Consider the following 72,089-nt stretch of genomic DNA (forward strand, 5'->3'; position numbering starts at 1 on the left):
TTAAAACAGATACATTCTATAGTATGTAAATTATATTTCAACAAATCTGTTTTAATAAAAAAAAGGAAAACCGTGTTTACTATACCAGCTTAGAAACGTGCCTCATTTCTAGGAAATAAAAGGTAGAGGTGAGAGATGATTTACTTTGAGAAAATACATTGTGTCACCTATGAAATTTTATTAGGCACAGAGTCATATTTTAAGGTAGATAGTTCTGTACTGCTGAAATAATAATTTTAATGACTTTATGTTGCCACATGTTAAGACCATAATGTAAGTATAAATGGAAATGTTTACACCTGAAATGAGTATTTTCAAATTAAAATTTAATTGATTTTCTTTGACACTTAATTCTAGATTTCCCAGATGAACTGAAGTGTATTGCTGTGTCTTGTAATACCTTGCTTTAAGTAGCTTTTCATATATTTTAGTTGGTATATCTTTGTTATTAATCATATTAATTTAACAAATCTGAAAATATGTCAAATTACATATTTTTATGACTATGTAATGTTTTAAAGGTACCTACTTGTTATAAAATCATAATTTAGGATACATGTGGTAATATTTAGCAAAACTATATTTGGTTTAGTCTTCCCACTGGTATTTATAGTTTACTTTGAATATTTATATTAATAATTAGCTCCTAATTTTTATTTCAAGGCTCAATGACTATCATTGGAATATAATTTTGTTCAGTACAAAGACACTTGTAGCTGCCTGTGATTTATGAGTAAGGCATTAGATCCCTATTTTCAGACTGAGGGGTGTCAGGCTTCACGTACAGTGGGAATGGAGTAATTACAGGAGGGATTTGTAGGAGCTTTGAAGTCAGAGAGGGAGGTAGAGACCTGTTTACCTAGGACCTCAAAGGCCATTGGAATTTTACTTTTATTCTGAGATAGGAATCTGTTGGAAGGATTTGAACAGGTGATTGAATATGTCAGGAACTTTGAGGTTGAGTTGAGCTTCTAAGATGATTGAATGGTGGGATGAATCTGTTATGTAAGTAAGAGAATACCAACTTGGCAGGAAGAGAACATATTGTGCATCCCTCACTGAATTCAGTAATAAATACAAATGTGTACATGTGATTAAAAGAAGGTGAATTGATATGTGTGGTGAAATTTTCAAAGTAGGTATGTTAGAGTTAAATATTATTAACATAATTTAATAATAAGGCAATTTATAAAATCAGTAACAAAAATATTTTCTCAGGTGGTTGTGAGACAACATCAACAAGAAGCGGCTGACAGCCTAAAAAAATTAACTATGTTAGAGTCTCCACTGGAAGGTATATCACATTATCACATTAATTTGGATGAGACACAGGTCCCAAAGAAGAAATTATTTCAAGTGGAAAGTCAAGTATGTATGGAACTTAGCATGTCAACTGTTATTCTGTAGCTAGTTGAATTACATAACAGGTTTTAGGATACTAATTATGGCAGAAGCTTGATTTTTTATTTTCATTACAATGAATTATTTCCATTTTACTCTCTCTATAATGTACTTTTTTTTTATATAGTGACTTTCATTCTACCATTTTGAAAAACCATTGCATACCTTTTCTCTTATAATATGTACCCTTGGAAAAGTTGAGAATTATACATCATTCCTCATAGAAAACTGACTTTTGTCCTGTTAAAACAGTATTTTTAAGTAATTTTTGTATTGCTCTGATGAGGCAGGCCAGATTAAATCAGAGAAGAATGTTTCATGGAATGTTCCAGAAAATTGTCTTATTTCTTCACTTTTGTGAGTGGACACAGAATCTGTGTCTATTTATTTCACACATTCTAGGTTAACTTGTACAGAAAGGCTATTATACCATTCTTTTAAAAGTGCATGTTTTAGGTTAATTTACAAACTATTTGAAAAGTTAGGCATTTTCTTTATTTATCTTTTATTTAAAATATACTATAAAACTGTGGAAATATTTAAATTTGAGATAACATGTACATCAAAAATTGAGAGTTGAGAAAATTATCTTGATCCTGCCTTTGGATTTTAAAAACAGTTTCACTGAGATATCATTCACATTTCAGAGAGTTCAACCATTTAAAATGTACAACTCAGTATCTATTAGTATATTCACAGCATTTTCATCACCCTGAAAAGCAACCCCACATCTCCTAGGCATGACTGCATCCTTCCTCCATGTCCCTCCACCTACCTCTGTTGTAGGCAACCACCATCTATCTACTTTTGTCTCCATATGTTTGCCTGTTCTGCTTATATCATATACATAGAGTTATACAATATGTAGTCCTTTGTGACTGGCTTTTTCACTTAGCATAATGTTTTCAGAATTCACTTAGCATAATGTTTTAGCACACCTTGGTAGTTTATTTCTTCTTATAGTTAAATGATATTCTATTCCATGGCTATACTGGTTTTCCATTCATTCATCAGTTGATGGACCTTTAGGTTAGTTTCCACTTTTTAGCTCTTATGAAAAATGCTGCTGTGAACATTCTCTTACAGGTTATTATGTGGACACGGGTTTTTATTTCTCTGCCATTGGACTTTATCCTCAGAGTTTATTGGGCAGATTTCAGCACTTGTCTTGCTCATGCTATTCTTTCTACCTTCTCAGTTTGTGTTCATCTAGCCTCACTCACTCAGACGTGGCAGACAATTTATTGTTTTCATGAAGCTTTCTCTGACTGTTCTCTCATTGACCTTATGTGTTAGCAATCATTGTCTAGTCTGTGCAGAAAAACTTAGTTCTTAATTTTACATGGCTTTTGTTTATGGAAGATAATTTTCTCTAATTATAAATTTGCTTAATGGGGGAATAATATATAATATGTTTGCCACCTATCCTTGCATACATTGAAAATATTTTAGCTTAGAAGTTTGTAGCATACAATTCAATACTTTATACCATACCAATTATTTCTTCTTTGAGACCTTGACACAGTAAGGTTTATATTCTAAGTGTGTTTTTAGCAATTATATATCAAATCTAAACCAATTAGTTTAATAAAGGAGACTTGTTAAATCACATATTTATGTTTTTCTCTCTATGAAAAAGAATCTAAATTGGCCTTTTTTCACTATGCAGCAGAACTGTATTTCTGGACTGCTACCAGTTTGTCAGCTGAACAGTTCTGGGTGCAGCTTGTCCGATGACGGATAGCACAGCACCTCAATCTGAGTGCTCAGCAGAGTGCTTGTGAAGGCAGCACCACAGCAACAGTTGCTCAGAGGGAACGGATTCAGGGGCCTTGATTTAGCAATAGAGTCCAGGGTTTTCAGCTCAGTGTCTTTAGCCTGTCTCTGCTGGTCATGTCAGTTATGTACTATTCAATCCAGGAGGTGCTGTTTACATTGTAGTACATACATAGTCATTACCTAATGAGTCATACAGAGAGAAAAGTAAGTTATAAATTATGTCCCCCATTTGCTGCAACTCTCAGTGTTAAGAATGATTCAGTGCAGCTATAGGAGACTACTTCCATTGGCATGCCACCTGCCTAAAATACACAATTTTGTTAAGATATACAATAAAATTATTATGCTAATAGCAAATATTTTATGTAGCTCACTATGTTCCACGTAGTCTTCTAAGTGTTTCATGTTAGTCCCTAGTTAAACACCTGGTTTTGGAAGGCTGAAGCAGGAGGAGCGTTTGAGCCCATGAGTTTGAGACCAGCCAGAGCAATATAGTGAGACCCTGTCTCAAAAAAAAAAATTTTTTTAAACACTTATCTGAGGCATGGTGGTGCACGCCTGTAGTCCCAGCTACATTGGGAGGCTGTGGTAGGAGGGTCGTTTGAGCTTGGAATATTGAGGCTGTAGTGAACAGTGATCAAGCCACTGCACTCCAGGCTGGGTAACAGAGGGAGACTCTGTCTCATAAATAAAACGTTTTGTATAGATTCCCATAGAAGTGAGTTAGACATCAGTCATAGAATTATTAGCTACTTTGATGTCTACCTTGGGAGTAAAACATATAATAAGGGGCAGCGTTAAACCATCTCAATCAATAGCCTCCAACTTCTTGAGAAGGTTCTTATTTCCTGAATTTCTAAGCAAGCGACTACCTGGATTAAGATATTTGGTGGACACCATTTTGAGATGAACAATCTTGAGTGAGAAGAAGGGAGATCTCTACTTACTGAAGCTTCCCAATGATATAGTTAAGTGTCCCCCAAAAGAAACTTTAGAACAAGACTTTCATCATGCCATATCTCTATGGAAAAGGAATTTCTTTAGAAGAAAACAAAGGCAAACAATTGATAATATGATTCTCATGGGAAAGTTTTCATCATAAAAGAAAAAGAGGGCTGGGTGCCGTGGCTCACGTCTGTAATCCCAACATTTTGGGAGGCTGAGGTGCTTGGATTACCTGAGGTCAGCAGTTCAAAAACAGCCTGGCCAACATGGTGAAACCCTGTCTCTACTGAAAATACAAAAATTAGCCAGGTGTGGTGGTGTGCACCTGTAGTCCCAGCTACTTGGGAGGCCGAGGCAGGAGAATCACTTGAACCCAGGAGGTGGAAGTTGCAGTAAGCCGAGATGGTGCCACTGCACTCCAGCCTGGATGACACAGTGTGACTCCATCTCAAAAAAAAGAAAAAAAGAAAAACAAAAAATGGACAAAGTATACTGGTCCAAAAAAGAAGAAAGCAAGAAAAAAAGGACAAAGTATACTGGTTAGTATCAACAGTGAGATAGTCCCCCTTTGAGATTAGAAAATAACAGTACACTCAAAGTAACATTAATGAGAACCAACATAAAATAGACAACATTCACTATCTACAAAAGTAATCTGCACCAATTAGCAATGTATGAGCATGTGGTTGAGAATATTTTCTATAATATGTGTACTAGGAGGAAGAGACCTCAAGAAAATGGTCAGAGCTGGAAATGTAGATTAGGGAATCTAGGTCAAAGTTTTGAGATTTTAGGAGTCCTGAGAGAATTTAAAAAGAGAAATAGCCACCAGGCATGGTGGCCACACCTGTAATCCCAGCACTTTGGGAGGCCAAGGCAGGAAGATCATGAGGTCAGGAGTTCAAGACCAGTCTGGCCAACAAGTTTCTTATATAGGTAAACGTGTTCCATGATGGTTTGCTGCACCTATCAATCCATCACCTAGATATTAAGCCCTGTGGGCATTAGTTATTGATCTTGATGTTCTCCCTCCTGACCCCAACATGCCCCAGTGTTTCTTGTTCCCCTCCCCGAGTCCATGTGTTCTTATCGTTCAGCTCCCACTTATAAGTGAGAAGATGTAGTGTTTGGTTTTTTCTTCCTGCATTAGTTTGCTGAAGATATCAGCTTCGGGTTCATCCATATCCCTGCAGAGAGCATGATCTCATTCATTTTTATGGCTCCATAGTATTCCATGGTGTATATATACCACATTTGCTTTATCCCATTATCACTGATAATGTCCATCTGGGTTGATTCCATGTCTTTACTATTGTGAATAGTGCTGCAGTGAACATACAAATGCATGTATCTTTATAATAGAATAATTTATATTCCAACATATGGTAATTTTAAATCAGTTTTGGTATTAAAAATCATGCATTTTGGAAAATATTGATAATGGAAAAATCCAAATTCTGCCAAAATATGTTGAGAAAATAGAGGGTAAATATATCTTTTCAAACTTTAAATGCCTCAGGCTCTTAGTTAATCTTCCCCAGATCTGGGAAGACCTAGAAGGGGAGAGATTGGGCTACCTTAATGAGGGCCATTTCAATCTCTTGGCCCTGCAGCAGCCATTTCAAAATACGTCAAAAAATATATTTGGGGGTAAAATATTTTGATTTCCTTCAGCTTCTTCTCTCTGTGATGCTGCACCAGAATCAGATTAGAAAGGAAGCCACATTATAAGTGTTAATAAAACCCATCTGATGAGATTTGATAGTTTGAAGGGTGTGTTTCCCAGACCCTTTAGATAGAAATTGGGGCCAAAGAAAACAAGGTCTTATTCCTCTATATAAATCTGTCAGTGCTTTAAGCAGTGAAAGAAAGATTTTTCATTTAATTTTACAGACTTGATACTAATGAAAAGGATAGCTTGTAAAATATAAATCTCTTTTTCTACAAAAAGGACATGTTGTTGATTCTCTTAGACCTTGAACCCTGGCCAGTGATTTGAAACCAAGCAGTACCTATCTCCAGATCTCTAGTACCAAATTAATTTGGGGTGGGGGGTAACAGGTTTATTGAGAAATAATGAACACGCCATGCAATTCACTCATTGAAAGTATAGAATTCATTAACTTTAGTATTTTCAGAGAGTTATGCCGTCATCATTACAATTAATTTTAGAACATTTTCATCACCCTAAAAACAAACCCCACATCATTTAGCCATCTTCACTAGTTTTCCCTTCCTCCCTCAGCCCTAGGGAACCACCCACCTTCTTTGTATAGATTTGCCTATAAACCTCTGAAATAAAAAGCAAGTGGTCTGCTGGGACTGGCTTATTTCACTTAGCATAATTTTTCATGCTGCATCTGTGCTGTAGCAGGTATTGATGCAGGGTTTTTGCTCCTTAGTTCAGCTACATCTGGGTTCTTCTCTCGTGACCAGGAAAAATTAAGCATGCAGACACATTGAGGAGGGCAGAATTTATTATGTGAAAGGACAGCTCTCAGCAAAGAGAGGGGTCCTGCAAAGAGGTTTCCACCTCACAATTGAATACCAGAATCACATGAGCTGAAGCGGCCAGGCTCCTCCTCTGCATAAGGCGTGAATTCCTGGTGACTCCACCCCATCCCCCCACTGCATGTGGGCCTCCGGTCTGCTGTGGGCATGTCCAGACAAGACAAGTCCAGGTTCCCTTATCTGCACATAACATCTGGTGTAAACACTTGTGGGGCTGGTTGGAGATTCTCCGGGGACCCTTCCGTATCTGCCTAAGCATTTTGCTGTCTCCTCCTAATACGGTATCTGTACTTAATTTCTTCTTATTGCTGAGTAATATTCCATTGTATGGATACATCAAACATTTTATTTATCCATTCGCCAGGTGATGGACTTTTGGGTTCTCTCCCACCCAAAGGTGACAGACGTTCTGCTTCTTTCCACCTTTTGACTACTATTAATAATGCTGCTGTAAACATTTATTTATGCGTTTTTGTGCTTGCGTATGTTTTTATTTTTCTGGAGTATATACTTATGACTGGAATTTCTGGGTCATATGGTAACTTCATGCTTAACCCTTTAAGGAGCTGCCAGTTTGTTTTCCAAAGTGGCTGCATCACTTTACATTCCCAGCAGCATTAGATAAGGTTTTTAATTTCTTTACATTTTCCCTAACACTTACTCTTTTTTCTTGAAGAAAGATTTTATCCTGTGGTGTGAAGTGATACCACATGTGGTTTTGATTTACATTTTCCTAATGACTAATTACATTAAGCATCTATTAATGTGCTTATCCATCTTTATATCTTCTTTGCAGATATATCTATTCAAAATCTTTGCCCATTTTTTAAAATTGGCTTATCTTGTTATTTATTAATTGCAAGAGTTATTTATATTTCCTATATATGTAAGTCCCTTATCAGATACACGCTTTTCAAATACTTTCTTCTACTTGGCGTCTTACCTTTTCACTTCTTCATACTGTCTTCTGAGGCACAACAGTTTTCAATTTTGAAGTCCATTGAATCCATTTTTCCTTTGGAGTCATAGCTAAGAAAACACTGGCAAATGCAGTCACAAAGATTTATGCCAGTGTTTTCTTCTGAGGGTTTTATAGTTTTAGCTTTTACAGTTAACTATTTTATTTTGATTTAATTTTTAAATAAGATATTTGGTCGAACTTTATTTATTTTTTGCTTATGGATACCCAGTTGTCCCAGCACCATTTGTTGAAAAGACTATTCTTTTCCCATTTTGTTCTTTCGTTAAGCTTGTATAAAATCAATTGATTGTAAATGTGCAGGCTTATTTTTAGATTGTCAATTCTTAGCTTGTTTATGTCTATTCTTATGTCAAGGCCCAATCGAATTGAATGAGAAGTTTTTTTCAATCATGTTGCATATTACCAGTTGTCTTATGTCATAATAAAAATTAAATTTAGTGGAATATCTGTAACTTCACCTTTTGTGTCACAAAGGAGTCTCTGGCCAGCTTATACCTTACTTCTTCTAAGACATGATCAGACGCCAGGCTTACAAGACACACTTAATTTCTTTTTTCTCCATTCAAGCCTTTAGTCTCTTTTTCATTGCCTCCCGCTATAGTTATATTTTCAGTAAATTTTGGTCACAGGATCTGCTGACATAGTCTAATATTTAATGCATTATGTTTTACTAACTCATTATAATTCATAGAACCTTCCATAGATGTTTACCATCTAGGAAGGAGAAGTTTAAGTCTGAGCCACCAGCTTTCCTCAGTGGAAATCAAGTGAAGTCATCATCTTGCAGTTTACAGACCCTCTTTCCTCCTGGTATCTGGTTCTCTTGGGTAGCACTGTGGCTAATCCTTTTCTTGGTGCAGATCTTGCATTCTCAGAAACCACAGTTCCCTGTATTGACCTCCTTTTACTGAAACAGAGATGCACAGCTCTGCTTTCTAGCACAGTAGAGGATTCTTGGAATAAAACGTTTAACTCATTCCAAGAAAAAGTCTTAGGAGTGCAGCACTTCAAAATCAGGTAACGTTCAGGCAATTTATCAGAGACACATAGTAGATTAATATTTTGACTTTCAAAATTTCAGAGCAAAGTTGTGTGCTACAGAGAAGCATTGTGGCATAACATAGAGATGGGATGGTCTTAACTTCTCCATACAAACAAGCTTGGAGTAAGGTAAAGGAGAAATTGCATTTGATGTCTTAACACTCTAAACATACTATGCTTATTTTACTTCTGTGAAGACTAAAAATCATTCCATAATAATCTCCTTATTTCCTCATTTAGAAAAGAAAATGAAAATTGAATACTAGGTTGATTAATAAACACTCAAAGCTTCTTCTTTTAGAATTTTAGTTAATTGAAATCAGGTAAATGTCTGATTTTGCCTATGTCACCAAGTATTTCCAGTTGTTTTTCAAATCATACATCTTCTTGCTTCCCAGTCTTATTTCCTAACTTGAGGGGAAATTGTAAGGAGACACCCTTGCCTTGTTATCAGAATTCATAATTGAAGGAGTTTTAGGAAAATTCCTCCTCAGCAGCTTATGTCTCTCTCGTGGTTATCTGCTGCTTCTCAATAATGTTTGACATCAATAAATAAATATCAACATTTATTAGATCCTGCTTTAAAGGAGACTCTTTTCTGCTGCATAAGTTATGTTTCCTGTTGTCTCTTTTTAAAACTTATTTTCCTAACAATTACCCAGAGTCTTGTGGTTTGAAAGAAAAACAATTATTTTGTTCATGAACCTGTGGTTTGGGAAAAAATTGGCCAGGACAGCTTGTCTCTGCTCCCTTCAGCTTCCCTAGGAACAGCTGATCAGTTGGGGAAATGGAATCCTCTGAAGCTTTGGTCACCCACGTGTTTGATGGTTGATGCTGGCCATCGGCTGTAAACTTGGTTGGGACAGGAAGCATAAACACTGACACAGGCACTTTCAGGCTCTCTTTGTGGCCTGATGGCTCTCACAATTGGGGCTGGGTTCCGAGGGAAAACAGTCTGAAATAGGGAAGCCACATGATATTCCTTTCACTACATTCTACTCATTAGAAGGAAGTCAGTAAGGCTGGCCCATATTCTGTTTTTTAAATGGGATGAATGAAGCTTCTCTTTTGTTTTAATTGACACATATATACATAATTATGGGCTATAGAGTGATATTTTTATACACGTATATAGTGTGTAATGATCAAGCTAACTAGCACATTTACTACTTCAACCATTTTTCATTTCTTTGAATTGTGAACATTCGAAATCTTCTGGCTTTTTAAAAATATACAATAAGTCATAGTTGACCATATTCACCCTACAATGCCACAGAACACCAGAACTCACTCCTCTTATCTAACTGTAATTCTGTATCCATTAACCAGCCTCCCCTCCCCTACTTCTGTCAGCTTTTTTTTTTGTTAAGAGACAGGGTCTTGCTAGTGTAGTCTGGGCTCTGGGCAACTGTAGTCACCCAGACTGGAGACAGTGGTTTGATCATGGTTCACTGCAGCCTCAAACTCTTGGGCCCATCTGATCCTCATACCTCAGCCTCCTGAGCAGCTGGCATTATGGGCATGCACCATTGCACATGTCTGATTTTTGACTTTGTAGAGATATCGCCCTATGTTGTCCAGGGAGCTCTGGAACTTTTGGCCTCAAATGATTCTCTTGCCTTTGTCTTACAAAGAGCTAGGAAATTACAGGCATCAGCCATATTGCCCAGCCTTCAATTTTCCTTTAGCTCCCACACACGAGTAAGAATGTGCAGTATTTATCTTTCTGTGTCTGCACTTAACATAACATCCCTCAGACTGATCCACGTGGCCACGAATAACAGGATTTAATTCCTTTATACGGTGAATAGTATTCCACTGTGTTTGTGTGCCACAGTTTTTCATCCATTCATTTGGTGATGGACATGTAGGTTGATTCCATACACAAGCTGTTGTGAATAGTGCTATAGTAAACATATGAGGACAGATATCCTTTTGATCTATTGTTTTCTTTTCTATTGCCTGAATACCCAGTAGTGGGGTTGCTGGATCCCTCGGCAGTCCCATTATTAGTTTTTTTGAGAAAACCTCCTGTTGTTCTCTATAGTGGCTGCACTAATTTACCTTCCCACCAACAGCATGTAGGAGTTTACTGTTCTCTGGAGCCTCACCAGCATTTGTTATTTTTTTTGTCTTTTCAATGACAGCAATTTATTCAAATTGAAGCAAGATTATATCACATTGTAGATTTGATCTGTATTTCCCTGAGGATTAGTGATACTGAGCATTTTAAAATTTATTTATTGGCTATTTGTATTTCTTTTTCTAAAAAAAAGTATAGTTAGATATTTTGCCCAATTTTAAACTCAGATTTTTTTTACTGTGAAGTTGTTTGAGTTTTTTTGTATATTTTGTATATTAGTCCCTTATTAGGTGAATAGCTTGACAATATTTTCTCCTATTCTGCAGGTTTTCTCTTCACTCAGTTGTTGGCTGGACAGAAGCTCTTTAGCTTAATGTAGTGTCATTTGTCTATGATTTGTTGTTTTCTATGCTTCTGATGTCTTACCCATAAAAATCTTTGTGCAGACGAATGTCCTCAAGCATTTTCCCTATATTTACTTACAGTAGTTTGATAATTTTGGGCCTTACATTTCAGTCTTCAATCGATTCTGAGTTTATGTTGTTATATGGTGTTACATAGGAAGCTAATATCATTCTTCTCCATATGGATATTTAGTTTTCCCAGTGTCATTCATTTGAAGAGGCTGTCCTTTCCCCAGCGTATGTTCTTGGCATGTTCATCCAAAATCAGTTGGCTGGAAATATGTGGATTTATTTCTGGGTGCCGTATTCTATGGCCTTTACCCCAAGAATCATTACTTCTTAAAATGCAATTCAAATTAGCACGAAACTTTTGCAGTTTAAGGAAAGGCTTATAGCATCAGAATCCTTAATCATAGATTTCATTATTTTGTGTTTTTTTTTTTTTGAGATAGGGTCTTTGTCTGTCATCCAGGCAGAAGTGCAGTGATAATAATTCACTGCAGCCCTGAACTCTGGGTACAAGCCATCCTTTTGCCTCAGCATCCCAACTAGCTGGGTCTACAGGCATGAGCCTCCATGCCCGGGTAATTAAAAAAATTTTTTTTTGTAGAGATGGGGGTCTCACTATGTTGCTCTGGCTGATCTCAAATTCCTGGCCTCAAGTGATCTTTCTGCCACAGCTTTTAAAAGAGCTAGGATTACAGGCATGAGCCACCATGCCTAATATAGAGTGTAATATTATTTTCAAAGTCTTATTCCTAGACCCATTTATTGACTTTGGCCTAAATAACTCAATATGATATCTCTGAAACTTTTTTTGACATACTGTGGGGAATGATAATGAAGGAAGGGGGTTAGACACTTTTTACTAGGAGATAACTTTGTACCATTTAAGGAGGAACAAAAATGAATTATCAGAAAAATAAAAGTAAAATGAAGTATAAAAATTCTGTGGCAAAGATGATGATAGTAAAGAATATATTTTTATGACTCATGGTAGCTTTAACTTTGTTCTTAAAATTCTGAGTAATTTAAGGGTTCACATTTGAAGAATCTGCTGCATTACAGATAACATTTTATTGCAAGTAAATGCATTTCAAAATTTGCTATTGGTTTTGTATTAGATTATTCTCAGCCTACTTCATTATCAAGCTATACTATTTTATTCATGCAGTTTGATGATCTGATGGCAGAGAAGGAAGCTGTATCTTCAAAATGTGTCAATTTGGCTAAAGAGAATCAGGTTTTTCAACAGGAGTTATTATCTATGTAAAAAGTACAACAGGAATGTGAAAAACTTGAGGAGGAAAAAAGATGTTGGAAGAAGAAATATTAAATCTTAAGACACATATGGAAAACAGTATGGTAGAACTTAGTAAACTACAAGAATATAAATCAGAGCTAGATGAAAGGGCAATGCAGGCAGTAGAAAAATTAGAAGAAATCCATTTACAGGTGAGTTGTTTAAATCAGGTAAGTTTACTTGTAATGTGCTTTCATTTATTTCACTGCAAATTATATTTTGGAGATTATATATATATATATATATATATATAGTGTTTCATCTGCCTCTCTTGTAGCAATCTGCTTTGTAGAGTTCTAGAAAAAAATGGTATCTGTTTTTTCTTTTAAATATTTAAATTTCCATTATTATTATAACAAAATCTTTCAGAGTAATGATTCTCATTATGGAGTCATTTGATGATTAAGACCAGTTGGCAAAGGAAAAAATTGTGATTTAGAAATTATGTGATAATTATGAATTGGTCTTAAGCTACAGTGTTCATTGATCACTTTTTAAAATTATGAATGGATTCTATTACTTTTTATATGACCAGATTACATTAATACTAGCATAATTATGATTTCAAATTTTTACAAATCAGACTTAATTCTGAATTCAGTTATTAGTTTTGATATTGCTGAAATATTTTAAACTTCAGCCTCTTTTTTAACATATTAAAAATACTCTTTGAATCACTGACGCAAAATGAAAGGCAACAAACATAATAATTAGGTTATAATTGTTTTAAAAGTGTATTCTTTTCCTCTGTTTTAGGAACAAGCACAATATAAAAAACAATTAGAGCAGTTAAACGAGGATATAATACAGCTTCACTAAATAAGAAGGAACTCACACTTAAAGATGTGGAATGTAAATTCTACAAAATGAAAACTGCTTATGAAGAGGTTACAACTGAGTTAGAAGAATATAAGGAAGCCTTTGCAGCAGCGTTGAAAGCTAACAATTCCATGTCAAAAAAATTAACTAAGTCAAAACATACACTCATAGAAAATGAATTAAGCTCATTAATTTGTTTCAAAAGCATAATTTTTAGTGAGATGGCTTCATGAGATTAGAAGGAAGTGAATGCTAATTTCACAATGTAATTTTGAAAAATAATGTTAGTAAATAATCTTACCTTTAAAATGTTAGTCAAAGATAGTTTTTGTCTCTCCTCTCATTTTTTTTTTTTTTTTGCTTTTGTATGGCTTTTTTTCCTGAAAAGTCTCATGTAATTAACCTGATCTGTTAGTTTTTTTCACTAAGTATTTTTGAAGCTTTATAATTAATGAAGTGATCTTGTTATAAAATTACTTGTCAGAATTTCCCTAAATAGAAATATTAATGTGTTTAATTTACTTTTCTGTAGATCACAACCTAAATGCAAAGTGGTCCTGCTACTCTGGGCACAATTGTTTTTGATTGTGATCTTTAGTATTATCACCAGAGGGTGCCTCAAGAAAGACTATTTGTGTAACATATTCAAGATGTTACAGAAAGGCACCCTTGTGAAATAGGGAATAATTATCACAGGAATTTAAAGAAGTGTAATTCACAAAGCGGTTAAAAAATAGCACCTTGTTCAGCCTGAAGCAGTGTGTGGAAGGCAGAAAGAATATGCCCCACCTCCAGGGCCTTTGTCACAGAATATGGGCCTTTGTCACTAGAATATGGTGTCTCTTAGAAGATTCATGAAAGAATGAAAAGGATCCTGAAAAACACTCGTGAACACAGATTTCTAATAACTTTAATATCATGGGTAAAAATTCCCCATAAGTTCCCCGATACCCCAAGAATTGGACTGGTTAAGAATTCTCAAAAGTTAGGCTGGGTGCAGCTGCTCATGTCGGCAATCCCAGCACTTTGGGAGGCCAAGGCCAGTGGATCACTTGAGGTCAGGAGTTTGAGACCAGCCTGGCCAACGGTGAAACCCCACCTCTACTAAAAATATAAAAATTAGCCGGGTGTGGTGGTATGTGCCTGTAATCCCAGCTACTCGGGAGGCTGAGGCAAGAGAATTGCTTGAACCCAGGAGGCGGAGGTTGCAGTGAGCCAAGATTGTGACACTGCACTCCAACCTAGGTAACAGAGTGAGACTCTGTCTCAAAAAAAAATCCCAAAAGTTTAATAAAAAGACCAACTGGTTTATAAAACTGCTAACCTAAGTAAAACAAAAATTGTATACCAAGGAAATATTTTGCCACATTTGCAAGCTAAATCACCAATATTGAAATTGTTTAGATATATAATTTAAATAAACTCCATGGTCTAAGTCAAATCACCTATAACTACTCATCAGTTACCAGTGCCATGCACCTAATTTGGAGAAGCAGCTGGTATTCAAGAGGATGTAAGTCTAATGTTAATTAAGCACAGACTTATGAAGAACCAGGATGGCCACCTTATCCTTCTTAAGTCCTTAAAACTTTTGTTATTAAAAGTTCTGCATTCCATAACTCATCATGGAAAGAGAAAATGATCCAAATTAAATATATTTGTGTGGTGATTTGTAAACTGCTAAAATAGTTTATAACCAATATTTGGTTTGTCAAACCTATATTCCTAGGAAAACAATCAAAACTTCAGGTACATTTGGTTACCTGATGGGCCATTTAAACATTTTATAAAGGGATTTCATTCAGTTGTCATTTTCAGTGCATGTTTTCTGATTGTATAAAAGCTCTTCCATGCGAGAGAGTTGATGTTAAAATAGTAGATTATTACCCTGCAGTGTATTTTCACCAGGTAAAGAAAGCCTTTTATGGTTCACTGAAGACAGTCAACCCCTGCAAAATCTAGAATCTGATGACTGGATCTTCTGAGAACATCAGAGAAGGACTGCCCTTGCCATCCACATGACAGCAAAACTTTAAAACCTTAAACTTTGGGTTCATAGTCTCACAACTCAGAAGGGTCCTTCCACACTTGGAACCATATACCCACTGGAACCCTTAAGGTAAAGCTAACAAGGACAGTTCCCCCCCAGAAGAAGATGGCATCCTTAATGTGAACAGCTTTTCCCAAGATCACAGATCAAGACTTCTCTACTATCATGAGACACTTATCTGAAGTATCTGTGCAGCTGCTAACACTTATAACATGTGGAGAAAACATGGGGTATTATAAAGATTTGGTTGTAGGGAATTAACAGAAAAACCCACTAGTTAAGCAAGTAAACTCTTTATCTAATTCATTCTTTAATCTATTTGATTTTAGGTGGTTTGATTTATGGGGACCCTGAGTTAGGAGCATATACCAAATTCTTGGTGTTATCCCAATAGTCATAAGAGTCTCCCTGGTGCACTGTACTTACTCAAATGTTTTACGAGTTTGCATGCAGGCATCTCTAAAATATCAAATGGTATCTCTTCAACTGGAATGACAAGAGATTAAAAAAAAAGTGCAACCATAAGGACACCATAACCTATGAGTGACATGCTAAACCGGAAACCCAAAACAATGAGAGTGACATGCTAAACCAGAAACCCAAAACAATGGGAGTGATGTACTAAAACTGGAACCCAAAACAATGGGAGTGACGTGCTAAACCAGAAACCCAAAACAATGGGAGTGACTTGCTAAAACTGGAACCCAAAACAATGGGAGTGACGTGCTAAAACCGGAAATGAAAACAATGGGAGTGATGTGCTTAAACCAGAACCCAAAACAATGGGAGTGACCTGCTAAACCAGAAACCCAAAACAATGGGAGTGACTTGCTAAAACTGGAACCCAAAACAATGGGAATGACGTGCTAAAACCGGAAATGAAAACAATGGGAGTGATGTGCTTAAACCAAGAACCCAAAACAATGGGAGTGACCTGCTAACCAGAAACCCAAAACAATGGGAGTGAGTGTAAAACCAGAAACCAAAACAATGGGAGTGATGTGCTTAAACTGGAACCCAAAACAATGGGAGTGACCTGCTAAACCAGAAACCCAAAACAATGGGAGCATCCTGCTAAACCAGAAACTGAAAACAATGGGAGTGACCTGCTAAACCAGAAACCCAAAACAATGGGAGCATCCTGCTAAACCAGAAACCCAAAACAATGGGAGTGACGTGCTAAACCAGAACCCAAAACAATGGGAGTGATGTGTTAAAACAGGAACCCAAAACAATGAGAGTGACGTGCTAAACCAGAAACCCAAAACAATGGGAATGACGTGCTAAAACCGGAACCCAAAACAATGGGAGTGACGTGCTAAACCAGAAACCCAAAACAATGGGAATGACTTGCTAAAATCGGAACCCAAAACAATGGTAACTAAGAGTGATGCTAAGGCCCTACATTTTGGTCACACTCTCAACTAAGTGAGAACTTGACTGAAAAGGAGGATTTTTTTTTCTAAGACAGAGTCTTGGTCTGTCCCCCAGAGTGGAGTGCAGTTGCACGATCTCGGCTCACTGCAAGCTCCGCCTCCCGGGTTCAGGCCATTCTCCTGCCTCAGCCTCCTGAATAGCTGTGACTACAGGCACCCGCCACCACACTTGGCTAATTTTTTGTATTTTTAGTAGAGATGAGGTTTCACCGTATTAGCAAGGATGGTCTCAATCTCCTGACCTCGTGATCTGCCCACCTCAGCCCCACAAAGTGCTGGGATTACAGGTGTGAGCCACCGCACCCAGCCAAAAGGAGGAATTTTTTAAGCAAAATTATGGGAGGCCATTGTTTTGAACTAAGCTCATGCAATAGGTCCCAACAGACCAAACCAAACCAAAATGGAGTCACTCATGCTAAATGTAACATAATCAAACTAAGACTTTAAGGAAACACATAAATCCTAGAACAAACCAGGTTTTGTTTTTCTCCTGTAAACAGGATGTTCCAGCATAAGAAGATATCTTCTACTCAAGTCCTTGTTCCACCTTTTCAAATCTCACTGTTCTATTTCCCAAGGGGTTTCTAAACCAAGTAAGTACATTTGCAAGGGTAATAGTGACACCAGTGACTGAAGTTTTGGCCAATCTCTCAAAATTGAGAAAATAACCAAAGGGAAGGCATTGTTAAAGTGAACTAAGTATGGCCTGAGAAGGACTCCATAATTATATGTATGAGTCCTTGTGGATGAACTGCAACCTACTTTAATAGGTATACAAGAATGAAAAACTAACTTGAGAGTATGCACCTGGAACAACAGCTACATCTTGGCCAATCCCAATGGCCAAACTTCAACCACTCAGGCACTGCCAAATGTTCAAACTGTGTTCAAACAAGGCAAATGCTGAGTTGTTTCTGTACCTCACTTCCGATTTCGGTATGCCATTTCCCTTTTGTCTATAAATCTTCTTGCACCACATGACTGCGCTGGAGTCTCTGTGAATCTGCTGTGATTCTGGGGACTGTCTGATTCGTGAATCGTTTATTGCTCAATTAAACTCCTTTAAAGTTTTCCTTTTAACAGAACTAACACAGAAGAATTTCCAGATCCATGACCAGACGTTTTGTAATATCCAACCTTGTATTAACATGAATAGACTCTTCCTTAGATAGCTAACCTTGTTTTTAATATGAACAGACTCTCCCTTAGCTGAGAAAACCAGACAAACTCCATTTGGCTCCTTCATTTACAAGACATCAAGGGCTCCTTACCCACCCCCTTTCCTCAAGTACTTTAACTTGTGCAAGCTGATTTTCAACATATCAAAGAGTACAATTAACTGATAAAAAGCTGAGACAAGCGATGTCCACAGTTCCCAGCAAATTACTCAGAGATAGTATCATAAAGCCCCCACATTTTTCTGGCAGATAATGCCCAGAGCCCCCTCACCTATCACTTTGTGGTGAATTTAAAGCCCCTGCACCTGGAACAGTTTGTTTTCCTGTAACCATAAGTCTTTTTAACATTTTTGTCGTTTTTTTCTTCTGTAAAGTTGCTGCAGCTAGAATCCCCCGTCCCCTGTCTAAACCAAAGTATAAAAGAAAATCTATTCCCTTCTTCAGGGCCAAGAGAATTTTGTGCATTAGCCATCTCTCAGTCACCGGCTAATAAAGGACACCCGAATTCATCTCAAAGTGTGGCGTTTCTCTTTAACTCACTCAGGTATGACAGTTTCAACTATGGTAGAAGACTCGAGTAAGGCAAATACAGTCCCCCTAAATTTGACTATTATTTAGGTTAATGGTGAGTTTAGAAGAAATAAGTTAAGACTACACAGAGTGGGCTAAAGTGCAAATAAACACTGGAAATATTTCCCAGAAAATATGACTTTGAACAGGCTGCTGCACACCCTGCATGTACAGATAAACTAAGAAAAAGGTGTGGAGAGTTATTTAAGGACCTATGGTTAACTCAGTCCTCAAGATGTTCCAGGTTTCATCCATGAATCGAGGAGGACCTCCCAAAAGCTGTTTGGGACCACAGTCTTTGAGCAAGGAGCATACCTTACGATGGAAGCTGTGCTTTAGTGGCCGATGACCATTTCCACTGCACAACACTACAGGTGCTTACTGCCAGGCTGGTGTGAAATATGTTCCAGCACATAATCTATGTCACCAATGAAGGTGGTGGTTCAGACTTGGTGCACACAAGCTTTCCTGTCCCACAAGAACACAGCATGCTCTGTTCTCGGATTCCATTCCAATCACATAACAAATATGACTGCCTTTTTTCTCTCGGCATCAGAAAGATTAGAGGAAAATTTGCACTCAACTTAGACAACTCTAAGCTCTTATAACCTGCCTATATCTACAGGTCAGCTTTATCTTATTTATGTATATTTCCTTCAACTTGAGTTTTACTTATTTCTACTTTTCCTTTTTAATTCACAGACACCCATAAACTCAGAAAATACAGTGTAAAACAAACTGAAGAACAAATAAACAACTCACCAGAGATTTATTCATTTCCTGTTGCTCTTGGAAACACCCAGAGGACACTGGAAACATAGCTGGGATAGAAGGCAAATGACGTGGATTAAGGAGAGAACTGGTGTGGTGTGCTCCCAGATTCTTCTGCCCAACACTCTAGACACATTACCTGGGAAAGCCCTCCTCCCTCCTGAAAAAGAAAAACTTCTCCATGGGAGAAGAGTCCTTCATGCCTCATTAGGGGCAGCAAAGACTCAAGTTAAGATAAGATACATCTACAAGTACATTAATTGGTAGACATTAGATGCACAATTTATTTTTGAATAAAAATATGTATTACCTACTAATTTAGTAACAATATTATCTAAAGATATAATCTAATAATTTAATACAAAGAAACATTATAAGTTCACTAAAATAAATGTTATAGAAATATACTGGGCCGTATTAACTATTTTCCTATTAGTATGTAGATTCCACAAATAACTTCATATGAGTGTTCCCATGACAGTACATCTTGCTTTTCTATACCTGAACATTATGGAAAGTGCATCTTGCAAACCAGCAATTTTGGTCTACAGTTACGTTTTTTAAAATGTACATAATATGTACTTCCTGCAGTACACCATTCTACTCATGTTTCCCAATAACACCTTTCTTTCTATCCAAGCCCTCATATTATGCTCTGAGAATAAATTGGGCTTTTCCATCTGACTTGTCCAGTGAATGGACAATGGAAAATGTGATGCAAATATCCATTGGTTCTTCCCTTTTTGGGCATAGTCAAATTGTGAAGAGGTCTGGAGCTACCATGTTGGAGACCCAGGGCCTAGCCAAGAGTCACCACAAACCACCAGATTGTGAAGGAAACTATCTTAAACCAACCAGACTCAGTCAAGTCACCAGGTGACTAAGGCCTTTTTGTGATCCAGGCAACACAAATATATCAACTACCCAGCTGAACCCACCACACCAAAATGCAGATCCACAGAACTTCAAGCAAATAAAATGGTGGTTGTTTTTTATAAGCCAGTAAGGTTTAATTAGTTCCTTAAACAGCAAGTATTAACTGTTACACCTAAGTGAACAGAATTCATTTCTGTGTTTTTAACAAAATTACGTAGGGGGAGAAAATCTTAAATTACAAATCAAATACAATCAATAGAACTTCGCAATCTAATGCTAAATTTGGTGATGGACTAGGTTTAATATATCTCAGACGCTGGAAAAATCGAGCTAAGGTTGAAGGAATGGGACGGTGTTTGGAGAGTATTTTAATCTTCTCAAGTATGACAGGTCTCTCCTGTACCCCAGACCACACTTTCAGGCCCCTTCAAATAAGGAATATTTCCTAAGTCCTTGACTGTTCTTCTCAGCTGAATTCACCTCAACCTTCTGAAAGTTATTCCAAACCTTCTACTATCACCTAGTCTTTGCAAATCTTGTGCATTCTAGGGAGTAGAATTAATATTTCCTGAGCGAGGAAAACTGGGATCTTCACCTGTGACCTTTTTTCCTCCTCTGAAGCACCAGTGAGAGGTTAGACCAGATGGCTGTTATTTCAAGTGCGCTTCTTATTCATAGGGAACCCTCCCTTTCAAACTTTGTAACACACAGTTAAGACTGAAGTACCCTTAAGGCTGACAACCATCATCCATTACACCATCTCCCTCGCGGAATCAGTGAGTTCTTCCCTGGAAACTAGGTCTCATACAAACTTCTGTAAATGCGACCCAGGAGGACTAGGCAGGTCACACAGTGAAGGAGGGAACCAGAAACTTCACTTGCTAAAGAGACACCAGGAAACCCAACTAATACAAATGGCAAGTTTAAGACTAGAGGCGCACGCGTTTCGCACTACTCCTCTGGGAATGGGGAACGTCTCCCGAGAACTGTGTGTTAGCACCAGGACACATGGGCAAACTGAGTGACATGCGGGTTGGTAACCGGGTCCCTCAGCGGCAGGACAGGAGCTTGGCCTGCAGACTCCAGGCCCAGGGCCACCGGCCTCGCCTACCTGCTCCTGCACCTCTAGAACCCGCTTCACTGCCAGGACCCCACGCCTGTCCTCCCAGCCCCCGCCAGGGTCCGCGGCCAACACCTGCACTTCAGGCCCTGCCCGCCCGCGATGCGCCCACGCGTCTGCTCCCACAACTAGGGAACACTGGTCTGGCCCCCCGGGATTCCCTGAGGCCCACGGGTTCCTCTTCGCCCTCGCACCGACTCGCAGGGACATAGAACCAAGCCCCAAGCCGGCCCAGCTACAGGGCCGCCTCTGGGTGCCACACTTCCGGAGGAAAATGGCGGAGTGGGCCGGCGGCGCAAGCGCAGAGAGAAAAGCTGGTTCCCAAGGTCCTTGATGGTAACATCATTGGAAGGTGACACTACATTTCCCATGAGGCTCTGCGGTCCCCCGTTAGGAACCTACGCAGGACATTCTGTTTTGCCCAGCAGTTGAGTTCAGTTACCCAGACACCCGGACTTAATGGATCAGGACTGGTCCCAACCCAGGTGACACAGATGTGGCATTCTGGTTCTTTATTAAATCCTGGTTTCACAGCCTGGGACATTGTGAAAATAATGGAGAAATTTCAATAGAGGCCAATTGGTCTATGCTATTAATGAGTAACTTTTTTTTTTTTGGAGACGGAGTCTCACTCTGTCGCCCAGGCTGGAGTGCAATGGTGCAATCTCGGCTCACTGCAACCTCCGCTTCCCGGGTTCAAGCGATTCTCCTGCCTCAGCCTCCTGAGTAGCTGGGATTACAGGCGCACGCCACCACACTCGCCTAATTTTTGTATTTTTAGTAGAGATGGGTTTTCACCATGTTGGTCAGGCTGGTCTCCAACTCCTGACCTCGCGAGCCGCCCTCCTCGGCCTCCCAAAGTGCTGGGATTACAGGCGTGAGCCACTGCTCCCAGCCCTCAAGTCTATTTTTTATAGATGCATTCGAAAGCATGAAAAAAATCATGTTTCTATTTTACTTTAAAATTTTAAAAACACAACTAATGAATATGGTAATTCTCTTCCAATCCGTTATCTTTTCTCTCACTAAACTAATTTGTGAGCCTTCAATTTACACTGTTAGAAAATATGCTCTAGTGCATATACTAGGATAAAATAACAGGGTCATAAGACAGGTGCACTCCATAATCTTTGTGACAACTTACACTTCCAGTGTCTGATAAATATTTGCCTGCAAACTCCCACGTTTCATCCATCCATCAATCAATCAAATCTACCTATCTTTATTTATTTATTGTGAGAAAGACCTGAAATTTGCCTTTCCTTCCCTGATTTCTGCCACAAACTAGGCAAGGAGTTCTGCCTAGGGGTTTCTCAGAGCTCCAGCTACCACTGAGGTTCCTAACAGGGAAACTCAGGCTTGAATGCTCAGGGTTGATGTGGGAGTGCGTGTGAAACAGGGGTGGGGTGAAAGGGCAGTGACGTTTGTAGGTGGGCAGATGGGGGTGTGAAGGGCTTTCAGGTAAGAGGCACACAGGAAACTGGGAGAGGCAGCGAAAGCACCTCACGGCTCAGATCACCAGAAGACGCTCCCACCAGTGCCATGACAGTTTGCCAATGCTATGGCACCACGGGAAGTCCCCAACCCTTGCCATAGAAACAGCTAGAAGTTGCTGCCCATTTCTAGCTATTTCCGAATAATCCGCCCCTTAATTAGCATGCCATTAAAAGTGAATTATAAAAATGACTACAAGCCACCCCTAGGCTGCTGCTCTGGGAGCACAACCCACGGAGGGCTCCCTGCCCTGCCGGAGTGGACGCAGGGCTGTAACACCGCCAATGCCTCCGTAGAGCTGCTTTCTTCCACCACAGGCTTGCTTTTGGATTTCTTCCTGAGCGACGCCAAGAACCTGCCCTTCCTCAGTGTGACTCTTGCCTAAAACCTATCCCTGGTTTTCTCTTTTCCTAAGCATGCCCTGACTTGTTCTTTCATCTCCTCTGATCTTGCAATTGGTCCTCAGTGACTCTATTCTGCAGATCCAGAAAACTCAACCTTAATCTTCCCAGAGCCCTGTTGTCTCCAATATTGGAATCTCTAGCCTTGTTTTCTCAGACGCCTAGATTACAGGCCTCTCTCTGTATCTGGGGATCCTTTAAATACACGGTGATTGGCAGGGGTTACATAGCGGAAATCAGTGCCTGACAATTCGCCTTCCAGGATATGGACTGTCATTCCCTCTCTTGGTGGGCCTCAGTCTCTTATCCATAAAAGTAGAGATTGTAATACTCATTTGAATTGCAGATACCTCAACCTGAACCCACCTAATATAATGTAAAAGCCAAGAGTGCAACCCCTTTCCTCACCCCGTGAAGGTAAAGCCCTCAGAACCAAGGAGAGAAGGCTCAGGGATGGTATCTGGGTGTTTCCAACGCTAACCACGTATTGTGGTTTTTAGTGTTCAAGTTTAAGCTTCCCCAGCTTTAATTCTATTGTAACAAGATTTATTTTTGTAATTCCATTTTTGGATTCTTGATTTCTTGATAAATAAATACAGTTATTTTTGTATACCAATCTTATATAGTGTTACATTCTTAAATTTGTTCATGAGTCCTAATACTTTTTAGTAAATTTCTTACGATTTTCTAAATGCAAGATCATGTCATCTATACATAAAGACAACTGTACTTCTTCCTTTCCAATATAGATGCCGTTTATTTATTTACGTTGCCAAGTTGTCCCAGCTACTACTGTTATCAAGTAAAAGGGTCTCACTGCCCAAAGCACAAGAAGCTGGTACCATGACACTGAGTTTTCGAGAAAAGAAAAAGTTTAAAGTCAAACCAAAACCTATGGGGTACAGGCGGGGCGCAGTGGCTCATGCCTGTAATCCCAGCACTTTGGAAGGCTGAGGCGGGCGGATCACAGGGTCAGGAGATTGAGACCATCTTGGCTAACACGGTGAAACCCCGTCTCTACTAAAAATACAAAAAACAAAAATTAGCCAGGCGTGAAGGCGGGTGCCTGTAGTCCCAGATATCGGGAGGCTGAGGCGGGAGAATGGCGTGAACCCGGGAGGCGGAGCTTGCAGTGAGCCCAGATCGCGTCACTGCACTCCAGCCTGGGCAACAGAGCTAGACTCCGTCTCAAAAAAAAAAAAAAAAAAAAGCTATGGGATACAGTAAAAACAGTACTACAGTGCTAAGAGGTAAGTTTATAGAAAAAAGCATCTACATCAAAAAAAGTAGAAAAGCTTCAAATAAACAACTTAATAATACATCTTAAATAGTTAGAAAAGCAAGAGCAATCCAAAACCAAAATTAGTAGAAGGAAACATAGCAAATATCGGAGCAGAAATAAATGAAATTGAAATTTAAAAATATAAAATATCAATGAAATGAAAAGTTAATATTTTTTAAAAGACCAACAAAGTCAACAAACATTTAACCAGACTAAGAAAAAAGAGAGAAGACTCAAATACATAAAACCAGAGATTAAAAAGGAGACACTATAACTGATACTGCGGAAATTCAAAGACTCATTAGAAACTATTATGACCGACTATATTCCAATAAATTGAAAAACCTGGAAGAAATGGCTGGGCACCGTGGCTCATGCCTGTAATCCCAACACTTTGGGAAGTCAAGGCAGTTGATCACCTGAGGTCAGGAGTTCAAGACCAGCCTGGCCAACATGGTGAAACCCCATCTCTACTGAAAATACAAAAATTAGCCAGGCACGGTGGCATGCACCTGTACTCCCAGCTACTCCAGAGGCTGAGGCAGGAAAATCACTTGAACCTGGGAGGCAGAGGTTGCAGTGAGCTGAGATTGTACCATGCTGCAGCCTGGGTGACAGAGCAAGACTCCATCTCAAAAAAAAACCTAGAAGAAATGGATAAATGAAATTGAAGCCATAATAAAACATCTCCTAGCAAAGAAAAGCCTGGATTCAATGGCTTCACTGGCTTCACTGATTAATTTTACCAAACACTGAAGGCAGAATTACTATCAATCCTACTCAAACTATTCCAAAAAACAGAGAAGACTGTAATATTTCCAAACTCATCCTATGAAAAAGACCATTCATCATGTCTAAGGGGGATTTATACCGAGGATGCCAACATGGTTCAACATATGCAAATCAATGAATGTGACACCTCATATCAACAGAATGAAGGCCAAAAACCTTATGATAATTTCAATTGATGCTGAAAAGCATTTAATAAAATTCAACATCCCTGTGATAAAAAGAAACCCTCAAAAAAAACTAGATGTAGAAGGAACATACCACAACTCAATAAAAACCATATGCAACAGACCCACAGCCAGTATCATCCTGAACAGGGAAAAGCTGAAAGCCTTTCTTCTAAGATCTGGAACAAGACAGGAATGTCCACTTCCAACACTGTTACTCAACATAGTACTGGAAGTCCTAGCTAGAGCAATTCAGACAAGAGAAAAACAATAAAAGGGATCCAAATTGGAAAGAAGTAAAATTATTACTGTTTTCTTGTTTGCAGATGATTTGATCTTATATTTGGAAAAACCTAAGGACTGCACCAAAAAACTATTAGAACTGATCAACAAATTCAGAGTCACAGGATACAAAATCAAACTACAAAAGTCAGTAGCATTTCTAAATGACAAAAATGAACAATCTAAAGAAGAAAATCAAGAATGTAATACCATTTACAATAACTACAAATAAAATAAAATATCTGGGAATAAACATAACAGAAGAAGTGAAAGATCTCTACAATGAAAACTATAAAACATCGATGCAAAAAAATTAAAGAGGACACCAAAAGAAAAAAAAAAGGAAAGATAGTTCATGTTCATTGATTGGAAGAGTAAATATTGTTAAAATACCCATACTTCACAAAGCAATCTACAGAGTCAATGCAATCCCTATTGAAATACTAATAACACTCTTCACTGAAATAGAAAAAAAATCCTAAAATTTATACGAAACCATAAAAGACCCAGAATACCAAAAGCCATCCTGAGCAAAAAGAACAATACTGGAAGAATCACATCACCTGACTTTAAATTATAGTACAGAGCAATTGTAAACAAAACAGCATGGTACTGGCATAAAACAGACACGTAGACCAATGGAACAGAATAGAGAACCCAGAAATAAATCCATACATTTACAATTAACTCATTTTCAATGAAGGTGCCAAGAATATACATGGGGGAGAGGACAGTCTCTTCAACAAATTGTGCTGGGAAAACTAGATATTCATTGGCAGATTTTTTTTTTTTTTTTTGAGATGGAGTATAGCTCTGTTGCCCAGGCTGGAGTGCAGTGGCATGATCTGGGGTCACTGCAAGCTCCACCTCCCAGGTTCACACCATTCTCCTCCTCAGCCTCCCAAGTAGCTGGGAGTACAGGCGCCCGCCACCATGCCTGACTATTTTTTTTTTTTTTTGTATTTTTAGTAGAGACGGAGTTTCACCATGTTAGCCAGGATGGTCTCGATCTCCTGCCCCAATGATCTGACCACCTTGGCTTCCCAAAGTCATTTGCAGAATAATTAAACTAGAACCCTCTCTTGCACTATATACAAAAATCAAATCCAAATGGGTTAAAGACTTAAATCAAAGACATGAAACTACTGAAAGAAAACATTAGGGAAACTCTCCAGGAAATTGGTCTTGGCACAGATTTCTTGAGTAATACTCCAAAAGCTCAGGCAAACAAAGCTAAAATGAACAAGTGGTATCACATCAAGGTCAAAAGTTTCTGCATAGTAAAGAAAACAATGGGCAAAGTGAAAAGACAATCCACAGAGTGGAAGAAAATATTTGCAAACTATATATCTGACAAGGGATTAATAACCAGAATATATAAGGAGCTCAAACAACTCTATAAGAAAAAAACTAACAATCCAATTATTTAAATGGGCAAAAGATCTGAACAGACATTTCTCAAAAGAAGGCACACAGGTCAGGCACAGTGGCTCACACCTGTAATTCCAGCACTTTGGGGAGCCAAGACGGGTGGGCCACTTGAGCCCTGGAGTTCAAGACCAACCTGAACAACATAGCAAATAATTTTAAAAACTACCTGGGCATGGTGATGCCTGCCTGTGGTCCCAGCTACTCAGGAGGCTGAGGTGGGAGGATTTCTTGAACCCTGGCAGTCAACACTACATTAAGCCATGATCATACCACTGCACTCCAGCCTGGGTGACAGACTGAGAAGCTGTCTCAAAAAATGAGCAAAAACAAAAAAGAAGATATATAAATGTCAAATAGGTATATGAAAAGAAGCTCAATATCATTGATCATCAGAGGAATTGAAATCAAAACTACAATAAGATATCATCTTACCCCATTAAAATGGCTTTTATGCAAAAGACAGGCAATAACAAATGCTTGCAAGAATGTGGGGAAAAGGGAACACTCTTACTCTGTTGGTGGGAATGTAAATTAGTATATTCACTATGGAGAAAAATATGGAGGTCCCTCAAAAAATTAAAAATAGAACTATCATATGATCCACTGCTGAGTATATATCCAAGAGAGGGAAAATTAGTATATCAAAGAGATATCTGCATTCCCATATTTATTTCAGCATTATTCATAATAGACAAGATTTGGAAGCAACCTAAGTGTGCAGCAACACATGAAGGGATAAAGAGAATGTAGTACATATACACAATGAAGTACTCTTCAGCCATGAAAAAGAATAAGATTCTGTCATTTGCAACAACATGGATGGAACTAGAGGACATTATGTTAAGTACAATGAGCCAGGCACAGAAAGACAGACTTTGCATGTTCTCACTCATTTGTGGGAGCTAAAAATTAAAACAACTGAACTCATCAAGATAGAGAGTAGACTGAGAGTTTCCAAAGGCTGGGAAGAGTAGCGGTGTTACGGGATCTTTGGGGTGTTACTTTTCTGGACAGAAACCTCTATGGCTGGTGGCACCTTTGCCCGAGTTTTGCTGGGCCTCGCACACTCAGCCTGGCAGGCTGTGCTCAGCTCATGCTACCACGTTGGATCCCATGCCTGCCAAGGGAGACTGCGTGGAGTGGCAAGGGGTGTGTGAGTGAGCATGGGGTCTGGCCACTGTGCAGTCAGATCTGCTGGCTGCTGCAGTGGGGCAGGTGGCTCCAGGTGCCAACACGGGCGCCAGCTCTCCACAAGGCTGTGGCTGGACCACGGGCACCTCAAGCAGCTTCCATAGCTGGCACACTGGGAACACAGTGGCACCCAGAATCTTGGAGATATCAGGAACCAAAGGGCCCCAAAGAAGGAATCACAGCCCTGGCTTGGGGAGCTCCCAGGTCTGGGCTCCCCAAAAGGCCACAGCTCTTCTTTCCTTCTCTTTGCCCACAATGTGGTGAGCAAGTGGCATGTATCAGCCCTGTTTGTGTTACAGCTGTTTCAACCTCTTCCCTAGGATTTGTCTTAATTAATTCCCATATCGTCTTATTTTTTTACATGTGTTTCAACTTCAGAAGATGTATGGATCTAAACACAACATGATGTGTTAGCTAGCTGCCATATGAGTTTCTCCCTGTTTCACCACTATGTAGCCTAAAGTTATTCCGTCATCCATGACTATCCTGGCTAAAGAGTCTGAAGATCTTTATTTGGTAGCTATGGCTTCAGCTAGTTCACTTGCTAAGTTACCTAGAGTGGTTGACAGATTTCTAATTATACGTTCATGAGAGGTTACTCCCCACCATTGCAAGAGACTTCTGCCAAACATAGGCCAAAATTCATCTCCTTGGTTTGCAGGTACGGTTTGTCTAATCCTGGAAAATAATTTCGATGAACTACTTCAGCGTTCAGAAACATTGGAGTTATAAATAGAAAAAGGAAGAGCCACATAATCTAATAGACAATTACCTCTCATATGTCAGTGGTCAACACATTCATAAGCCCATGTGTGCTTGATCCAGGGATCACACAGGGTCCCTGATGGATTCTGAAATTTAAGGCTTTGGTTTACTGGTAACAGAGACAGGTTAAAGTACATGTCTTCAGTCTTGAGTAGAGTGTAATCAGTCTGATTTCTTCTTTTTTTTTAATGAGACAAACATCAGGTAAAGACCTTGACAAGAAGGAAGAGAAATCCCGAGATTCTATAATCATAATAATCGAATTGTAATTGCTAGTTTAAGTAGTCCTTCAAAAATACATCTCATTCCTGACAGGATAAAACAAGTTTTATAAAATATATTATATCTGGGTTCACTAGGGAACACTTGGAGCCAGGAAATAATTCAGGATTCAGCCCAAATTATAGGCAAATAATAAAAACTCAGAAAAAATGATCAGGGCTGGAATCTAATAGCATATGTCACAGTTTTCTTTTGGAACATAAATTTTCTCTCTCTAGTCCATCATTTTATCAAAGACAAATAATAGTAGGACAAATTTCTGTGCAAAATAAGTTTTAGTCTTATTCTGGCCTGATTATTTGCATAAAGTGCAGCAAGAATATTTATTGACCATATAGGCTTCTTAAAATTGGCTTTGTTGGAACTTTTTAATAAGGAATCTTAGACTTTTAAAAGCCTTGAGGCTAGCCAAGTCAAAGATTTGCATCAGACTGTGTCTGTAATACTTTTCTTTAACCTACTTTTTTAAATTATACTTTAAGTTGTGGGGTACACGTGCAGAATGCACAGGTTTGTTACATAGGTATACATGTGCTGTGGTGGTTTGCTGCACCCATCCACCCACCACCTATATTAGGTATTTGCCCTAATGCTTTCCCTCCCCCCGCCCCCACCCCCCAACACGCTCCAGTGTGTGATGTTCCCCTCCCTGTGTCCTTGTGTTCTCGTTGTTCAACTCCCACTTATGAGTGAGAACATGTGGTGTTTGGTTTTCTGTTCTTGTGTTAGTTTGCTGAGAATGACAGTTTCCAGCTTCATCCATGTCCCTACAAAGGACATGAACTCATCCTTTTTTATGGCTGCATAGTATTCCATGGTGTATGTGCCACATTTTCTTTATCCAGTCTATAACTGATGGGCATTTGGGTTGGTTCCAAGTCTTTGTTATTGTGAACAGTCCTGCAATAAACATACGTGTGCATGTGTCTTTATGGTAGAATGATTTATAATCCTTTGGGTATATACCCAGTAATGGGATTGCTGGGCCAAATGGTATTTCTAGTTCTAGATCCTTGAGGGATAGCCACACTGTCTTCCACAATGGTTGAACTAATTTACACTCCCACCAACAGTGTAAAAGCATTCCTATTTCTCCACACCCTCTCCAGTATCTGTTGTTTCCTGACTTTTTAATGATCACCATTCTAACTGGCATGAGATGGTATCTCATTGTGGTTTTGATTTGCATTTCTCTAATGACTAGTGATGATGAGCTTTTTTTCATATGTTTGTTGGTTGCATAATTGTCCTCTTTTAAAAAGTGTCTGTTCACATCCTTTGCCCACTTTTTGATGGGATTGTTCTTTCTTGTAAATTTGTTTAAGTTCTTTTTAGATTCTGGATATTAGCCCTTTGTCAGATGGATAGATTGCAAAAATTTTCTCCCATTTTGTAGGTTGCCGATTCACTCTCATAGTTTCTTTTGCTGTCCAGAAGCTCTTTAGTTTAATTAGGTCCCATTTGTCAATTTTGGTTTTTTTGCCATTGTTTTTGGTGTTTTAGTCATGAAGTCTTTGCCCATGCCTATGTCCTGAATGGTATTGCCTAGGTTTTCCTCTAGGGTTTTTATGGCTTTAGGTATTAAGTTTAAGTCTTTAATCCATCTTGAGTTAATTTTTATATAAGGTGTAAGGAAGGGATCCAGTTTCAGCTTTCTGCCTAAGGCTAGCCAGTTTTCCCAACACCATTTATTAAATAGGGAATCCTTTCCCCAGTGCTTGTTTTTCTCAAGTTTGTCAAAGATCAGATGGTTGTAGATATGTGGTGTTATTTCTGAGGGTTCTGTTCTGTTCCTTTGATCTATATATCTGTTTTGGTACCAGTACCATGCTGTTTTGGTTACCGTTGCCTTGTAGTATAGTTTGAAGTCAGGTAGCATGATGCTTCCAGCTTTGTTCTTTTTGCTTAGGATTGTCTTGGCTATTCTGGCTCTTTTTTGATTCCATGTGAAATTTAAAATATATTTTTCCAATTCCGTGGAGAAAGTCAATGGTAGTTTAATGGGGATAGCAGTGAATCTATAAATTCCTTTGGTAGTATGGCCATTTTCATGATATTGATTCTTCCTATTGATGAGCATGGAATGTTTTTCCATTTGTTTGTGTCCTCTCTTTTTCCTTGAGGAGTGGTTTGTAGTTCTCCTTGAAGAGGTCCTTCACATCCTTGTAAGTTGTATTCCTAGGTATTTCATTCTTGTTGTAGCAATGGTGAATGGCAGTTCACTCATAGTTTGGCTCTCTGTTTGTCTGTTATTGGTGAATAAGAAAGCTTGTGATTTTTGCACATTGATTTTGTATCCTGAAACTTTGCTGAAGTTGCTTATCAGCTTAAGGAGATTTTGGGCTGAGACAATGGGGTTTTCTAAATATATAATCATGTCATCTGCAAACAGAGGCAATTTGACTTCTTCTTTTCCTAATTGAATACGCTTTATTTCTTTCTCTTGCCTGACTACCCTGGCCAGAACTTCCAACACTATGTGGAATAGGAGTAGTGAGAGAGGGCATCCTTGTCTTGTGCTGATTTTCAAAGGGAATGCTTCCAGTTTTTGCACATTCAGTATGTTATTGGCTGTGGGTTTGTCATAAATAGCACTTAATATTTTGAGATATGTTCCATCAATACCAGTTTATTGAGAGTTTTTAGCATGAAGGGCTGTTGAATTTTGTCAAAGGCCTTTTCTGCATCTATTGAGATAATCATGTAGTTTTTGTCATTGATTCCGTTTATGTGATGGGACTACATTTATTGATTTGCATGTTGAACCAGCCTTGCATCCCAAGGATGAAGTCAACTTGGTCATGGTGGACAAGATTTTTGATGTGCTGCTGGATTCAGTTTTCCAGTATTTTATTCAGGATTTCTGCATCGATGTTCATCAGGGATATTGGCCTAAAATTTTCTTTTTTTGTTGTGTCCCTGCCAGGTTTTGGTATCAAGATGATCCTGGCCTCATAAAATGAATTAGGGAGGATTCTCTCTTTTTCTATTGTTTGGAATAGTTTCAGAAGGAATGGTACCAGCTGCTCTTTGTACCTCTGGTAGAATTTGGCTGTGAATCCGTCTGGTACTGGACTTTTTTTCGTTGGTAGACTATTGATTAATGCCTCAATTTCAGAACTTGTTATTGGTCTATTCAGGAATTTGACTTCTTCCTGGTTTAGTCTTGGTAGTATTCTCTGATGATAATTTGTATTTCTGTGGGATCAGTGGTGATATCCCCTTAATCATTTTTTATTGCATCTATTTGATTCTTCTCTCTTTTCTTCTTTATTAGTTTGGCTAGTAGTCTGTTTTGTTGATCTTTTCAAAAAACCGGCTCCTGGATTCATTGATTTTTTGAAGAGTTTTTCGTGTCTCTATCTCGTTCAATTCTGCTCTGATCTTATTTATGTCTTGTCTTCTGCTAGCTTTTGAATTTGCTTGTTCTTGCTTCTCTAGTTCTTTTAATTTTGATGTTAAGGTGTCAATTTTAGATCTTTCCTGCTTTCTCTTGTGGGCATTTAGTGCTATAAATTTCCCTGTACACACTGCTTTAAAAGTGTCCCAGCGATTCTGGTACGTTGTGTCTTTGTTCTCATTGGTTTTGAAGAACATCTTTATTTCTGCCTTCATTTCGTTATTTACCCAGTAGTCATTCAGGAGCAGGTTGCCCAGTTTCCATGTAGTTGTGAGGTTTTGAGTGAGTTTCTTAATCCTGTATACTAATTTGAATGCATTGTGGTCTGAGAGACTGTTTGTTATGATTTCCATTCTTTTGCATTTCCTGAGGAGTGTTTTACTTTCAATTATGTGGTCAATTTTTGAATAAGTGCAATGTGGTGCTGAGAAGAAGGTACATTCTGTTGATTTGGGGTGGAGAGTTCTGTGGATATCTTTTAGGTCCACTTGGTCCAGAGCTGAGTTCAAGTCGTGGATATTCTTGTTAATTTTCGGTCTCATCTATCTAATATTGACAGTGGAGTGTTAAAGTCTCCCACTATTACTGTGTGGGAGTCTAAGTCTCTTTGTAGGCCTTTAAGAACTTGCTTTATGAATCTGAGTGCTCCTGTATTGGGTGCATATATGTCTAAGACAGTTAGCTCTTCTTGTTGCATTGATCCCTTTACCATTATGTAATGCCCTTCTTTGTCTCTTTTTATCTTTGTTGGCTTAAGATCTCTTTTATCAGAAACTAGGATTGCAACCCCTGCTTTTTGTTGCTTTCCACTTGCTTCTTAAATGTTCCTTCATCCCTTTATTTTGAGCCTATGTGTATGAGATGGGTCTCCTTAATACAGCACATTGATGGGTCTTGACTCTTTATCCAGTTTGCCAGTCTGTGTCTTTCAACTGGGGGCATTTAGCTCATTTACATTTAAGGTTAATATTGTTATGTGTGAATTTGATCCTGTCATTATGATACTAGCTGGTTATTTTGCTCATTAGTTGAGGCAGTTTTTCCATAGTGTCAATGGACTTTATAATTTGGTATGTTTTTGCAGTGGCTGTTACCAGTTGTTCCTTTCCATGTTTAGTGCTTCCTTCAGGAGCTCTTGTAAGGCAGTCCTGGTGGTGACAATATCTCTCAGCATTTGCTTGTAAAGGATTTTATTTCTCCTTCAACTATGAAGTTTAGTTTGGCTGGATATGAAATTCTGGCTTGAAAATTCTTTTCTTTAGGAATGTTGTATATTGGCCCCCACTCTCTTCTGGCTTGTAGGCTTTCTGCCAAGAGATCCACTGTTAGTCTGGTGGGCTTCCCTTTGTGGGTAACTCAACCTTTCTCTCTGGCTGCCGTTAATATTTTCTCCTTCATTTCAACCCTGGTGAATCTGATGATTTTGTGTCTTGGGGTTGCTCTTCTTGAGGAGAATCTTAGTGGTGTTCTCTGTATTTCCTGAAGTTGAATGTTGGCCTTTCTTGCTAGGTTGAGGAAGTTCTCCTGGATAATATCCTTAAGAGTGTTTTCCAACTTGGTTCCATTCTCTCTGTCACTTTCAGGTACACCAATCAAACGTAGATTCAGTCTTTTAACATAGTCCTCTATTTCTTGGAGGCTTTCTTCATTTCTTTTCACTCTTTTTTCTCTAATCTTGTCTTCTTGCTTTATTTCATTGAGTTGATCTTCAATCTCTGATATCCTTTCTCCTGCTTGATTGATTCAGCTATTGATATTTGTGTATGCTTCATGAAGTCCTTGTGCTGGGTTTTTCAGCTCCATCAGGTCATTTATATTCTTCTCTAAACTGGTTATTCTAGTTAACAATTTGTCTAACCTTTTTTTTCAGGCTCTTAGCTTCCTTGCATTGGGTTAGAACATGCTCCTTTAGCTCGGAGGAGTTTGTTTTTACCCTCCTTCTGAAGCCTACTTCTGTCAATTCGTCAAACTCATTGTCTGTCCAGTATTGTTCCCTTGCTGGCGGGGAGTTGTGATCTTCTGGAGGAGAAGAGGCATTCTGGCTTTTGGAGTTTTCAGCATTTTTGCACTGGTTTCTCCACATCTTTGTGGATTTATCTACCTTTGGTCTTTGATGTTGGTGATGTCGATACTATTCCTTTCTCTTTGTTAGTTTTCCTTCTAACAGTCAGGTCCCTCTGCTGCAGGTTTGCTCGAGTTTGCTGGAGGTCCACTCCAGACCCTGTTTGCATGGGTATCACCAGTGGAGGCTTAGTTGGAAATGCATGAACCACCTGCCTTCTGTGTTGATCTCACTGGGTGCTGCAGGCCGGAGCTGTTCCTATTCAGACATCTTGCCAGCTCTCCTGTAATACTTTAATGAGTGGGTGTAGTCCTCTCTTCTCAAGGTCCCCAAATATCTTGAGGTTCCTGGGCCCGTCAGAAACTGACATTCTTTACTTCTTACCACAAGGACAGCAACTTTGTAAAGGACCCTTGTAGACAGGACATCAAGCCAGTCATTCTAAGGGGCTTTGTATTGGTGCTATAAAGTCAACCTCAATTCCTTAAAGTGGTCTGGTTGTATCTGCCATTCGAGTTAAAGCCTTGATAAAACAAACAGTGTCTCCAATTGAATCCTGTTACCAAAAAAAGATTCTTATTGAAATTATGCAAATAATTATATTGCCATAATTTAGGAATGCTCACGAATGGCTTCTGAATTCTGGAGAAATCAGCTAGAGAGACAGATAAATGGCTCAAATTTTTGTTCACAATGTAGTTTATCTAATGTATTGTAAGTTAAAAATAGCTGAAAAGAAAAAAATTCTTGACTTTGGAAAACAAAACATAAAGAGAATCAACAATGTTTCCAATGGAAGGGCCATGAATAAAATCTTTTCCTTCTTTTATAAGTTCAGTCCCATGTAACTAAATCTCGTTCTGCTTGATTTCAAATAGCAATTCTCATTCAGTTTTTTGTGTTTTGCTTGATTTCAATTGGAAATTCTCATTCAGCTTTTTAGAGTCCTGGAAGATTTTCCTAGTCCAACAGTATGATCCCCAAAGTTATCTGAAACCATATTTAAGAGAACTTGTCAGAGTCCTTTCCATTAAAAGTAATTTAGATGATAGCTGATTGTAAAGGCTTTTTTTTTTTGAGACATTGTCTGGCTCTATCACTCAGGATGGAGTGCAGTGGCATGATCTTGGCTCACCGCAATCTCTCCCTCCTAAACTCAAGCCATCCTCCTACCTCAGCCTCCAAAGTAGCTGGGACCATAGGTATGCACCATCATGCTGGCTAATTTCTGTATTTTTGTAGAGACAGGGTTTTACCACGTTGCCCAGGATGCTTTCAAACTTCTGAGTTCAAGCAATTCACCCACCTTGGCCTTGCAAAGTGCTGGGATTTTTACACGCGTGAGCCACCATGCCCTGCACCATGCCCAGCACCGTGCCCTGCACAGCCTCCAGCAGCGTGCCCGGCCTGTAAAGGGTTTTAGAGAAGAACTTTAAACAATCACCGTGGATGACAAAAACTTAGAATATCCTTTGGTTAAAATCCAGTGGAAGTTCTCAACTGGAGAGAAAATTTAGTTATTTCTATTATATGTAGCATTTTAAGATAACAGCCAGAATCATGACTGATGGCAACACTTCAGATCCATCAGACTTCCACAAATTTTATATAATCTTTAGAATATTTATATTAATAATATATCTATATATATACAACTTTAGAGAATATTTAACATCATCAAAATTATGACTGATACCATATTAGATTTTTATAATTTATATAACATTTAAAATATTTATATTAATAATATACCTATAAATGTAACCAAAAGAAGATTTAGACCAGGCACAGTGGCTCATGCCTGTAATCCCAACACTTTGGGAGGCCAAGTTCGACAGATCATCAGAGGTCAGGACTTCGACACAAGCCTGGCCAACATGGAGAAATCTTGTCTCTACTAAAAATACAAAATTAGCCGGGCATGGTGTCATGTGTCTGTAGTCCCAGCTACTTGGGAGGTTGAGGCAGGAGAATCACTTGAACCTTGGGGCAGAGGTTGCAGTGAACCTAGATCACGCCACTGCACTCCAGCCTGGGTGACAAAGCAAGATTCTGTCTCAGAGAAAAAAAAAGAGATTTAGACTTATCTTTTGGCAATGCTTCCCATACAATGTTATCAATTAAGTTTTAGCAAAGATGTAAAAAAATTGAAAACATTTGACCAAAACAGAATGACAGTTTATTGTTTTTTATTTTATTTTTTTTTTGAGACAGGGTCTCACCCTGTTGCCCAGGCTGGAGTGCAGTGGTGAAATCATGGCTCAATGCAGCCTCAACCTCCCAGGCTCAGGTGATCCTCCATCTTAGTCTCCCAAGCAGCCAGGACTATGAGCACTTGCTTCCACACCTAGCTAGCTTTTGTATTTTTAGTAGAGATGGGGTTTTGCCATTTTGCCCAGGCTGGACTTGAACTCCTGGGCTCAAGTGATCCACCCACCTTGACCTCCCAAAGGGCTGGAATTACAGCCATGAGCCACTGCACACAGCCACATGTCATTTTTAAATAACAGTCATTCATTTAATTAGCATGACAACCAAAAGACATCAAAAGCAACATAGAAGGTTACATGGACGTGAAAACTGAAAACCCTCAGTTTTCCCAAGTAATTAAAAAAAAATAAAGGCAACACATGGATTATCTTGATAAAACCTAAAATCTTTATTACAGGCCAGTCATTTAAAGGGTAAAACTCCTGTGGCATAACTGTGTCTTCTTACAGGAAACTAATTTAAATCACTTGGAAGTCAATTCTGATGATAAGGAGACTTGAATTTAATTAGACATAGAAAGAGTGTGTCCAGGGTCATGAGTGAGCATAATAGTACAAGGAATGTAAACAGGAAAACCAGAGCATAGAGCAGTGGGGATCCATAGCTCACAATGATAGCATGGAAGTTTCCTGGTTACATGAAGTAATTAAGACATATTTAAAAGCCAAGAGTACAAAATTAGACCTGATGAAAAACCTGAAGGAGTTATCATCGCAGCCAAGCAGGAAACCCAAGCCTTTTATTCCTTCTCAAGAAGGAACAGGAGACAATGATGTGATCTGTGAGTCATGTGTAACATGAAAGTACAGGAAAAGTTGAACTTCTGATATACAAATCTGAAAAGTTTTTATATAACAGATTTCAGGATTAAAAGTCAGTATTTATTACCTCTTATTATGAGCAAATAAATACCTTAAGAAAACCTTGCTGTTTTAACCAAAATTTTTAGTTTTAATGTTTTTAATATTACAGCTAATTTAAATAAACTTTATAAACAATCTATCTGATCTCAATCAGTTTTGACCTCGATGTAAGATTTACATAAACTTTTAATAACCTTGTATAATTTTTTCATCTTTCCCAACTTTTTATACACATTTAGTTTTATCTATCTTTTTTATTCCTTCAATTTAAAATAATCCTTAAAAATCTCTAAGCGAGTTTACTTTTTCTGAAAGAAAAATCGGTATACATTTTGCATACAGAATTGTTTCTCTTGTATCTAGTAGTCTTAATCGCATATATCTACCAAGATATTAACACTTAGTAACCCTTATTTTAATAAAAAACCTAGGAAGCAAGAAATCTTGAATTGTCATATAGCAGTATCTTACATATGAGAATAATTTTATAATTTAGAATTATGTGTTCCTAAAACATATTTTTTAAGATGGATTTTCACTCTTGTTGCCCAGGCTGGAGTGCAATGGTGTGATCTCATCTCACTGCAACCTCCGTCCCCCAGGTTCAAGCAATTCTCCTGCCTCAGCCTCCCAAGTAGCTGGGATTACAGGAACCCAGCACCACATCTGGCTAATTTTTTGTATTTTTTAGTAGAGATGGGGTTTCACTATGTTGATCAGGCTGGTCTTGAGCTCCTGACCTCAGGTGAGCCGCCCGCCTTGGCCTCCCAAAGTGCAGGGTTACAGGCGTGAGCCACAGTGCCTGGGCTAAAACATAAGTTTTAAATTGGAAATAACCCAGATATTTAATGAATATCTATTATTTAATTTAATATAACTAAAATTTCAAAAATAGGCTGGGCATGGTGGCTCACACCTGTAATCCCAACACTTTAAGAGGCCAAGGCAGGAGTATCATGAGACCAGCCTGAGCAAAATAGTGAGATGCTGACTCTACAAAAAAAAAAAAAGTTAGCTGACCATGGTGGTGCATACCTATAATTAACAGCTACTTGGGTGGCTGAGGTGGGAGGATTCCTTGAGCGCAGGAGGTCAAGGTTGCAGTGAGCTGGGATCATGCCACTGAACTTCAGCCTGGGTGACAGACAGAGACACTGTCTCAAAAAAATTTCAAAAATACATTAAGATGTCTTGTATAGACATTTATCCTTTTACATTTACTTATTTTTGACAGTTTATCTAGAGTATTTGTGAGAACTGAGGTATTAGACAAAGCTAGTCATCATTTCTAGGATTTTCTCTTGTTAACCATGTTATAGCCTGTGAATATCAGGTGTTCACGTAAGTGAGGACTTCAAAGTTAAATACATGGGTATTTTACCAATAACTCAGAAAATTCCATTATTTTTGTTCAACAAACCGTATTAAATTGGTCTTATGTATTTAAAAAATCACATAAACAAATATTCTTTTTTCCTGTGTTTATAGTTTTATAACCTTCATGCCAAACCCTAGCACCTTAAAATATCTAGCAAATGTAATTATAAAACACAGTCAAAAATGTATGCTGACAATTCTGAAGACATTTCTATTTTTATTTTATCAATACTTTTTAAATTATTTGTATTTATAAAAGAACTCTCTTTTATCTGGGCACAGTGGTTCGTGCCTGTATCCCAGCACTTTGAGAGGCTGAGGCAAGAGGATCACTTGAGCTCAGGAGTTTGAGACCAGCCTGGGCAACATAGTGAGACCCAATCTCTACTAAGAATAAGATAAAAAAATTGCCAGGCATGGTGGTGCATGCCTATTGTCCCAGCTACTAGAGAGGATGAGGCAGGAGGATTGCTTGAGCCTGGGAGGTTGAGATAACAGTGAGCTATGATCCCACTACTGCACTCCAGTCTGGGGAACAGAGTGAGACCTTAGAGTGAGACCTTGTCTCAAAAAGAGAAAAAAAAATAAAGAATTGTTTCATTCTTTTGTTTTTCTTCAGCCAAGTAACCTTGAATTGGTAACACCACAGACAGTAAGTCTTATCTCAACACCAGTAGACAAATCAGCAGATTTAAAGTAGGCAGGGAAAAAAAATAGATAGGCAAAAGAACTGAGAATTTTTTCATTTTAGGGTTTTTAAAAATAGTAACTATTTGAGTTCTGAATTTTCTTTCATGTAATTTGGCCATCAGGTTTAAAGTATGCGTGTAATCCCAACACTATGGGAGGCTGAGGCAGGTGGATCACTTGAGGCCAGGAGTTTGAGACCAGCCTGGCCAACGTGACAAAACCCCATCTCTACTGAAAATACAAAAATTAACTGGGTGTGGTGGTGTGCACCTGCAGTCCCAACTATTCAGGAGGCTGAGGCAGGATAATCGCTCAAACCTGGGAGGCGGAGGTTGCAGTGAGCCGCGACTGTACCACCATACTCCATCCTGGGCAACAGAGCAAGACACTGTGTCAAAAAGAAAAAGAAAAAAAGTATATATATATGTGTGTGTGTGTGTGTGTGTATAGGCTGGGCAGAGTGGCTCATGCCTGTAATCCCAGCAGTTTAGGAGACCAAGGCCGGTGGATCACTTGAGATCAGGAGTTTGAGACCAGCCTGGCCAACATGGTGAAACTTCATCTCTACTAAAACCACAAAAATTAGCTGGGTATGGTGGCGCACACCTGTAATCGCAGCTACTCAGGAGGCTGAGACAGGAGAATTGCTCGAACCTGGGAAGTGGAGGTTGCAGTGAGCCAAGATCACACCACTGCACTCCAGTATGGGCAACAGAGCAAGACTCTGTCTCAAAAAAGTGTGTGTGTGTGTGTGTGTGTGTGTGTGTGTGTGGCTAGAATGGTCCATAATATATAGCCAGCTCAAGTCCCAGAAAACCTAGCAAGCTTAAGGTTAGAGCTTCTCATTTTGGCCTTTTCAAGATTAAATCTCCTTTAGTAGGCCCTTCCCCTCTAGGGAGGTACTTGCCGGAGTGCTGCCTGAAGTTGGTTTTCTGATGCCCTGTTGTTTCTGTTCTGAATGGTTTATTTCTCATTATAAGAGCTCAGCAAAGCAGGCAGAGTTAAAAAGCAGAGACATGAAGGCTTTAAAATCATGGACTTCACTCCTACACTGAATCTCAGGTCCCCAGAAAGACAGAAACACCATGGGACCACAGCAAAGGCAGAAGGAGGAGTGAGAGAGGGAGGTGGACAGAACAACAAACAGGAGTTGGCTCTCATTTTTTCACGCGTGCCATTTTCTTTAGGTTTTTCTAGTTTATGGAGTCTGTTTGTTCCTGTTGAGCACACAGATAAACTAGAGATCTCACAAGGCTTTTGCTGAGAACATCAAAGCCTTTAACCTCTGTTGGGCCAAATATTTAGATCAAAAATACAGACAGACACACAAAAGCCAGAACCAGACCAGATTGAGTAGCTCAGTGGCTACAGCCTTTATTCCCTTTATTCTTTAGGATATGAACTCAAACCAGATTCAGGGTTCTAACCCCAACCAGGACCCCACTGGGGTGAAACTGAAACCCCACAGTCTAGACAAGGTTGGGGGTCATTTTTTATTTTTTATTTTTTTTTTGAGATGGAGTTTCACTCTTGTTGCCCAGGCTGGAGTGCAATGGTGCAATATTGCCTCACCGCAACCTCCGCCTCTCAGGTTTAAGCACTTATCCTGCCTCAGCCTCCCAAGCTGGGATTACAGGCTTGTGCCACCACGCCCAGCTCATTTTGCACTTTTAGTAGAGACGGGGTTTCTCCATGTTGGTTAGGCTGGTCTCGAACTCCCAACCTCGGGTGATCCGCACACCTAAGCCTCCCAAAGTGTTGGCATTACAGTCATGAGCCACTGCGCCCGGCCTGCTTGTTCTTTTCATTTCATCCTGATCTCCGAATACAGGAGAGTAGCTGATTTGGTGTTCACTAACAAGCACAGAAGCTTTGTTACATTTACAGTGTCATTCTTGGCAAAACCTGAAGTTTTGCCTCCCGGGTTCACGCCATTCTCCTGCCTCAGCCTCCTGAGTAGCTGGGACTATAGGTGCCCGCCACCTCACCCAGCTAATTTTTTGTATTTTTAGTAGAGACGGGGTTTCACCGTGTTAGCCAGGATGGTCTCGATCTCCTGACCTTGTGATGTGCCCACCTCGGCCTCCCAGAGTGCTGCGATTACAGGCGTGAGCCACCGCGCCCAGCCAGAAGCTCTAATTTCAATGATGATTGTACTTTTTATCTCTTCCTCAGCATCTGGCTCATGATAAAATTTCAGGTGTCTTGATGGTATCTAAATCAGTTGTTGATTCCGTCCTGGAGAAACACAAGCATAACCTCTATGCCAACTTATAATTTTACCTATTTCCCAAGTTTTTGTTATTGGATCTCTCCACCAAACCAGTTGTTCTGCTTCTGTCTTTGCAGCTGGTTTCTGTAGATGCTGTTCAGCTGCTGGTAACATCTGGCCTTTGGGCAGGCTCAAAAATTTGAAAGTTAATAATGCAAGATTCAATTGTGTATGGGCTATCCCATAATCCCTGTTTCTCCCCCTTTTTTGTTTTTATTATCAGTTGTTCATCTGTATGAAATCTTAACTGAGCATTTTCAATTAACTGTGTGGAATGACCCATGTATGAAGAATCAGAAATCACATTAACAGGCATATCAAAAGCAGTCAACACCTCAATTACAGCTACAAGCTCCGCCTTTTGAGCTGAAGTATAGGGTGTCTGGAAAACTTTACCTTTTGATCCACAATAAGAAGCTTTACCATTACTAGACCCATCTGTGAAACAATGAAAACGCTTAGCAGGCTGCAGGTTGTTTACTGCAGGAATTGTAAATGCAAACCGTTCACAGTCTTGCTCAGCTAAAAGGGTAGTAAAGAAACAGTCTTTTAAATCTGTGACTATTAAAGGCCAATTTTTTGGAATTATAGTAGGAGAAGGCAATCCTGGCTGTTATATTTCCATAGGTTGTATAACTGAATTGATGGCTCTTAAGTCAGTTAACATTCTCCATTTACCTGATTTTTTCTTAATTATGAAAACTGGAGAATTCCAAGGGGAAAATGTTGGAGCTATGTGCCCATTTTCTAATTGTTCAGTAACTAATTTCTCTAAAGCATCCAGTTTCTCTTTGCTTATGCAGCCATTATTCTATCCAAATTGGCTTATCTGTTAACCATTTTAAAGGTATAGTTTCTGGAGGCTTAACAGTGGCCACCATCAAAAATGGTATCCTAATCTTTGGCAGGAACTTTGTCTTTCCATTTGAAGCAGTTCTTTCAAATCTTGCAATTTTTTTCTACTCCTATACCAGGGACATGCCCCATTTCGTGCATCATATGTTGACTTTGAGGGCTGTATAATTGTTATGGAATTAGAACTTGTGCTCCCCATTGTCATAATAAATCTCTCCCCCATAAATTTATAGGTACAGAAATTGCAATTGGTTGAAGAGTCCCAGGTTGTCCATCGGGCCCTTCAAAATGCAAAATATAGCTACTTTGATACACTTCTGGAGCTTTAGCAGTTTCCACTGCGTTAAATTGAGTGGGCTGAATTGGCCACATGGACAGCCAGTGCTGTAGAGAAATGATTGAAATGTCCACTCCTACCAAAAAAAAATGTCCACTCCTACCAAACCTTTAAAGTTCTTTCCCTGGATAGTTATTTCACAGATAGGATGTTTATCAGTAATTTGATTTACCCAATAAGCTGCCTTGCCTTTTTTATTTGTGCTTCCAAATCCTCCAGTTCATTTAATTTCACTTTTTCCCATTCCCACATACGGCACACTCAGGAGCTGTGCTATGAGCTCTCCTGGCTGTGCTTTCCAGGGAACAGAAGTAGATATCACAATTTGAATTTCTTCATTGTAATCTGAATCAATGACTCCAGTGTGTATTTGTACCCCTTTTAAACTTAAACTAGACCTTCCTAAAAGTAATCCCATTGTCCCTCCTGGCAATGGTCCACAGACTCCTGTTGGGACCTTTTGTGGGGGTTCCCCAGGCAGAAGGCTCACAGCCTTTGTGCACCATAAATCTACTGCGGCACTATGGGATGTGGTGGGGGACAGATAATATTTGGGGGTGAGGGAACGGCCTGAGCTGGAAATGCCCTGGATTAGAACAGGGCCTGGGATGGGCCCATCAGGGAGTTTCCCAAAATCGGGTTCCCTTCTTTATCAAACTTAGAGTGACACTGATTAGCCCAAAGTTTTCCTTTTTTATATTTTGGACATATTTCAGGATCAGCAGTTTTCTTTTTTCCCCTATCGGGTGGCCTGAGTCGCTGATTTTTTTTCTACATTCTTTTTAGTATGACCATGTTTCCCACAGTTAAAACAAGCTCCAGGAAATGGAGTATTTCCTTTATCCACTCTCAGTCCTGCCATCGCCAGTGCCAACAAAGTAGCTTCATGTAGATTACCTCTGATGCCATCACAGGTCTTGATATAATCAACTAAATGTGCTTTCCCTCTGATAGGTCGCAGAGCAGCCTAGCAATAGGGATTAGCGTTGTCAAAAGCTAATAACTGCAACACTATATCCTAAGCAGCCAAATCTGCAATCATCTTTTTAAGAGACTCCTGTAACCAAGCTATAAAATCCACCTATGGTTGTCTTGGTCCCTGTTTTATAGCACTAAAGGAAGGGTAGTGTTCTCCACATGAAGTGATTTTTTCCAAGCTCTAATGCACACTCCTCTAAGCTGTTCTATGGCATCATCCTGCATGACACTTGTGCATGTAAACCAGCCCAGTCACCAACCCCCAAAAGTTGGTCTGCAGTTATATTAATTTGAGGTTGGGCCCAGGCATTGTGAGCAGTCTGAATGGAAGCTTCATCTGCCTAGTAAGTTTTAAACTGTAAGAACTGAGCAGGAGTTAGACAAGCTAGAGTAAAATTGTCCCAGTCAGTAGGAATCATCCGACTGGAAACAGCAACATTATTTAACGTTCCCATTTCAAAAGGAGAACCTGGTCCATACTGATTTAGCTTGTTTAATTTTTTTGAGTAATTTAAAAGGAAAAGGCTCAAATGTAGCTATAATATTTCCCTGTTGATCTGGGGCATGTATTCCAACAGGGAACTGCCAAGCTTCTAAATCCCACTTTTGTCTAGCTTGCTGAATTCCTGCCTGAATAGAACTAAGCAGTCGCTCAAGGCGGTGCTCGAACAGTCACCAGGGCAACTACTTTTCACCCAGTGTCCTCCAGAAAAGAAAGATCTGGAGGGTCGTTTTCTTCAAAATAATATTGAGGGGGTGCAGAAGGGTAGGGATGAACCTCTCCCTCCTTTTCTGCTTTAGCTTTAGGTGGCAAATAAACCTGGTCTGTAACCTCTACTGTTACTTTGTTATACTCTCCTTCCTCCTCATCATCAACGTGAAAAAGTTCCAAGGTAGAACGAACCACAGCCCAGACTTGTCCCATATTTACCCTGATGCTTCTGAGCTCCCCTTCTTACTCACCACGGGGATTACTTTAAGAGTACTCAGGTGTCCTCCAGCTAGTTCCACATTCTCCAATCGTTGCTCCAGCAACCTTTTGACCTGTAATCGAGCCCCCATGAATGGGCACCACTTGCTGAGACCAGGTCGGTCGGAGAGACCCTAACCCAGCAGCGCTAGAGGAATTAAAGACACACAGACTGAAATACAGAGGTGTGAAGTGGGAGATCAGGGGTCTCACAGCCTTCAGAGCTGAGAGCCCTGAACAGAGATTTACCCACGTATTTATTAACAGCAAGCCAGTCATTAGCATTGTTTCTATAGATATTAGATTAACTAAAAGTATCCCTTATGGGAAATGAAGGAATGGGCTGAATTAAAGGAATAGATTGGGCTAGTTAACTGCAGCAGAAGCATGTTCTTAAGGCACAGATCACTCATGCTATTGTTTGTGGCTTAAGAATGCCTTTAAGTGGTTTTCCACCCTGGAAGAGCCAGGTATTCCTTGTCCTCATTCCAGTAAACCCACAACCTTCCAGTGTGGGTGTTACAGCCATCATGAACATGTCACAGTGCTGCAGAGATTTTGTTTATGGCCAGTTTTGGGGCCAGTTTATGGCCGGATTTGAGGGGACTTGTTCCCAACAGTTCCTCAGGGTAAGGGTGCCCTAACTGCTGTGGGGACCTTCTTTGGTGGCTCCCCAGGAAGTAAGGAGATGGGAATTGTGCTGTAGAGGTCTACAGCAGCACTGCTTGCTGAGGCAGCCGACAATTGTTGTACATTTGTAAGGGCAGTGGCTGTGCTGGGTATGCCTCTGTTGAGGGGCTCGAGGCGGGTCCCTCTTCCTATTTCCTGAAAGAGGTTGTCCATCTTTGCTAAACTTAGAATGACAAGGACTTGCCTAGTGATTGTCCTTCTTACACCTGGGACATACACTGGGACTTTTCTGTTCATTGATGGTAGTAGTTTTCATCTTTTGAATTCTTTTCTACATTCCTTTCTTGTGTCCAATTTGCCCACAATTAAGGCAAGAGCCTGAGAAATGAAGTATATTTTTTCTTACTCCTAATCTTGCCATAGCCTCAGCTGAAAGAATAGCCTTCTATAAGTTACCTCCAATGCCATCGCAAGCCTTAATATATTTAGTTAAGTGAGCCTTCTCTCTCAGGGGTCTAATAGCAGTTTGACATTCTGCATTAGCATTATTGTATGCAAGAAGCTGTATTACAACATCCTGAGCTGTTTTTATCATTTATGGCTTTATACACAGCCTCTTGGAGCTGAGCAATAAAATTAATATATGGTTCTTTAGGTCCTTGTCAGACAGAACTGAAATAAGGATACTTTCCCCCTGTAACATTTATCCTTTTCTATGCCTGTAAGCACATGAAGCACAGCTGAACAATGGCAACATCTTCCATTACTGCTTGATTCGCTAATCAACCCCAGTTAGGGCCAACTCATATTAACTGATCAAAGAAAACAGGCACAGGTGGCTTCACTTGTGTGTTTTCTTTTGCCTGAGTTTGAGCTTCATCAGCCTACCAAGTTTTAAACTGCAAGTACTGAGATGGAGTGAGAACAGGTTTTGTCAAAGTATCCTAATTATATGGTAGTAATCTATTATCAAGAGCCATATTTTTTAATAAAGTTTGCACAAAAAGAGAGTTCAGTCCATATTGACTAATGGCTTGCTTAAATTCTTTAGTAACTTAAAAGAGAAAGCAGCCTAATTAGCTATATTCTGTCCTACTTGCTGGATTATAGTAACGGGAAATTGCCATGCTTCAAGGTCTCCCTTGGCTTTAGCTTTTTGAATAGAATTTTGTCTAGCACCACCAATTGCTCCAGGTTTTAATGTTGTAACTACAGGAGCAGTAAGTTTTTCAGCTAATTTATTTTCTCACCCATTTAGGGGAGAGAGAGGAGGTGGCCATTCACTTAATTCAGCAGGTGGAGCCAACAGGCTAGTAAAACATACTTTTTAAAGTTTCTCTTTCTTTTCTTTAATCTCCTCTGGTAGCTGCTCCCCACACTCAGAATTTGAGGTTAGTTTTTTACACTCATCCTCTTCCTCATCTGAGTCTGCCTCATCATCTGTTTGAAATGGCTCAAGAGCTGCCTTTATTAGTGCCCACACTGACCATACAGAAACTGGAATTTCCGTTCCATCTTTATATGCCTTTTAAAAAACCTCTTCCAATTCTCTCCCATTCATCCAACTTCATAGTCCTTTGTTCTGGAAACCATGGACAAAACTGCTTTACTGTACTAAAGAGTGATAATAAATTCTAAGTACTAAATTTCATTCCCCATCTTTGTATGTCCTCGGGTGTCTTTTGATGATGTGTCCTCTGCTTTCACATGCTCCAGCCTTCCTTCACCGGGTCTTTGTCACCCCATGTTGGGCGCCAGGAATGTTGGGGTGATCGGGCCCAACACTAGGTCATGGGAGTGATGAAGTCCGGCAGAGTCAAAGGAATGAGAAAAAGACAGTTTGAGAGAGAAAGTGGGACCAGGAGACCATCACGAGTGTGGAGACTGCAAAGTCCCCAAGCTCTGGGAGCCCACGCTATTTGTTGGTGCTCAAACAAACAGGTGGTGAGGATTTAGGGGTTGAAAGGAAACGGTGTATCAAGTGAATGAGAAACATATGGCCCTGACTCAGCTTCTCTTACAACACTCAGCTTTTCTCCCAACACATTCCCCTTATGAACAGGAATAAAATAGGGATGCCTGTTCTCACCACTCCTGTTTAACAAGTCCTAGCCAGAGCAATCAGGAAAGAGAAAGCAATAAAAGGCATCCAAATAGGAAATGAAGTCAAATTATCTCTCTTCACTGATGATATGATTCTACACCTAGAAATCCCTAAAGACTGTGCCAAAAGGCTGCTAGAACTGATAAAAAAAAACTTCAGCAAACTTTCAGGATAAAAAAATCAACATATAGAAAGAAGTAGCATTTCTGTACACCAAAAATGTTTAAACTGAGAGGTAAATCAGGAGTGCAATCCTGTTTACAACAGCAACCCCCAAAATAAAATAAAAGAAAATAAGAATATGTCTAAGCAAGGAGGTAAAGATATCTAAAAGGGGAACTACAAAACACTGCAGAAAGAAATCATAGATGACAAAGCAAATGGAAAACTATTCCATGCTCATGGATTAGAAAGATCAATATTGTTAAAATGGCTATACTGCCAAAAGCAATCTACACATTCAACACTATTCCTATGAAACAACCGATGTCGTTTTTCACAGAATTAGAAAAAAAAATATTCTAAATTTCATATGGATTTTTAAAGAGCCCAGACAACCAAAGGAAACCTAAGCAAGAAGAACAAAGCTGGAGACATCACATTACTTGACTTCATACTGTACCCTAAGGCCACAATAGACAAAATAGCATGGTAGCGATATGAAAACAGACACAAAGGCCAATGAAACAGAATAGAGAACCCCAAAATAAACATGCACCTACAGCCATCAGCTTTCCCAGGATAACACAAAGAGAGCCAAGTGGCACCTGCACATTACACTGTGGAAGAAAAACTCAAGCTCAAGAAACCCCAACTTGTATTATGGGAAGTTCACTTGGCTGCACCCTTCCCAAGAGGGAGAAATTATCTGCATTATACTAGACAGTAAATAAACTTTTCCTTTGTTCCAGAAGGAGGTACTGGTTTTCTATTCCAAGGCTGTTTTCTATACAAACATGCTTGAAAACAATCATTTGGAACAAGAAAGTCAGCGTCCATACTTGCAAAATGTGCGGAAATTAAAGAGACCCAAAAACTGTTTCTCTACCAATTTCTATTTTTTAAAAATCACATTTTCCCCTATAATATGCTTTTAATATGTGATAATATTCTGAAATTGTCTTAGCATTTACCCCCATTTCTGAGTCCAGAAGGATACCATAAATTTAATTTAATTTAGTAACACTTCAAATAGTAGTGATTGTAATAGCAGAGCTAGTTTGTAGCATAAAGAAAAAATAATAATATTATTAGGTGACACAAATAATGCTAGCCACCATTTCTAAGTGTTATGGTAAGTACAGTGATTATTTTCTTTTTTTCTGACTCTTTTTTATTTTATTTTTTATTTTTTTCCCATAGGTTATTGGGGTACGGTGGTATGTGGTTCCATGAATAACTTCTTTACTGGTTATTTGTGAGATTTGGGTGCACCCATCATCCGAACAGTGTACACTGCACCTTATTTGTTATCTTTTATCCCTCGCCCCCTTCCCTATTAAATAATAGACAAAAAATAATGGGTTTAGAATAAATGAGTTCAAATGAATTGTCAAATGTATGTGGGAAAAGTGGAATCAGTTTGTCAGAAAAAGTAAAAAACTCAACAGAAATGCTGATAAAGCATCATCCCTTCATGGCTAGAGCTGCCAGGACACCAGAACACCAAAATCAGCTAGGGAAATTTTGTAGAAATCCCAGATGTACTAAATGTTCTGTGAATACACAGAGATATAATTATAACTGTTACCTGCATGTAGAGTAAAGATGAGAAGGCATTGGTCATGGTGGCAGCTACCTCAGGAGTTACAAAGCAGACGTGGTTCCAGGACAGTGTATGTCAGGGCAAAGCTGTCCTAGGAGGCTATTAGGAGCTGGTTACGGCACAGACATTGTAAGTCAGATGGTCTCATTACTTTCAATGACAAAACCAAAATTACTTTTGTATCAGCCTAATACAACGGCCTGGCAAGAGCACAGAAAAAGTCCCTGTGCTGTTAGGTGGGGACCTCTGATGCAGCACAATTCCTTCATCCCCTTCTCCAAAACCCCCCTCTTCCAATTCCACTGAAGAGAAAATCTGATGGAAGTGCTGTGTAAGTAGGCTCAGATATATCTACCACTATAGATAGTAGAGGTGATTCATAAATCCAAGCCTATCAAATACATCATAAATAAGTCACACGTTTAATTTTTTTTTGAAATTAGGGATCATGATATAAAAGTTATCAGAATCAAAACTGTCACTAATGGTTAAAAAGAAAAGAAAAAACCTGGACAAATAGATTCAGAGAAGGCCTTGAAGAGAGGGTTCTCATGCTTCTAGGCCTGATAAAAATTATCACAAAATACCACAAAATCCACAACCTTGCACAAAGGCCATAGCAACCTTACACAAAATACACTTCTGTGAGGACATCTATCCAGCAACCACCTGCTCAAACTTCAACTGACATCGACCTTGTTGTTGATCTTTATAGTCAAAGATAACTATAACAATTATATAAGCCTCTTCATTTTTCCTTTATTTATTTTTTTCTACTCCCCCATACTTCCAGGTTGATCGCTTTTCTTTTAAAGACCTTGTCTTCCTTTACCATTTGAATCTACACAGTTTGCTTTGTCATGCATATTCGCATTGCAGTGTCCTCCTCCCTAAGATGTGTCTTTTTCCTTTAGAGAGCCTTTCTCTGTTTGTTATTGAGGTTTACAATGAGAAGGCGTGTGAAGTATTTTTACTGTCTTCCTAGGAAAAAATCACTGACTTACAGTATTTATATTTATTTATTTACATTCCTGGGGATGAGGAATTAAAGATTTCACAAATTTTCTTATTGAGAAGATCGAAGTTTTCATGTGAGCAAAACTGAATATGTAAATTGATATGTAAATTATGCTGCAGATAATATGGTCAAATGTTTACTGGTATTTAATTTGTTACACATGAATATTGCATATGTAAGATAATATACTAAGAAATTATCACATTTAATGAAATGTTTTAATCAAATTCCTGATTGAATTTTTGATATCAATATCTTTTTCCTTGTTTAATCCATCTTTAGAGTGAACAGGGCTGTCTAGGCCAAAGTCCTCACATCTATCTAAATTGTCTGAGTTACAGAAACTTTTGAATTTATTATGTTGTCACAGGAAGTTTCTTATTGCTTGTTTAAAGGAGTCTCTCTCAATATGATGCAGAATCCAAAAGCACTGAAGGGCATATATCCTGAGTTTCTGTTACTGAAGCCAAAGGTTGCCAATTTCTTGTAGATCCTGCTAGAGTTAAACTTCATTTAAGTAATCATTAAAAGCTGCATTTATTCCCTCACTTGAACTTTTGATTTCACACTATTAGGACTAATCCTCTAAGTCTTTGCTAAGTTATGTTCCTCCTTTTCTTGTGACTTGACTCTGATGCTCTCTATATGCAACATCAATTGACATAAAGTACATTCAGGGCAAGAGAGTTTCTTTAAATATTACTTTGTTATTCAAAATAATCACAAAATCACTCATCGTAGGAAAACTTGTGAGGACTCAAATATAGGGAAATACTTTTTCTTTCTAAGACACAATTCTCTAAAGAAGTTCACCTTAATCTGAATATACATGGGAAAATATCGTTGTTCACTAATAGTCTATATTCACTCTGTTTTCTTCCCTCATAGACCAGCCGGTTCACTATTATTCTCCAAATGATGCGTGCTTCTCTGGAGTCCAGGCTATCTGCATATCTATTTTTTCCCACAAATCACTGTTTTGAATTGCACTGAATTCAATTCAAGGGGATGTCATTTATAAACAGTGCAAATATATACTGCACGAGGGATCTTAGAAATCATACACATGGTTTGATCCATAAGCTCATATGAGCGTGCAATGTCAACTTTTTTCATGTTTTTTTAAATCCACTTAAATTCTATTTTAAGCCATCATCTGCCTGTGCTGTTAGGGCAGTTAGCCTTCAATCATTTTAAGATGCTCCCCTCTAAGTATCGTGATAGTGATAGAGATATCACCAGTCAGGTGTCCTAGGAAGCCGACTCCGAGTTGGAGATTTGCATGCAAGGAGGTTGAAATGATATTCCCAACACCTGTGGAAGAGTGAAAGCAATAGGATTGGGAGGAGCAGGAAGTCGGCTGGAATGCAATCACTATCATGGCCGCAGTGCACTCTACAGGGATCTTGGTGAGTTTACCTAATGACCTCGAATTGGAGCAAGAAAACCAGGCCATTATATTTCTGTACCAAGCAGTTCTCGGATGTGGGATGCCTTGAGAAGGGACATGAACTTGGATGAAGGAACTTTACTGTGCTGTGAGTATTGTTGCCAGGAGTCAGCTGTCAACATTCCCAGGAGACGGGGAATTATGCTTTAGTCACTGAGGCGGCATCTAGTGTCAGACCGCAGCCTTGTTAAACAGAGCCAGAATTTGAAGGATGGATGGTGGGTTTAACATTTGGGGCTTGACATCTTGTCCCCACAAGCTGCTGCTGGCCTCTTCCTTGTCCATTTCTGTGTGGCCTGTTTAGGCCCCCCAGCTTCCTGCTTCTTCTTTACCATATTTGGAATGCAAAAATCTACACGTAATTTGGCCCATGGTCCCTTGTGCTTAGACATATCCTTGTAGCTATTTTTTTTTAAAAGATGACTATGCCTTCTAGAATATTTCTAAGAAATTGCCTAAGTCACCACTGCTCACCAAGAGGCCTTTGTTTTTTCCTCTTCTTAACCATGGGAAAGGAATGTAGGAGGGTAGGGAGTGGATATTTCCTAACCTGGAAAAAACTCATTTTACCCTTTATAATTTTTGTTAGCAAATTCCTTCTTTGCACTTACTCCACAATCTTTCCAAATTCTCCCAAATGCTCAAGTTTTAAAAAACAAAAGACAGAAAGATAGCAGGTTATTAGGTTTTCCACCAAACCTTTTCTTTCTATTCCTTTACATCAGTGAGCTTAGAATAACTCTGCTCCTGGAACTGGGAAAGGGACTTGGGAAAAGAAAGAAAAAAGCAGGCTCCCAAAGTTTAACATCACAAAACATTATAGTCACTGCTATTTTATTATTTATTTATTTATTTATTCATTTACTTTTGATTTGGAGTCTTGTTCTGCCACCAGGCTGGAGTGCAGTGGTGCGATCTCGGCTCACTGCAACCTCCGCGTCCTGGGTTCAAGTGATTCTCCTGCCTCAGCCTACTGAGTAGCTGGGACTACAGGCGTGTGCCACCACACCCAGCTAATTTTTCTATTTTTAGTAGAGATGGGGTTTCACCGTGTTAGCCAGGATGATCTCGATCTCCTGAATCTGTGATCCGCCCGCCTTGGCCTCCCAAAGTGCTGGGATTACAGGCATGAGCCACTGTGAGTGACCCTGCTTTGTAATTTTTACATCATATATCCCCTGTGTTAGACCAAGAGCTTGTAAAAGCCAGAAGACATACACCATTTATAGTTCAATTAGAGATGTTCACTGATAAAACTGATTCTTCCATCTGAGGGTGGTATTTGTAGTTACAGTAATGTAGATGACAATCTAAGTTATGTTCTATAAACTGTGTCACTGATATCTCAATCTACAGCTAACTTTAATTTTTTAAAAGCAGAGGAGTGGGTTGTATAGGTTTAGAAATACATCCATCAAGCTAGTTAAGTGAGATGGATTCAAACCTTCAACTCACTGGAATATTTACCAAATTGAGTATTCATTAGCTAAAGGAGCCATATAAACAAGGTACTTTTTAAAATTCAAAATTATGTAAGGTTTTATTTCCTTTTTATGTTGTTATGAATTGGATTGTAGAGGTTATAAGGTAAAATAAGATTACTTTTACAGTAAAACATACAACACATTGTCACAAGAGGGCAGCCTTTGAACATGAATTGCTTCTCAGGCATTCCTTGAAATTTTGAGACAGTTACTTTAATTAACACAACAAAATAATAAAACACTACAGAGGATCTAAGAAGATACTTTGACTTATGCATATTGTTACTTTTTTATTACTGCTAGTGGAAGATGTAATCGACAAGGAAGGTAAGGGCTGAATTTGTTTTATGTAAATAGACAAATTTCTTTGGGTTTTAGCTTTCAAACATCAAGATAGTAGGTCAATGTCTAAATGAGTGTATCAAAGTTCTCACAATGGCACATGTAAATCCACCTCTTGTCTACCCAAAACTCTAACCAAGCAAAGGCAAGTTGGAAGAATCAGACAAATGTAAGTGCCTAGGATACATAAATGCCACTGGATTTTATGTTTTTAACTTTCAACCTCCTAAGTTTCACTAAGAGACATGTTATTTGGAGAGGTTGCTAAAGTGTATTTGTATGATGTCTCTGTTTACGGTAGGTCTGGACCTCTTTCTGTCCAGTGGTTGCCCTCAACTGATGAGAGACACCTCTCTAAAGATCATGCTTACGTCCCTGGAGCAGTCCACAGCACTATCAATGTCTGACGTCCACCTTTTTCCAATTAATATTTCTGTACTTACTGAATTGGAAAACATACAGGTGTTTTTTGCCTGGTCACTTGTGGTTTTACAACACTCCCCCCGCTTCCCCACCACTGCCCCAGGTGATTTTGACGCCAGCCAAAGTGTGAGAACTACTGGCAGCTGCTGGCAGACAGCAGCAAAGGGCCAAATCCTCTGTGTGATTTCAAGACCCCTATCTGGTTTTCAGCCATATTTCCTTCTCCTTCTCACAGCTGAGCCCACTCCTCCTCCCTCACCACCTGTAGGCTATGCTTTCCAGCCTGTGTCCAGGATTAGTCCTGATATAAGGCACGTGGGGTTTAAGGATCTCTCTCTTCAGTCTTATTTCTGCACCATCTCTGACAGATATATGCCAGTTGTAATCATGGGGCTACCTCCTCTTGTTTCCAGTCCCATGCTCGTTTTCTCTATCACATTCTACCTTGTAATAACCTAAATCTTCTGGTGGGCAAGCTTCTTCCTCAATCAAATTTGTGTTTATGATTGTGTTGGGGATTGGCATAGTAATCCAGGTACTGCTACTGCCTTGAAAGCGGAGACTGCATCCTTCTGTCTGGATATCTTGAGTTTCTGGATTGTAAACCTTATTAGGGTCCATTTTTCCTAGATTTGGAGCCTCTAGTTTGTTCTTGCTACTTTAGTTCACCCAGAAAGCACGATCTCTGCCTGAATTTCAAAGTGTTGGCTAGTTTAAATACCCTTTTGTGAGACTTTTGTCTTCCTGCGGGGTGATTTTTTCATCTTACATATCATTGCTAATCTTTTTACCTTGAATGTAATTGAAATAGTTTTAATCTGTGTTACCAGCAACAAGAACCCCTTTTATGAGATGAAGAGGCCAGGTCAGTCTCATAACGTGTGTCCCCCTCCGTGTGTTGAGTTTATGTCAGAGCCAGGTTCTTTCCTATTTGATGTTTCTCACCAAATTCCAGTGTTTATGTCCTAGGAGGTGCCCAATAAATTCTAGAGTTGATACAAGCTGTAATTTTAGAGAAATTAAATTAGCAAGTAGAATTAGATTATATACAACCTAATCAACTTTTTTTTTTTTTTTTCTGAGGATGACCAAGATTTGGGCTTCAGTGACAATAGTTGTCCCCTAAATATTTATACTCAAAATCTAGGATCACCAGTACAATGTTGAATAGAGGTGATGAACACACACATCCCTTTCTTGTCCTAATCTATGTGGTTTAAACATTTACGCTTTCACCATTAAATATAGTATTGTTTATATGTTTTGTTGTGGATGCTTTCTATCACTTCGAGAAAATTTCTTTTTCTAGCTTGCTGAGAGTTTTTTTTTAAATCAGCAGTAGATATTTCTCCAAAGAAAATATCCAAATGACCAACAGATACATGAAAAAAATGCTCAGCATCACTAATCAGGGAAATGCAAATCAAAACCACAAAGAGATACTGCCTCAAGCCCGTTAGAATGGCCTTATTAAAAGAAAAAGATAACGAGTGTTAACAATGGGGAGAAATTGGAACACTTCTACAGTGTTTCTGGGAAAGTAAAACTGTGCAGCCTCTATGGAAAACAGTACGGTGGTTCCTCAAAAAAATTAAGAAAGTAGAACTACCACATGATCTAGTAGTCTCACTTCAGGTTATTTATCTGAAAGAATTGAGATTGGGATGATTCTCAGGCTCATTGCAGCATTATTTACATTAATCAAAATGTGGAAATAAGGTTAATGTCTATTGGCAGATGAATAGATAAAGAAAATGTGGTATATTCATACAACGGAATATTATTCAGCTTTAAAACAAGAAAGCCCGTCAATATGCAACATGGATGAACCTAGAGGACATTAAAGCTAAGTAAAGTAAATCAGTCACAGAAGGACAAACTGTATGATTCCACTTGTATAAAATATCTAAGATAGCCAAATTCATTAGAATCACAGATTAAAATGGTGATAGCACTTTAAGTTGAAGTCAATTTTGCATTCCTAGGTTTTGTAATTTTGGTATCAGGATTCTGACTCATAAAACAAGTTTGGAATTTCCCCCTTCTTTATTTCTGAAATAATTTTAAAAATTTATTTTTTAAAAACGTTTGAAAGAATTCACCAGTGAAATTCTTTGGATCTGGGGTTTGCTTATTTTTTTATTTCTTTAATTTTATGTTTTTATGTGCAGGTATTTTACAATTAATTTAATTACTTTAATAAATGTCAATTACTTCATATGTTCCATTTAATCTTGTGAATTTTTTAATAAGTTTTTTCAAGGAATTCACCCTTTCATCCAAGTAATGAAAATTTGTATAAAATGTTTCACAATATTCCATTATCTTGTTAATGTCTCTTGTGTCTACAACTGTACAATCTCATTAATCCCTGATATTTATAATTTGCGTTTTCTTTCTTTCTCACAGAACTAACTTTTGGCCATGTTGATTTTCTCCTGTTTCTGTTTTCTGTCTCATTGATTTCTAATTTCTGTTTTATTTCCTTTCTTCTACTTGTTTGGACTTAATTTGCTCTCTTGTTTTAGATTTTCTTTTTAAGGTAGAAAATTAGTTGACTTGTTTTGAACTTCTCTTTTCTAGAATAAGCATTTATACAAAAAAATTTACTCTGGGTCTGCTTAACTTTATCCCATACATTTTGATATAGTATATTTTTATTTGTATTCAGTTCAATGTATTTAAAGGTGTTTCTTATGATTTCTTCATTGAGCTAAAGGGCATTTTAAGGTGTATTTAAAACTTCCAATAGTGTAGACTTTCCTGGGTAGCTTGTTTTTACCCATTTCAATTCATTTTCATTATGGTCAGAAAGAATACTTTCTATGATTACAGTGTTTTGAAACTTCTTGAGAGATATTTTGTGTTCTATAGCCTATTGATAAATGTTTCATGTGTAGCATAATAGAACATATATTCTATTGTCTTGGTCAATATCGATTAGGTCAAGCTGTTGTCAAAATTATTTTATCTTAATTTTCTTTAGTTTTTCTGTCAGCAATACAGCATTATGTCTTCATAATTACTTGACATTTTATCATTGTGAAATAGCTTTCTGTTGTAATATTGCTTGTTTGGAGGTCTACTTTTTCTTATATTAATATAGCCGCATAAGATTTCTTGTGCTTGTTGTTTCCTTGGTATACTTGGAAATTATTTTACTCTCAACTTATCCATACCACAATATTTGGCATGCATCTCTTATAGGTACTTTTATTATCCAGCTGGACAATCTGTGTTTTATTTGGAGTATTTAAATTATATTTGAAATAATTATTGAAAAGTTTGGATTTAAGCCTACTATTTTTGCTTTTTTTTTTTTTTTTTTTTTTGAGACAGAGTGTGGTCCTGTCACCCAGGCTGGAGTGCAGTGGCGGGATCTCGCCTCACTGCAAGCTCCGCCTCCCGGATTCACGCCATTTTCCTGCCTCAGCATCCGGAGTAGCTGGTACTACAGGCGCCCGCCGCCACGCCCGGCTAATTTTTGTATTTTTAGTAGAGACGGCGTTTCACCGTGTTAGCCAGGATGGTCTCGATCTCCTGACCTCGTGATCCACCCGCCTCGGCCTCCCAAAGTGCTGGGATTACAGGCTGAGCCACTGCGCCCAGCCTATTTTGCTCTTATGTTCTATTTGTTCCATCATTTTTTGCTCCTCTGTTCTTTCTTTCATGCCTTTTTATATTAACTGAACAATATTCAGCGTTCCATTTTAATTCCTTTATTGACATTTTAGAAGAATATCTTCATATAATGTGGTGGTTCTGTAGGGATTATAATAAACATCCTGGGCTTATCGCAGTCCACTTAGTGTTAACAGTCAGCGTTTTCATGTAACATAAAGAAAAGTTGCGGCAAAATTGTTGCGTTTAGTCTCCTGTCAGAGCTATTAATTTAGAATATTTTACACACATTATCAATAGTACACTTAATTTTTTATTCAAAGCATCAGTTGTTTGTTATAAAACTAAAAGAAAAAAGCCTTAGTTTTTCACGTTTATGCACATGCCATTCCTAGAGCTTCTCCTTGCTTCCTGTAGGTCAGAATTTCCATCTGTTATTATCTTTCTTTAGCCTAAAAAATTTCCGTTTGCATTTCTTGTATCTAGGTCTGCTAATGACAATTGTTTGAAGCTTTCTTTTATCTGAATAAATCTTTCTTTTCTCAAGAATTACTTTATCTAGTTATAGAATTTGGAGTTGACAGTTTTCTTTTATTTTGAAGATGTAGTTTCATTGCTTTTTAAAGTGTCATTTCTGATGACAGGTCATCTGTCTATTTGTTTCCACGTATGTAAATTATTTTCTCCCTCCCTTGAGCTACTTTCAAGATTTACTCTATTTTTTTGCCCAGTGGTTTGACTATGGTATGTCTACATTTGGTTCTCTTTATTTTTATTCTGTTCTTTGGGTTTCTTAAACGTGTAAGTTGATATATGCTGACAATTAGGAAAACTTTTGGTTTTTACTTTTTCAAATAGTTTTTTCTGTCTCATGTACTTCTCTACTCTTTCTAGGACTCCAATTATATTAGTGCTAGACTGGCCCTATTTTTATTATTTTTCTTCGTTTGTATTAACTGTATTGGGAAATTGTTCTTGATCTGTTTTTAAGTGCACTGATAATTTTTTCTGCCATCTTTAATTTACTGGTATGTGCATAAAATGACATTTTTATACAAGATATTCTGTCTCTCAGTTCTAAAATTTGTCCTATTATCTCTTTATCATTTTTACTTCTCTGTTGAGATTCTCCATATATTCCCTCTTATGACCATCTATTCCTTAAATCCTTGAATATGCTTATAATAGCTTATTTTAAATTTCTTACATTCTAATTCCAGCATGTGGGCCATTTCAATGTCTTAATCCATTGTTTACTTTTTTTGTTATGTGTCATATTTTCCTGGTTCTATGTCTAGGCAGGTTAAATTATATGTTAGATTATGTGTATGATATTTTGTAGAGATAGGTTCGTTTATTTTCCTTTGAAGAATGACTTTTCTAACATTAGTCTTCTTTCCGTAGTCAAACACCAAACTTTCACTCCTGAGCTATATGCAATGGTTGAAATCTCTGCTCTGTACTAGCAATTTAGCTGTTGTTTTCTGCTGGATTCTATGGAGTCTCCTTTTATGAATGTGAAATATAGCAGCCATCATATATCTGAATGAAGTTGAAGTGCTGATTTTAGATTTTTACTCTGTGATATTCTCCTCTGTGACTTTCAGTTGTGTGAGATTTCCTCCCATGTCATTCAAATTTCCCATTTCCTCTTTTCTGTCAGCCTGGAACTCTGTGCTCTTATTCCTCAAGCTAGTAAAACTCACCGCTTTACTCGTAGACATCTAATTTTGCACAGACTGGGAAGCGTCATCAGGTGTGAAGTTGCATTGATGCAAATTTAAATCATTGCAATTTTCTTTATTCAATGGTCAAATACTTCATCATTAGTGGAGTATTCTACTATTTCTGCCTGTTTTCTGTTTCTCATTACCATCAAATGTGTATTTAATTTTTTTAGAGTTAATAGTTTTTTCCCTGCATTTGAGTTAGACCTGAGCTACTACCATATTTTGTAATTCAAACTTTTTGTCTAACAATGTTTTAGAAAACTCTTTATTTGGAGGGAATTCTCAAATTTCTAAATACTCTACAAACATTAGGATCAGGGCTCACATTCCCAGTTTCCCTTGTAGCCCGATGTACATATGGAACATGGCCTCAGCTAATGAAGCATACCCACATATTTGAAAGTAAGAAAAGTGTTAAGAGGAACTGTAGATATCATTTTAGTTGATGCAAGGATGGAAAAAAATGACCAACTTTCACTGGTGAACTTTGTCTCCAATCATTGTTTTCCCGTGGGTAAGTGGCTAATTTTCTGGCCTAGAGGTGGCATTGGTGTGTTGGTAACAATTGATTTGATGATAACCTGCTTTTGTCTTTTTAAAAATTGCTAATCCACCATTGTTTCTGGTACTGTTTTATATTTATGCAGTGTATAATGTCTCATGCAAAATTTAGTTCTTTCTTTCTCAGCTTAAACTGAATTTTGATGAGCAGTTTTCACCTTCAAATAAAAGAAATGGCTTTGGTTGATGTCAGACAAAAATAACAAGAAAGAATTAAATATGTTTGTCCTCTTGTAACATTAAATAAATGAAACTGAAAATTCAATAATTCTGCTTCATAAAAAAATAGAAAGTTTCTACTGGTTTTCATTATTTTTGAAGCTGTATCATTAAATGAAATTTCTGCCTCATGGAAGGTTTTTAGAACTATGTAATAATACCATACAGAACATTAGGAGAGAAATGAATAAAGACTGAAAGAAGTAAGCACTGTGTGGTAACATAGATGGCGCACAGTTGTGTGCGTGGAGCCCTAATACATTTGACTATGGAATTTATACAATAAATGTTAGTTTCCTGTGAACATGCTAATTAATATGACTTTTGCAGACATTTCCTTAACCTAAACAGTTTGGGTTTCCTGTATATAGACTGCAGGTATTCTCACCTTTAACCTTTCCATAATCTTCCCTAATTACAGATGTCATTGGTTCTTAACAGCAAAAGAACAGCAGTAGCTTATAAAGTTATATTATTTGTTTTTTACTAATATGTGAAGTGATTTTGTCTTTCATTTCACCTCTAGAGCTAATTACGTCTTCTAGATTAACAAAAATTCCAGATCATACCATCATTAGTTTAAACTTTACAATGAAATCATTATTTCCATTTATTACTAGCCTGCATTATAGCAATATTTAGCTAATGAATTCTCAAAATATTTCTTGAAAGGTGAAAGAGTACCTCAAGTAAATGGTGTAATTAATTTATTTATCAGAATTTTAAATTAATTGTTCTGTTTAATCTCAAACGGGGTACCAATGAAGTCAGGGCATAAGGACTCCGTGGTTAATAAAATGGCAAGAATTAAAAAGGATTATTACATTTTTTCCTTATACTATGATGGCTATAATTTTTTAAAACAGTAGAAAAGTTTAATTTTTAAAGGCTACTAGTGTCTATTTCATTCAAAGATGTGAGCTCTTCAGTTCAACTTGTTGTTTGAAATTTGAACAGCTTTTTCTTGCTCTTGTTCAATACAGTTATTTAACAGTCCAGGCAGGCCTCCGGAGTTACATATATGTATGTGGCTATGCGTGTATATATACATAGAAGTACAAATAGCATATAAACAATTTACATAAGACTTTTGCTTTTGATGAAAATTCTTCTAAAAGTGAATATAAATTAATAGCATATGGAGCCTACAAAAATTGTCTAATAGGGAACTAGGAAAAGATAATTTGTGAAGAAAGAGTTTGCTAAAACAGACTTTTTATTTTTACATGTAATAAGTTTATATTGAAGGGTTTCCAGAAATATAAAATGTTGTAGGGCACTTATCCTGAGACACACGAAGGAGACAAGGGATAGAGCTAGGATGGAAGTGAAAATAAAGGACAAATAGAGATAGATACTTAAGTGGAAATGAAACACTGCATGTTCTCACTCATAGTTGGGAATTGAACAATGAGAACACATGCACACAGGAAGGGGAACATCACACACCAGGGCCTGTTGTGGGGTGGGGGTAGGTGGTAGGGATAGCATTAGGAGATATACCTAATGCTAAATGACAAGTTAATGGGTGCAGCACACCAACATGGCACATGTATACATATGTAACTAAACTGCACGTTGTGCACATGTGCCCTAAAACTTAAAGTATAAAAAAAAATCATCAAACAGGTGGTAATTTCAAAACATGGCTTTTCCAGGCAGCAAATTTTCTGAATGTATCGCAAAAGAAGATAAATTGCATGTCTATGTAGATCATGTCAATGAAATAAACAATAAAGTTACTTATTGGAATATTGAAAGTGGTTGATAATAAATAAATTATTTATATTTATGGTAAAAGCAACAAACTTGATTTTTAGGGGGTTCAATGACTTCCTGAAAATATCCTCTCACAGATTTTCTCAGAGTGTCTAGTTGGCAAAAGCACAGCTCCAAATAGCTATTTCTGTCAACGTCTACAGAACATTTACAGTTTGATTTCCAAAAGTTTCAATTTCTACTGACCTTACAAATTTGTAAAGTGAATGCCCACCAGGACAAAATATTAAGTGATAAAATTAATTGGATCCTACAAGTGAAAATCTAGGCAAGGAAAATCTTCTTCCTTCTTAATGAATGATTTTTATGTCTCTTCATTGTTGTCCTTCTAGGTAGAGCAACACTCTGGAGACCTCCTCTTGAGGCATTTCACCACCAGAGTAAGTGTGATGTGTGAGTAATTAGTCCACCCACAGGGAGCTGGTGAAATTAAATGGGAAGTTATTTCCTAACTGGCATATCTTGGAGTAAAATTAATCTAATAACAGCTTTCATAAGAGAGCATAAGCTTAAAAGACAACATTTTTCATTCAACTTTACCAAACAAAGTGCAAATTTAGGTGTCCAGTTGTGAAGTTTTGTTGTGTGTGGATTGTACAGTGAAGGTACCAGTGGACAACAGTTGCTCATCAAGCAAATTTATACAAAAGTTTTTGGACAAATCCAACTCTAGATAAAATTCAAAAGTATTTCATGCTTGTGTTCAGAGTTTCTTTTTCTCTCTTCAAGGTAACCCACATATCAAAAGACATATGGGTTGTGGGTAGAACTTCCTAAAATTGCTGGTGAGAAGTGTGCCATGCATAAGCATACTTCACTAGCTTGAATTTTCTGTTAGTCTCACAGGCAACAATTACAATCCTGTATGTTTTTCTATCTCCACACACTCCTGAACATAAAAAGACCAAGTAACATCTCTGGTTAAGATGTGTACAGGTTACAAGACATGTCTAAATATATTCACCAAGAGGTTTATTATTTTCACAGTGGCATTCACTAAATCAGCTGTCAGTGTAGCAATACTGAAGGAATAAGCAGGGTCTTTAATTTATCAAAGTTTGGAGTCCACCCCAAGTTGGATCACTGAAGCACATAACTATAGATAAGGTCACTCAAAAGCACAAATCCAGGTAATAAATATTCAGTAGTAGTTTATATGCATTTAGCAATTTGAATGCTGGGAAGTGGAGCCCAGAAAATCAATCAACATGGAGCTATTAAAGAGGCATTCATGGCACCTGCACTTTGAATCTCTTCAGACTCAGGTTAAACAGGATACACAGTAGCTCATGTATACTGCAAAAACCCTTCCTCTTTCCCTTTTTATCTATGAACCTGCCCTTTTCAATGTTATCTAGATGCCTGAATGTATGAATACCCTTGATCTTGGTAAAAAATGGTACCACCCATCAGCAAAATCTCACTGATCAGTGTCTATGTTACCTCACTGAGTTAGCCTTTTGTGTTGTTGTGGCCCAGAATGACAATGTTGACACAATCCAAACCAGTAGTTGGAAAGTTAATGTTGGATGCGTCTTTGACAATTGATGGAATGACCTGAAATCAAATGTGAGGCAGTGGAGACACAAGAATGCTATTCAGGAAGTTAGTGATCTGTGGAGGTACTAAATGAAATATCTGGAAGGAATTGTAATCTTGCAACCATGCTTTTATGTGTTTTTTGACATAAACCGTTTCTATTTATGGTGGAGCTAGAGTGTCCATTTCCCATGAAGTTCCCATAATGTTAATTAATACAGTCATGTGTCACTTAATGACAGGGGTGTGTCTGAGAAATGCATTGCTGGACAATTTTATTATTGTATGAACGTCACAGAGTTTACTTACACAAACCTAGATGCTATAGCTGATTACATATCTAGGTTAGGTGGTATAGCCTATTCCTCCTAGGCTACAAACCTGTGCAGCATGTTACTGTACTGAATACTGTAGGCAATTGTAACACAACAGGTAAGTATATCTATACTTACTTATATCTATACTGTAAGTGTATCTATACATGTCTAAACATACAAGAGGTACAGTACAAATACAGTGTTATGATTTTATTGCACCACTGTCATACAAGTGCACTATCCTTGACCAAAATGTTGTTATGTGATGCATGATTGTAACAAAAGAATTAATTAAATATAATATCGAAGTGCCTATTGAGATTTCAATGAAGAAAGGAATATTTGTAAATTCTGATTACCTTAAGCGGGAATTGACTTTCTTCCTGTTTCCATGGCTGTTCTTGTGAAAGAGCATAGCTTTCCAAAGACCTGAAATCTCTGACAAATCTTGCAATTCTCTATAGCCTGCATTATGAAGGTCACCTGGTATCAAAAGGGGCAAAATGGTAGATTATAAAGACCTGTACTTTCTTGTCAGTTCCTAAACATAGCAAGCATTTGTCTATCTTGAACATTTCTGCAGTTATAAATGAGCCTTGGGTCATGATTTTCTGCCTTTTTATCATAGACAAGATTTAATTTAGGAGATGTCCTTTTAATGTGTAATGTGAATAGTAAGTGACACTTATGAAGCCTATTTTCTTCCAACCATTTTAATTGTCAAATCTGTCCAGTCAAGATGCAATGTTAGAGGCTTCACTGACAACACCGTCTGTGTGTGTGGGTGTGGGTGTGTGTGTGTATACATACATATGATTGAGCAGGATTTATTGTAAGTCAAAACAGTCTCAAATTTCTTAGGACAATACAGCTTCCTTGGCCATTCCCTTGGAGCTCTGAGTTGAGGAGCTGGTGATGTGTATTTCTTTTGCATGTTCTCCACATTATCCCTATTCAGGCCTTCCATGGGCTTGGTTTTGGAACCAGTGATGAGGAAGATCATTAGAATTGTTGTTCTCAAAAAGATTCCTCCATTCTTCTGTATAAGCAATGGGAATTTTCCCAGACCAATATTTCTTCTTTTGAAATGGTAAATTTTGAATATTAGCTGGTTAGTATAATACCATAAAATAACAAAGTTTGAGCCCTATGATCTGTGTTTTAGGCTAAAGTTGTGTTTTATGCTAAATCATCATTTACTCCTTGTATGATCTTTTTTTTTTTTTTTGAGACAGAGTCTCACACTGTCACTCAGGCTGGAGTGCAGTGGCACAATTTTGGCTTACGGCAAGCTCCGCCTCCCAGGTGCACACCATCCTTCTGCTTCAGCCTCCTGAGTAGCTGGGACTACAGGTGCCCGCCACCACACCCGGCTAAATGTTTTTTAAGATTAAGGGCGAAATAAAAGCTGCTCCCCTATATTACATTCATAAATCAGAATCATTAAAGCAAGCTATTTATTTATTAGAAACACATACTCCAAATTTATCATCTAAGACATGACAGCCTTTCAAGAAACATCAATTTACATTTTATGGTCTATAGCTATATTTGTATTCATGTTACTGGTGCCCATAATATTTCATTAGATGTTCTGGGTAAATTGATAAATGAAAATAATATATGTGATAAGGAGAACAACCTAGGCCTCCTGGGGGGCCCCTTACAACTCAGCTGGTGTTAGCAGAAATGCCTGGGTGTAACAGTGAGAAACAACCTTTCAAAAGTGTTGAGCAATTTTTCAGGCAGAGGAATATGTATACCAATCCAGGCAGCAAGATAAGTGGAGGTCAGTTAAAAGATCAGGGTGTTATTACATTTTTTTTTTTTTAGGTTTCTACTGAGAGGAAATATAACACTGAGTTATTATTTTCTCCGCATATCTCTGGTTATTTTGTCACAACATTTTATGTAAGCTACTACCAAACACTGGGTTATCCAAGATCTATGGGTTGTATTCAATATTTGCTTTTCCCTCAACTACTAACACATTTTATTCCCTTTGTAACTTTCTCCCCTATTTCTCCTTTCAACCTGTTTTCTCCAACCACACTGAGTTAATTAGCCTCCTATATACTCTCATAACCTGTTTTATCTAAAGAGATTTCCTTTTTCTACTATTATACCCATCTCATTCCCTAATTTATTTATTCTTATTTCTCACTCTATTTTTTATTCTTTTAGGCACAGCTCACGTCTCATGACTTTCAAAAAGTTTTTCTTCTGATATTCCCAGCTTGAATTAGGTACATCCCAATCAGTTTCCTTAGACTTACAATTCTTCATATTATTGGCTTGCAATCTGTCTTAGGCTGGGAATTAGCTCCTTGTTGGCAGGGGCTAGAATTTATTTACTCTTATGTCCATAATGCCTGACACAGGAACTATTCTCATATACAAATTGTAGGGCCATAATTCCTGAGAACATATGTACATTGTAATGACTCATAAAGGCTTGAAATAAATTTTTAAAATGATTAATTGGGAAGTCCATGAACTTGACATCTTGATGTAGAAGAAAAGCAAGGGCAGATGAAGAAGTTATAGGGGATACTTGAAATACCAGAAGAATATAATCAGAGAGCAATAAATTAATCCTAGATTTTTAGATGTGAAGAAGTTCTGAGAAATATTTGAAGACATGGCTCTAGGGATGAGTACATAACAGAGACCAGTAGCCAGAGTCAGAGCTTTTCAGAGTGAAGAAATTGCATTGCAGGGGGAAGGACTCTTGTATACTAAATAGAAATTGTCATTAAATGGAGACTAAGCAAGAGGCGGATGATCTGTGGATGACAGATGCAGAAAGGTGTGGAGATAGAGGTAAATGCCATAATCTACAAAGAAGATATTTTTGTGCCAGAAAGAAATAATAGGTCTAGAACGTAATAAAAGATAAATAGTTAACTACATTGCAATGTGATCTGAGAACTCACTGAAGGCATAGCCATTGATATTAACTTCCACTTCGCTTCCAGACAAAAGATTTTAAATATCTTAAAAATTCCATTTGATATTGTATGATTCATCAAGACAGAAAGTAAAACGGTAGTTGCCCTGGGAGGGCGGGGAATGGGGAGTCACTTTTTAATGGGTACAGGATTTCAATTTTACAAGACAAAAAGAATTATGGAGATGGGTGGTGGCGATGCTTGCACAACATTGTGAATACATTTAATGACACTGAATTGTATACTTAACAGTGGTTAAGATGCAAATTGTTGAGTGTGTTTTGCCACAGTTAAAAAACGGAAAACAATAGTATTTGAAGATATAGCCCATTTCATCTGGTAGCTAGCTGTATGTGTCTGCTCAGCTGTGGATAGATATTTATGCTGTTTCTGAACTGGAGGTTACTGGTATTCTCTAAGGTATAGGAAAATTGATCTTATGTGGCTAACTGAGGTGGATATAGTTGTATCAGTCAGACAGTAATGATATAATCATGATAGTTTACATTTAACACAACTTACATATGTTATACTTTAGAAAGCACTTCATTCATATTATTACTTCATACCATTTTCCCCTTACCATATTTGTCTCTCCTTTTTCTGCTGACTTCAGAAAATGTCTCTTCCACACTACTCAATTCATCTCCTTATTTTGTCAAAATTTTAAGTCTCAGAGTCTCCAAAAAAAATTCCAGACAAGTCTCATCAGCTTTCGGTCATTGATTAATCGATATCCTTAGAGGCTTTCCCTTCCCCTTCTCAATTTAACATAGCTTCCAAATACACTTGCCAGTAAAACAAAGTTGTTTATATGGTTTTTTATTTCTTCCTGCTGAATTATGAACATTTTTTCATATTGACATTGATTTCCATCTGGCCATGAAATACTCAAGGTGAAGAAAATGAAACAAAATTGTTAATATTTATCAAGAGCCAGGTACTGTTTTCAGTGTCCTAGAAGCATAAACTAGTGTAATGCTCACCAGCTCATATGAGAGGCAAAAATGGATGAAACTATAAAATCAAGACACAGAGAGTTAAGGGAAATTTCCCAAGATCACACAGTCACTGAGGATATGAACTAGATTTTGACTTCAGGCTATTTACCCCAGAACTTGTGCTTTCAACCATCATTTTTACTGCTTCCGTAAATTACTCTTGAGTACACTGTGACATCATATTTCACCTATGACACTGATTATCTGGGGAACTTTGCAACTTATTCTGAATGTGATTCAGTTTTCTTTTCTGTACAGAGATAAAGTCAGTATATACTCCATAGATTCGTTATAAGGATTATATGAAATGACACATGAGAAGGCTTTAAAAGGACTTGGAAAGCAATAAGCTTTTTTGTTTTCAATCATTTTTCAATAGGTTATCAGTGTTGTGAATGGTTCATGAAAAATGACTCTGGGCTCAGTGAGTAACTGAAATGTTGTTGCTTAATAGTGTGTTTAATATTAATATAATAGTAACAAATGTTGTTATTGTTGAGTAATACTTATTTGGCTTTTCACTGCTTTTCTTTTCTAGTGTTTTAGTCAGAGACTTCTTAAGTGTCCTCAAGTGTGTACACATTTCTTAAATTTGTTGGAAAGTACCAAATTTAAGATATCTTGCATTTTTTTCTTCCTTAGTAAACACTAAATTCCATCGCGCAGCAGAAAAAGGGCTCTGTTATTGTTGGTACAATGGTTTAATATTCACTTTTATTCCCTGTATTGTAGTTCTGATTTAATTGCTATTTAGAATAAAACTTGTTCCTTATTATATGCATTCATAATTATAAAATTTGTGTTTTAATGCCTTCTACACATATACTGTGCTTTTCTTTATTTCCTTATATCTTTTACTGTTGCATGATCCTGGTATTTGAAATCTCATTAAGTGTTGTTTGGGGATTTGCTGGGAATGTCATCTACATAGTAATGTCTCAAGTTTGTAGCATCTTTAAAACATAATAGGAGATGGAATTCACAGCAGAGTAATAACCCTCCCGCTTTAGGCAATGTATTTGTGATTGGTATGACTTTGTTCCCAGAGGGCAGTTAGCAACACAATATTAAGGCTATGTGTAGAAGGAAAACAAATTTTTAAAATCTCCTTTAAAAAAAACAGTTCCTGATCCTAACCAGTATCATGCAGAGAATCCGTTTCCACCTCTTCATATGGAAGCAGCTCTGGGTGGACATCTAGAAAGTTGGATAACTATTGATCACATATGATCTGTAAAGGGAGAGATTTACAAGAAAGTGTTAAATTTAATCCATAGGAAAGCAAAATCAAAAATCAACGAATTTTCCATTTGTAGTTTTCCCTAGGGGCTCCACTCTCTAGATGGCTTAAATGCGTTAGAATTAAATGACTAGGCACAATTGTTTGTTAGTGACATAAAAGCAAGGTAAGCATTTCTGCTTTATGAGTCCAAGCACAGGGACACTTGGTTTTCTTTGGAAGGATATCATAAAGGCAATGTTTATGAGTAATCCCTCATTGTCTTTCCTTCTGTAGCATTCAATGGTATGTACTATAATTTAGAAATGAAAACTACTTAAAGACCACTTGCTAAGTTTCATGTATTTCAAATTCTCAAATCCTGAGTGTTTAAATATGCCTATATTTCTTCATGAAAAAAACATAATCTTTGCCAAGTTAGAAAAAGAAAGTCATATTCCCATTTTTAACTAAATGTAATCAGAAATTTGGACAGTTTTTAGCCTTCAATACATTATGTAATTTGGGTAACAGGCTGAATAAAAGTAAGGAACTTCAGTTAAATTCAGAGAGAAGCTAGTAATTATTTCTAAGACTCCAATGTATAGAACAGATCTCTGATATTAAGGGTAAGACCCTCAAAGGTGACACAAAATGGGTAATTGTGGGATTATTTTGGGAGGAATCATCATAGATTCTTACTGCTATAAATACAGTCAAATGTCAGATAAATATGCTCCACTGAAATGTTTTCTAGGAATGATGTTGGAACCAATGTTGGTAATTTTGAAAGTCATGGAGAGGATTTCAGATGATAGAAGTCGGGCAACTATCCCAGGTTTAACAAATAAGCAAATGGTGAGTTCCAAAATTGCTGTATCAATGAGCCTCATATTGATCCTGAGTACAATTTCAGGAAGGTCCATTAAATGGGTCTTTGGAGAGCACTTAGGATAAAAGGCTGGCAGCAGGGATTCACTAAGAGCAATGGTGCCAAGCTTGCCTCTTTGACATTGTTATCTGACTGATAAAGGTAGGCTATAGCGGTACACAATACAGATATTTCCAGGGTAGAGCTGTTGAGCTGCTGTAATTTTCCTTGCCTCTTCACTATCTTCTCCTATAGTTGACTCCCAAGGAAAAGATAGTTGACTTTTAATCTAGAAATGTATGTTAATTGGTAAAAACAAACAAATGAAACCATAAACTATCCTTTAGGCTTGTCTCTGCTCAGTAATTAGATCATATGACTGTGCCCTTAGGAAACACAGAAGGCCCACACTATTATAGAGACAAGTTTCTTACATTCTCTGCTGTTTAATGCTCTTCAAAAGACTTACCATACTTCGCTAATTTGATTACCAACTACTTGAACACAGGGATCAATGTGCTTATTAAAAATTTTGCATATTAGAAGGGCATTAACTTTTAAGTATTCAATTGTTAAGACAATGCATATTATTATAAACCATAGAAGGCACACTTATTACCTCCTTAAGAACCAGTCTCTATTTCTCTGGTTCATAGAACTCCAAGGTCATAGAGGGATTGGACATTTGTGTCTTCAATTGGCCCTCTTCAGCCCTAGGATAAACAGTGATTAATCTAAGCCAATGGTTTTCGGCTCTGTCTGACCCAAGGCCTCTACTTCATAAGAAATTCTTCAAAGACCCCTTCACTATTCTAAACTATTAGTGAGAACACAATGTATGCATTCAAGTTGTTGAAAATATTAATGTTATGCTGAAGCTAACAAAGGAGAAATAATTTTCTGTCAATATATGATCCAAAATGTATATAATTGTGCCAGAACATTTACATATCAAATACAATAGAACTTAATGAAATTTTCATCTCTTCGCCCATACCTTGAAACATTGTAAATAAAAAGCTACAAATATAGTTTCATTGAATAACCAAATGCCAAAACTGCCATTTCTGTTTTTGACATGATTGATCTGCATTGGTAAATGTAATAGATACTTTCTGTTTGGCCCTTGTCCCCTGTTATACTCCCCTATTTACTGGCTTTTGTCCAAGTGGAATGGTCCATATTGAATATCTCAATCTGTTCCCTTGTTCATTGCCTTCTATGCATGTTCATGAGATTAAAGGGAAGGAGGAAATGGGATTGGGGGTTATTGCCTAAACTCCCTCTCTGCTAGGTCTCCTTGACCAATCTTTTTCATAAGAAAATTAGTGTTTCCTTGTGTGATCAGGGCAGTTTACTCCCCAGAACTCTGCCTGCTGCTACTAACCCAGAGTTATTGTGGGGTGTGATTTCTGTGATTCCTTCACCCTTCTCCCCTGACATTTTCGTAAGTAGTCTCTTTGGAAATAAACCCATGTTAAATTATCTTAGTTTGTGTGTGTTCTGTTTTTCCTATTGAGACTCTGAAATGAGTATCTAAATGAAAAAATCTACCATCTTTTCTCATATACATAGTAGTTTCATTCTTGCAAAATTCATGGCATATTAAAACCATGCAAAAGTACTTGGCACTTAGG

The 72,089-nt window shown here is 38.0% G+C and overlaps 1 long non-coding RNA gene across 1 annotated transcript; it reads left to right on the plus strand.

Moving 5' to 3' along the window:
- The first annotated feature begins 12,776 nt into the window (after positions 1-12,776).
- On the plus strand, positions 12,777-19,614 carry LOC129138962 (uncharacterized). Its single transcript, XR_008542187.1, has 3 exons — positions 12,777-13,419; positions 15,177-18,476; positions 19,205-19,614. It is a non-coding gene; the product is annotated as an uncharacterized LOC129138962 (long non-coding RNA).
- Positions 19,615-72,089: the final 52,475 nt, after the last annotated feature.

This window comes from Pan troglodytes, chromosome 14 (genome assembly GCF_028858775.2).
Source record: "Pan troglodytes isolate AG18354 chromosome 14, NHGRI_mPanTro3-v2.0_pri, whole genome shotgun sequence".
Lineage (NCBI taxonomy): Eukaryota > Metazoa > Chordata > Mammalia > Primates > Hominidae > Pan > Pan troglodytes.